The sequence below is a fragment of the Maylandia zebra genome, linkage group LG1 (genome assembly GCF_041146795.1).
Source record: "Maylandia zebra isolate NMK-2024a linkage group LG1, Mzebra_GT3a, whole genome shotgun sequence".
NCBI classification, from domain to species: Eukaryota; Metazoa; Chordata; class Actinopteri; order Cichliformes; family Cichlidae; genus Maylandia; species Maylandia zebra.
In genome coordinates, this window is record NC_135167.1 from 29,432,845 (window position 1) to 29,504,933 (window position 72,089).

A 72,089-nucleotide genomic window follows, 5' to 3' on the forward strand; every position below is an offset into this window, starting at 1 on the left:
CAGCTTGAGGGCAGCACTGTTTGACAGACACACGTATACACATAGTGACATGGAGAAAGAGACTGTCATTAATTATGGAGTTTTCAGTTTTGCTTTTTAATGACAAGTAACATCACACTGCGGTAGATGGCTTCTAATATCCTCAGACCTGGATAACTGCATGGCTAGGTGAAAATATAAACTCACTATAAATATTTGCTGAGTTTGTGTTAAATGTCGGATAGAAATATTATCAAAAGACGATTAAATTTAACAAGCTGTTTTCTTCCACATTTTACATCAGGTTCCTTTATGATGGCGAAACAGGTGATGAAAAAGGGGGTGAAAAAGCCGGGATTGTAACTGATAGAAGATTTGTCATGATTTAGACCAGGGATGTCAAACATTAGGGTTGGGGACCACAAGTGGCCTGGCAGAGTGTACAATCTGGCCCAGTGGATGGCTTTGGAAAATATGAAGGTGGACATAAAAAAGCACACACACACACATTGCATTTCATACTACAACAAAATAATTTAGTGATATATACTATAGAAGGGTTTGTCTGTTTGTTTTTTGCAGTGCATCCATGGTTTAAATAAACACATTTTCTAAGGATTAACAAAAAACGTTGTATCTTAGAATTACAGGACAGTCTGGTCGAGGAGGTTTTTATGTAATTTTACACATTTATCATCAGCAGTTTCACTGGTCGGGCCAACTTCAAATCAAAGTGGACTGCATGTGGCCCATAATGTAAACTGAGTTTGACTAACACTAATATTTTTTTTTAAATAGTTTTCAGCACATATAACAACGCTCTCATTCTAAACTGTTGACTTTTAAACCTGCAATTATATTTTTGGGATATATGTGTGTGGCAGAAACATGAACGGACAAGGGTCAAAGTCTGAGAAGTGCCTTTTTCGGATGACTTTATCGGCTCAGGTGCTACTTTTTTAAACATCAGCTTGGATAAAACGTCAAGTCCATTTTGTAAATTATGGCAGTAGTGAGCATACATTTTAAAGAATCAGCTTTGAACTTCTTAATAGGGCTTTACTAACCACTGGGAGTGGTGAACTTGTTAGCAAATAGTTAGCAATGTTAGCAATAACGTATTTATTTACCCACAGGTAAATATGATCAACATGTTAGAAAATTTGTGTGATCATTTAATGAGAAATATAAGTGCACTGTTCACTCCTTTTTTCAGCTCAGTTTTTATTCCCCTGAAAACCACGACCACAGATAAGGGGCCAAAAAAACAAATTGCTTCACCTCTGTTAGCTAAATTTGCCCCATCTCCCTCTGTTTTTAGAGCATCTCTGATAATAACAATTTGTTCAATTAGTCTGTACTCCAGTTTTTGCAGTGAGTTAAATTCTAGTAGTATTTGATTACTTGTGTCATGCGCCCAGCAGGATATTGCTAATACAGCTAGCTAGAGGTAGTTTATATCTTAGCATGCCAGCCAAATAAAACAAAAAAACCCTCCAAACTGTAGTTCACAAACTACAGTTTCTGAGTGATGAATTCATTGGTACATTCACAGTTTAGTGTCTCTGCCAAATTTGCAGCTGTTTAGCTGCTAAATGCTTCACTGTGTTCAACAGCTAGTTGCTTACTGTATCTGTCTCTGTTGGCCAGACAGCTGAAAATGAGCTGAAACTCAAGCTGCAGATTCAGGTGATAATTCCTCTTTCATATTCTGACAGTGTTTCACATGGTTATCACAAAAAATATGTTTTTTCAGAAAAATAAAAATAAAGGTTTTAGATGTTCAAAGTTTGGGGAGCTCTCTCATCTTTGTTTAATATTAATATTAATATTAATATTAATATTAATATTACGATCAGTATTGCATTGCTGTATAATTTGAACATAACATTAAAGTTAGTAACACTTGTTTTTATGGTCTGAATAAGAGACTGAAAGACAGAAAGTGATGGGCGGTGGGCAGTGTGCCAGCCTTGGTGATAAGTGGACCACTGCAGCGTTATAGGCATGGAGAAACCTGATAGCAGGATGGCAGCACTCAGCATGTTGGAGGTCAGGGACAAAGGAAGGGAGCGTATAACACTACAACAGCACTGGCTCTTAAGTGGACGGCTTGAAGATATTAACACGAGATGCTGTTGGACCGAGTGGAGTGTGTTAATGTCACATCAAGCCAAAGTGCTGCTGAGAGGAAATCTAAATAGAGCAGTGAGTGAAGGTGAAACTCCATAACAAAGTCCCAGGCTTCCTTTTTTGTGCATTGTGAGAGTTTTTTTGTTTCAAATCCGGTGACGCGTCTGAGAAAACAAAAAACCACATCTGCAGTTGGAGTACTGTATTTATTTTACAGCAACTTTCTGTTCTGTGTCATAACCTGCTTTAAAAGTAGCTTTGATCGGTAAGAATTTAGAAATATCCTGTGATCCTTCTGTCATTGGTGTGTTTAGCTGGTAGCTAACCCTCATGTTGGCAAACATACACACATATTGTGTGTTATTTAGCCAGAAAGATGTGTGTCAGTGTGTTTTCAGTTTCCATCCAACTTCCATTTACTGGAACTTTCTCATGTTTGCAGAAATGTTATATTGTGCTAACTGTGCTAAGTCAGAGTCTGGCTGGATCAGCTAGTAGAAACTGGTTGACACCGATATAGATTTGAGTCACAAAGTGCCTGACATTAAGGTAGTAGACTGAAATGACCAAGCATCTGTAAAAGTATATTTCCGCCTGAGACTGTTAATTTAGTGCCGTGCAATCAGCGATACTGTATTTCCTCACTCCAGTCCTATGAAGATAGTAGAATAGTTTCTGAATTCATTACGGTGGGTGGAGCGGGGTAATTAGAGCTATTGATTTGGCTAAATGATAGCTTTCGCCTCGTGCTGAAGGGCATGTGCTCAGCAAGCCCCAGTGTTATCTGATGACCCATAAAATCAATGGCCTGGCTGCAATCTCCCTGGTGATTTAGCTCATTCCATTTATCTCACAGGGCTGACTGGGTTCACACGCATGAAAACAGAACAGGAGCCTTTGCACTGGATTGCATGCTCCCCATAAACATCCATAAATGCTACACAGTCCCCCCTGAGGTATACAAGAGTGCCAAACACCAAATCTTGCCTGTAGTCCTAAGGCGCTGCCTGTAGGGGCTTGTTCCCTGGAAAAACACATTCTGCTCAGGTCATAATGAACTCAGTGCCTTTGTAACCTGCTGAGCGACTGATAAAAAAACATCACAACATGAGGGAGACATTTGAAATGCCACCAAGATGTCAGACTGCTTTCACATACTTTATTCAGCCCTTTTTTCCTTCCTCTGTAAAGTTTAACAAGGAGCGTAGCTCACTGTAAACCTCTGCTTATGATTAACAACGTCTAATTTGCATTGTTAATCATAACCTTGATTTTTTTCATAACCAAGTATAAACATTTTATAAGATACAGTATAATAGTGAACAGTGGAGACATATTGTATAAAAACAAGATGTTCTATGTAAAGGATCTTGCAGCTAAATCAAGAGTCTGCTAATTCATTCTCCTACTAATAAGGAAATGAATGGTAAGCAATGGATGCCTGAACAATGCTTTTTCATCCCAAGCCATCAAATCCTGCAGTATTATCATCCAAATCTATCAGGTTTGCTTATAAAAACATCCTGGTTTCAATTAAAATGTGTATAAATGGGCACTTCAGATGTTGAAGTAGACCCGTGTCTCCAAAGGACACATTCTGGTTTTTGGAATTATTTTTCTGATGTACACATATATCCATGTGTGACCCTCTACCATATGCCATTTCCTTAATGCGTAATTTATGAAAACTTGTGAAGTGTACAGAGGTGGTTTCCAATCACCACAGTAATGCTCCTGTGCAGTCCTGCAAAATCCCAACTGCACTGTGCACCGGGCAAATGCTGACTGGTTAACAAGTGGGCTGAAACAGGGAGGGTCCGACAGCATCAGAGATTAAAAAAAGAAGAAGAAAACACACTGGATGGAAAGCAGAGCCAGTGGCTAAAGTGGAGACTTTTCATTGTTGTAACTTAACGTCCATGTTATAACTTCACTCTTCTCCACAGCTGTCTGGTGGTCCAATAACAGCACAACCAGGAGTAGAGTAGCCCGTAGACTGATTGCAATAAATACTTTGTACACTGCCTCCATTGACAGCTTGCTACCACTGCTGAACCATAATTTCAGCACAAGTTGGCAGTGCCTTAGAACAGCGGTCCCCAACCTTTTTTGCGCCACAGACCGGTTTATGCCCGACAATATTTTCACGGACCGGCCTTTAAGGTGTCGCAGATAAATACAACAAAATAAAACTAGTACCGGTACCGAAAAAAAAGAAGATTTATTCATAACACACGTGAAAAGACCCAGGAAAACCGAGTTAATGATAAAAACGATAACAAAATAATGCTAAAAACCCTGAAAACCATACATTTCACACCCGAGCCCGGTACCAAACGATTCACAGACCGGTACTGGTCCGTGGCCCGGAGGTTGGGGAACGCTGCCTTAGAAGTATCCCCCTGTGAAACTTGTTTCATATATTATTAGGTGACATAAGACTTTTAAAAACATACAGTGGTAAAAGACATGAATATTTGCTGTGTTATTTTATTCCAACCATACGGATGAATGCCCACCAATTCCCACATTTGAGTTTCTCAACAGTGAGATAGGGGCTTACCCAGGTCACTAAAATTGCCATATGATGGCCAAAACCAACACAAAAATGGCATACTTAAAAGCGCGATGAAAACCATGTTATTCATTTCCACGTAATCATGCTCATTCACTTGCTAAAGGCAAAGTAGGCCTCGCTGTCATCACTAGGTTCTCTTTCACTCTCCAGCTGAAGGACAGGATAAGGTCACTTTGTTGACCTGCTTTTTACAGCAGCCACTTGGATGATAATCACAAAAAATAACACCAACCCACTAAAGAGCCATACACGGTGCTGGCCTGTAGACCAGGTCACAATGAGTGCTGTCTAAATGAGCTTATTAATCACAGACAGCACCAGAGGCAGAGCCATTGTGAATTCATTAATGCTCAGCAAAGGAGTGTGAAAAAAAGGCTCAATCATGTTTCCACTATCAACAACCGTGGACCCATTTCAAATTGAAACTGCATGCGTACGGCAAACACTCCAACTGCACGAGCGCTTAACATCACATTCCAGGGCAGTAGGTCCACAGAGCAGCACTACAGCTAACTTGCATTTGCAAAACTCGACAATTAACGAGTCAAATTCAGTTATTAAAGCAAACCACTGTTAAGCTGTGATTAATATACAGTATTACTTCAGCGCTTTTAAAGCAATTATTCATGAACTCCTCACTAGAAAAATACTTTTCCCAAGCAGTCTCGGAGCTCGGAGTGTTTAATAACTCCAAGCTCCCTGGAAAGACGAGAACAAAAGGAAATTGGTCAAGGCACTACGACGAGCCTCCCGTCTTTCCTCACTTCTTCACCCATGTTTACCTTGAGTACCTCAACAAATTGCTCTGATAGACAGCTGTGTTTTCAGGAGCCTTTGCAAGTTTTCTGTGCCTGCTTTCAAGGGCCAGTTGCAGCAAATCACCACATCGGATTTTACAAACAAAAAAGAATTCCTCAAGATCCGCTTTATGTATTTGAAGTTCGCTTTTGTTTAACTTAGTTTCTATTCTGTCAACGAATAGAAGAGACTATGGAGAGTATTTTACACCTGTTTTCTGCAAGTATAATGCAAATGTTTTGACTGTTTTCGGCATTTTTTTGTGTGTAGACATATGCAAGAAGCCACTGCTGAAATACCTGAAACCTGCAATAATTTTAGAAGTCAGCAGGGGGCGACTCCTGTGGTTGCGATTTTTATAGAAGTCTACAAGAAACTCCCTTGACCTGTGAATTCTGATGAATTCTTATTTTTATGTATTATTTAATACAATGATGTTCATTTTATAACTTTTTGATCTGTTAGAGTTAAAAATGGACCACAAAGGGGGGTATTATTTAGAACGGGCCTCACATGTGATGTCATGTGCTCAGTACATGCAGTTTCAAAATAGAAAGAGGACCCTGACCCTGTGGATGTCGTTACGGTGCCTACATCTATGTTTTCAACACAGTCTGTATCAGATTGACAAACAAGCTAAAGGTGGGGAAAAAAAGCCTTTGCTGTTTTTTTGTAGGACTGTTCAAGTCTGTGTTTGCCTCTCTTTCTAGTGTCCTCTCATCTTATATGCGTTGATTACAAGCTGACGAGTCACAGCGATACACTTAGGGGCCTATTCATGTTTAGAGCCCCCGCGACACACACTGGATCCTTTATTCTGAGGAATGTCTCCTTTCAAGGCCTGAACTCGCCTGTGAAAGCATGTCAATAATCCAGAGTCAGTGGGTGCTTCACAATAGTGCCGTGACCACCCCACCAACCACCCCACTGCAGAAATGGGCCGCAATTCTGCATTCTACCAGTGGAAAGAGACCCGGGTGGTTCAAAGAGGGAGCAGTTGAATGGATGAAGTCATTAATCTGATGGATGCTGATAAATTCACAGCTTCACAAAGGTGAGGCCACTCTTGCGGGGAACGTGTGTGCAGTCTTTATTCATTTCTAATGTCACGCAACCACACCAAGTATCTTGAGAATAGCATCCTTGTTTTCACCCGACAGACCCCCGAACGCTAAGTTGAACGTAGTTAGTCCTCTCAGGAAGTATCGGGGTGTTGGTGTACGGCAGAAGCAGAAACCAAGCATTGGTTTTCTGTAGAAACTGTGGTTTTGGTACTGAGTATTTGTTTGAGCAGAGAATCTGATATCATAAGCAGAATAATTGGGATTTGAGTCTTTAGTGGTCACTAAAGCCATTAAAAATATACATCTGTGATATTTATTCTAGAGCTGGTGTGAGTTGGCTGGTGGGGGGGTTTGCAGTAAAGGCTTAAGGAATCCATTGGCGAAGCTCTTGCAGAGATGGTAGTGGAAAGAGCCAATCATTGCTCTGTAAAGAATTAAAACCACCTCTGCAAATAGCCTCAATATTTGTGCAGCGCCTCAGAGTGGGAGTTTCACAGCGTCTGGGTTTCCAGTGCAAATAAACAGTGCGGAGGTCTACAAGGGTGGACTCCCCCCCCCCTTATCCCAGAGGTGAAGCCTGCTCCTTTGTTGCTGCTTAATCTAGGCCACTCTCTCTTGAGCGGGATGAAAAGTGAATCTTTGTGTGAGTGTTTGTGTGTCACTGTGAGTGTGTGAGAGAGACACGTCCGGGGTCCTTGATGTGTCAGATGAAGCTGTACGATAATGTCTGTTTGTATGTGGTTCTTGAATCAGAGTCCCGGGCCTGTGGAGACCACCACTGTGTTTGCCAGTTCCCAGATAACCCACATCCTTACACCGGGCCTACACATACCGATCCCAGGATGCTCAGCGCAGAGCAAAATGACAAATATCAGCATGCCTGACCAGCAGCTCTGCTTAAATCAACAGTACATGCCCACTTGAGTACAGCTATGATGAATAGGGGATGATGCAGATATGCTAGCAGTTGGTTTTGGACTGTTTAAAATTCTGGCTGTTGCTGCAAAGCTCGTACACTTGGTCCACTCAGTTCCTTCATACTTAGATCAGACCCAGGATCAAACCTGGGAAGCATCTACATTAAATTAAATGTAATTAGCATTCGATTGGACAGTAGTTAATGCTTTTGGGGATTCTGGGTTAAATACCAAAGCATGTTGGAGTACACTGCCCGGTGATTTGGTATGTAAGAGTTACAGGAGAGAAATTAGTTTTGATGTAAAATAATGCACCTGAAACTGCTTCCTGTGTTGGTGTTCATACACCATCTCTTAGGTTCTGTTTGTTGTGGATTTGACTCTTCTTGGGTTTTTTGTTGCTAAATTATCAAATTTTTATAGGTTTTTTATTATTATTTAGACCTACTGTAAAAGCATTATAGTACATAAGACCATGTAGATAAAACGTAATAAAACTGTTTTTCTACAAGGAATGTCTTGAGTAAAACCTGAAACACAGTGAGCCCTTTATCTGATAGCAAAGGCTACACAGAGAAGTAGTTTCTGAACGTGAAACAAACTTACCCAAACTGTCACGCTCCTGTTTTTAATGTAGACTTGATGAAAATGATGATGCGCAAACGGTGCCTTTGGGAGGCAACTTACACATCAATTGGCTGTTCTTATTTCTGAAGTGGATTAGAGTAATACTTATTTTCTTGAGCACTTTACTTAGACTTTTGAGAAAACTGTGCTTTAACATCCTACATAATAACAGTGGGTAATTTAATCAATTTAAGAGTCACAGTAATTTGTATTTTCTTGCAGAGCACGTTAAGATTTACCTTAACAGCCTTACCTATGGGGAGGGGGGCGTAAGTCTCTAATACACCTGGTTGGCTTGTTTCTAGGATGTACTTAGAAACTGCAGTAAGCAGTGCAAATACACACAGAGCCTGTGAGGTGAAGCCACTCGTGCCGGCACGCTTTTAAACTAAATAACAGGGCTTACTCAGAGTTGGAGGCTAAATGAAACCTGAACTTGTGTATCTGCTCTTGTCTGGATGCGTTTGTTCTGAAACATGCAGAATGCACTGGTACAGCCCGCAAGTTTGTGTGATTAAGGTCAAAGGTCAAAAGAGAGGAGAGGCAGAGAGGAAATTGCTCCAGTGGGTTTTTTTCTGTTCTTTTGTAGAAAGATTAGTTGATAATTAGAATTTTTCCATAACTCAATAATGAACTTTTAATGCTTATTATTAAATCATATCCAGCAGATTAAAGATTAGAACCCATCACGTCACGTAAGCTGTTTCAACAAAACTTTAGGAAGCTTTCTTGTGATTATGTGCAGCAGTTTTTAAAATGTAAGACATTGTATGTTTCAGACTTGTTTTTCCTCATCAGCCTACACTCAGTACATGATGACCATGCTAAAAACATTTTTTTTTTATATGTTTTAATATGAAATATCTCTTTTATGAAGGACACCCCTCACAACTACTTAATTGAAGTACCTTTGTGTGCAGTCTTTTTGTGAATGGCCTTAAAGGTTGGGTACATTTAAGCACAAGCAGGTTGCAGCCATTTCCAGGTCCTTCCAGAAATGATTCTCTGTTGGCTCCAGATGTTGACAGATGAGGTTTCTTGACGTTGTGCTTTGGGTTTTTGTCTTGTTGAAATGTAAACCTTCACCCAAGCCTGAGGTCCTGAGCTTCCTGGAAAAGGTTTTCAGTCAGAATGGATTCATATTTCTCTGGATGCATCTTTCCCTCTGCCCTGATTGGTCCCTTGTTTTAGGGACTGTCGCTGAAAGGCATGATGCACAGTCTGATGCTGCCACCACCGTGTTTGACTGTAGGGACGGAGTTAATGAGGCTGGTACTTTTCAGCGCTGCAGAAATGGTTCCCCCATAGGTCTGTGCACTGACACAATGCTTTCTCGCAGGTCTGTGGAGCTTATAGCTTTTTTTTTTCCCAGCCTTGATATGACCCAATTTCCAAGTGTACAGGTGTCTCAGCTAAACACCTACCTGTAACCGGCTATGCTTTGCATTCTGGGATGTACCACAAATGTGTAGATAAATAAATAGATGATAGCAGGCCGAGCTGAAGATGCTCAGGTTTTGAGTGAGTGATCAGGATGGACAGGAAATGAGTACATCAGAGGGACAGCACAGGTTGAGCAGTTTGGAGAGAAAGTTAGAGAAGCAAGGCTGAGGTGGTTCGGACATGTGCAGAGGAGGAATAAGTGGATATATTGGACAAAGGATCTTGAAGATAGAGGTAACAGGCATGAGGAAAAGAAGCTGAGCACAGAAGAGGTTTGTGGATGTAGTGAAGGAAGACATCCAGCGGGGTTGGCATGACAGAAGAGGGTAGGGTGAGATGGAGACAGATGATTCCCTAAAGGGAGCAGCCGACAGAATATCTATTAGTCCAGAACACAGCACCTTCTTCCTGTTTTTACTTTTTGTTACCGAGACACATCCATCCAGTAAGAGGACTGAATGTCCTTATGCGGTTTGTAGTGACGACTTTTGGATCACCTCAAGGTCACTGTGCAAAAAGAAACCAAACCAACAGGAAAAAGCTACAAGTTTACAAGCTCGTCGGCTAATTCAGACCAGAGTAGCTAGAAAATTGATGACCCTCGGATAGCTGTGGACTCGGGTGAATTTTTAGAGGCAGCCTTAAGGACCACTGACAGAAACAGGATGCATGACAGCTCAATTCAGAATTTTTTTTTTTTTTTAATTTTCTTTACACATTTGATTGATATTCTGTATTTGTGTGGTTGTCAAATTCTATGGAACATAACAAAATAAAAGGGCCTGAAAACTTGCAAGGAAATTGGCACAATTATTAAATCAGATTGGAAAACAAATCAAATCAAATCAAATCACTTTTTATTGTCACATCACATGTGCAGGCACACTGGCACATGCACATGCGAGTGAAACATGACAGAAATGGTTTTTTCCAAGAGTGACTTTTTCTTTCTTTTTAAATAGAATAATGGGAGGCCGTTGGTATTACCTGTTAATGGGTTACGAGTCAAAGTGTCTGTCAGAAACACAAAGCCAGACAGCGGTTGTTCCTGGCTGAGAACTAACAGTTCCCTCAGGAAGCTCAGATTTGGAGAAGTGCAAAGAGTTTGCATGTAGTTTAAGTGCGTTCCCACTCAGAGTGCCATGATTACAGCGAGGACTACAGATAATTCATCATTAGGAGAAGTTCTGTGCAGGGGGGAAAAAAAGGGCCTTCTTTAAAGTCTGCCAGTGTGTTGCTCACTGACATGCCCTCAGTGCATGAGTTATTATCCCAACTGATGTCACCACATCTGCAGGAGGGATACATTTGTTGCTTAGCAACAGCTAAAGCTCTCAGCATGCTAGCTGCAGTTCAAATTTGATATACTTCTTGACTTTTGGCACTTAGTTATGCTACAAATAACATAGAGTATTTCTCACTATGGTCACCGCAAAGTATTATTCTGAAACAGTTCACATTTTCCCCCCTTTCTCATTTGTTGTCACAGCAGTTTCCTCTTAAATTTGCTCTCGACATGTGGTTAAGTGTCATACATGCTATCACCATTATTAATGCTAGGATGCATTAATTCAAAGTGTAATATATAGCCTACATACACGTACACACACACACACACACACACACACACACACACACACACACACATACATATATATATATATATATATATATATATATATATATATATATATATATATGACTACTAAATCTAGGTGAAATGAAACAGTGGGGAAGACATTTCACAGCATGCTAATATATCAGTCAAAGCATAAATGTCATGTGGGTCAGGTAAAGCCAGGCCACAAGCAAAAAGAAAAATCTGGTCCCTAAATTTAAACATGCAGGGGCTAAATGGACACCCAGGTAAACAAATGAATCTAGTTTTAGAAGAAAATGAGAGCAGAAGCAGATGAGTGAGAGAATCCAGTGTTTGAGCGAGGTAAAAGCTTTGTTTTGCAGCAAATGTTTTCATGGAGGGGTTGAAGAGGAGAGGGAGGGGGGGAATCAAACTGATATTTAGCCCCTACTGGCTTTTTTTTTCTCCTGCTTTTGTTTTATGCAGGGCTCTTTTTACCACATGGTAGTGACAGATTGTTTGAGCTGAAAGGAAAAGCCATTCGAAGCTAATTAAGCAGCCATTCCAGGCACTGTTCGCAGGCAGGAGGGAGAGTAGCACAGGCATTTGTCAGCGCCGTACCCAACGTGGGTTTAATTGACAACTAGGACTCCTGACTGACAGCTTTTCCAGCCCCTAGCCAATGGTGAGCCGCGCAGGAAGACAGCTGCGAGATCATTGGATGAAAGGCGGTGAAGTGGGGGGAGAGGGGGTGGAGGGAAAGAGGGAACCCACGTGGGGCAGGGCATAGTGAGAAACACGTGATAGGCTGAGGCGCAGACGTGTTGTAGCCTACCTAGTGCTGCTGATAGGAAAGCTTGTAGATGCTTGAGGTCTCGTTAGAAATAGGTCGATCAATTCAAGTCACTCAAAGGACACTCTGCTGTAGATGAAGGGGTATTCACATCTGCGCACTTCGAGTCTTGAATGAAATTCTATGAGCGCGTATTATTCTTGGCACAGAAATAGGACGTATTTCTTTTTCTTGGCATCTCTAGCTCTCTTTTTCAACCGAGAGCGCAGTGAAATAGTCAAGCTTCAAACTATAACCTTCTTTTTCAGGGTCACGCCAGCTTCAGTTATAATTGCTCATATAGTGAGCAGATTTTGAAGGCGAAAAGCTTTTATTAAAATGATCCCTTCTATTTTCGGGGTGGGTTATTTTCTCTATTTGAGAACGAGACTTGTTTTAAATTGTACAGCTCGTTGGTACATACCGTGTAGTATTGTGAAACACTCGGGCACCCGCTGCAGTGCACGGACATATAAATTATTACCTTTGTTTTGAACAAGTTGTTGAACGCACCGAATGTCACTTCAAATCCAAAATGGCGAACATGCGAGGTCACATATCGTGGCCCAATCAGGACGCGACAGTGCTGTGTACCCCACGTGGGACTGACGCGCTGTGATTGGTCTTCGGCGCTAAACTCCTCCGGAGAACCCAATTGGTTAGCGCGAGGCCCCTCTCTCGGCAGTCGGGTCCTCGTGTCAGTGCACAGTCTGTGTGTGGTACAGCGCGCGGCAGAGGAACTGGGTACCCAACTGCAGGCTGGCGGTGCGTTTCACAACGGCCGACATTTTAAACAAGAAAAAAAAAAAAAGAACCGCTTGAGTCGCAAAATAATAATCCCTGGACTTACTGGAAGAGTTTCGAGCTGCTACTGGATCTAACAGAGGCTTTCTTTGAAGTTGTCTGCGGTCAAAAACTCGTCCCAGTCGAGGGGTTTCCAGCGTCCGAGCGGACTGAGCGGCGCTCTCAGTCTCGGGAATCACCGGGGCTTTTAAAGGACTCTCAAGGGGGCAAAGAAGAGCAAAGAAGTGTATGAAAAACAGAAACGACGACGGACAATTGTCTGCGGTGAACGTTACAGATTACCGGATATTAAGCTTCGTGTGGATAATATTTTTTTCATATACATTATTCTTACCTGTGCAGAGGAGAGGAGGAGAGGAATCAGTCGAGACAAAGGTAAAAAAAAAAGAAAAAAAGAGGGGGGTTACATGAAGAGAGCCGCTAACAAGACGGGTGGTAGTAGTGGTGGCGGTGGCTTTATGGCAGCCGACTTTGAAAGCAGCAGCTCCTTGTTTTCTGATCTTCCAGGACCACCAAAAACAACAGTTGCGTGTTTTCTTTACCCTCTAGTGGAAGACGACTCGTTAGATTTACGAGGAAAAAGCCAAAAAAAAAGCGCATCGTGTCGTTGCGGGTGTGATCAAAAGTCTAAACTTTGGGATTTATTTGATCCGTGGCATCAAACGCATTTTGCTGCCACTCTTGGTTTTCTTTTTCCCTTTCTTTTCTTTTGCAAATCTAGACGACAGATTTATGTTTTGTGGTACACACGTTCAGAGAATTAGTGGGCAAAAAAAAAAGAAAACTACTTTATTCTGCATTTTGCACAAGGTGTATCGGAGAGTTCATAAAGCTCTACGTTCGTGTTGCTTTGAGGCGCTGTGAACGTGATCCAGCTGTTTTCTGTTTGTTTAGGTACAAAAGAAAGGAGCTGATCCATCCGCTGGGCTGGCTCTGAGTGTGCGCCTCGCAGCCGAGAACGAGGCTTTGTCCGCCGCCATCCTGCGCATATCGGGGAGGGGGTGGCGGGGATTTACCGCACCTTCACTGGGATTACGGAAAGAAAGCACGAGAAAAACAACACACAGACTCCCGTGTGGAAAAAAAGACTAGACATGTATCCACAAGGCCGGCATCCGGTAAGTCCCCCGTCTTTAGTCGCTGCTTGTAAATTGATGCAGAAGCGCTGCCCTTCAAAATGGCCTAATTAGCTCGTCAGAGTGAAGCTGCTGATCCACACCTTACTATTTATGGTCTGCATCAGTGCTGCTGAGGGCTTCACTGTGGCAAGGAGAGGCACGGAGAGGTGGTGTTTATTGGAAACAAGATCTGAGATTGTGTTGAACTCGTAAAGTAGATCATCAGTTTTTTTTTCTTTTTACGGTCCTGAAAGTTAATTGTGCAGTAAAAAAAACAGCACTGTGTGATTTAGAGACTCTACATGGCAAACGGATAAAGTCACATCTCTGTCACTGCACAAGTTGAGTGAAAGCAGCTCCCTCTGCCAGTCCAAGACTCAAGGGAAATGAGAAGACAAACCATTAAAAAAGGACTGAGGGGTGTTATCAAAAAAAAGAATAAAATAAAGGAGAGGAGGAGGTGCCAAGAGAGAGAGCTCAGCTATGTGATGATGTTATTTACACCTGTGGTATCTCCAATCTCACACTTTTCAGGCTCCTCACCAGCCAGGGCAGCCTGGCTTCAAGTTCACAGTAGCAGAGTCCTGCGATAGGATCAAAGATGAATTTCAGTTCCTGCAGGCCCAGTACCACAGGTAATGACTAGACTACTGTAAAAACCAACGGCTTCCTGGAAACATGAAGCAGAAGCCGTTGATGTTTTGTTCCCTTACTGTAGCTTTGTGCAATCATAACGTGGCGCACAAAAACCAAACGTTTTGCAGCGGTGTACCGATCCTTTTTACAAACGCAATGCTTTTTCTTCTCCACCCAGCCTTAAAGTAGAATACGACAAACTGGCCAACGAAAAGACGGAGATGCAGCGTCACTACGTCATGGTGAGTACTACAGCTATTAAGCCGAGAACAGGATTTGAATGGCGTTTCCTCCCTTTCGCCTCAGGTGGTGAACAGTCACAGGTGCTGAAAAGAACCTGGTTGTTTTTGTAGAGCCTGTGTTAAGACTGTTGACTCACGTCTGAGTTTTCATGGGATAAGAAGGGAGGGGGTGTGAAACTCTAGCCGAGGTCAAACGTCCAACTATTGATTGTGGGGTGTGACCACCCCCCCTACCCCTCCTCTCAGTGGCTCTGGGGTCCTCTTTATGACCCTCCACCGCCCCTCCCTAACACACCCAGCATGGCCCACTGGGGGTTAATGACTGGTGTGTGTGTGTGTGTGTGTGAGTGAGAGAATCAGACAGCTTCCTGTGTGTGTGTGTGTGTGTGTGTGTGTGAAAGTTTTAAATCTTAACTCTCCCAGAGTGAGCCATGTGGTCACACCCAGAGATTTCTCACATATTGGGAGACTTTGTGTGTTTTTCCTTCCAGCTGCAACGATAATGAACTACTTGTTGGATAATTACTTGTTATTGAAATATCAGTAAAATCTATCTCTCTATTAGTAAAAAAAAATGGATGGAAAATGGAAAAAACTTACATTTGATAATCAAAGTAAGAAATGGATTTAGGTCCCCCCCCCCCCCCCCCCCCTTTAATTCAAAAATGTTAAAGATGTGCTGATCACAGTTTGTCAGATGAGAAATGTTCTCATGTTTCTGTATTGTTTCTGATTATAAACTCAAAAGCATGCAAGTTCAAAATGTGTCTGTAAGGGTTTCACATCGCCAAAAACACCCAGGGGCATTTACTAGATGAGTAGCTTTTAGTCGCAGCTTAAATCACGTTCGAAGTCAGAGAGCAGGAAGTTAAAAATCTGACCCTGCGTACTTGCTGCATGTCATTTTGCTTGCTTTGTGCACTGCATGTGTCAGAGCTTTCACCTTTTAATGGAAACCACACTTGAGAAGTGAGATAATACTTGATGCTTATCAAAGTGCTGCAAAGGGTTAAATGTAAAACAGTTCCAAGAGTGCAGTTAAATCTTATTATAGTCAATTCAGAGCTCTCTGATGATCAAATGGGAGACAAAGAAATCTGTGCCTCTGTAAAGACAAGCCAGCTCAAAGCTTCTTGCTAATACAGGAAAGGCTTCATTGTGTGCATGGCAAGAAAAAAGAGAAAAAAAGAACAATCTTTATCTGACAAGTTGTGTAACTTAGACCTCACACTTGTGTATGTGCGTGCTTATCTTGTTTGTACATGAAAGGAATGACTTTAACCAAACGCAGCAGTACGTTTGTTAAATATTATTTTCCCTGTGAGGAACCAGAAGGTGGTGGGAGTAGCTACAATAAATGGAAGCTGTTTGCTGTGTGTTTGATAAACAAGGCAGACAAACTACTAGGCTTTAGTTTGTATCTGTTGGTGGGCTTGCAAGCTTTTTTGGCAATCAGCAGCAGATAATGTTGTTTTCAATAATAGTATTGGCTTTCTCCTTGCTGTCTGGACGGGGTTTGCGCTCAAAGACGAGGCCGTGCCAAGTAGAAGTAAACAGGCGCTGCAGCCAGGCGAGCGTCTGCCGCGGCTGAAAAATGCACGTTGAGATGTCAGCCTCGTCGGCTAATGTCAGTTCGCCCGCGCTTCAGTTGTTATTCTACATGTGATTGACTTTCTTTTATTCTTGTTTGGGTGCTTGAGGGGACCGATAAGATGTCACACCAGTTAACCACTGTTTGTCTTGTTGCACGAGTTCTCTGTGCGTTCAGAGAAAAGTCTAGAGCAGTTTGGACTGTCTTGCGTTTTGCTCAATTAAGAATGGTGTCATTATGTATAAACATCTGTCTCTAATTAATTCAACATATGAATTCATTTAAGTTTATAATGTCTTTTTCTGCTCTCTCTCTGTTCTTTTACAGTACTATGAGATGTCCTACGGGCTTAACATTGAGATGCACAAACAGGTATGTAGCCATATCAGAGATGCTTTGTGTACAGCCAAAACACCCCCCTCCCCCATCCCTTCCTAGTGATTAAGAATATAAACACATACACATGCATACCTGATCTTAGTTTCTACCCTCATCCCTAAATGCTTCTGGGAGCGTACACATACTGGCTTCCTGTAGTGAAAACGCTGACAGGCTAAACAACACGAAGGGCACGCTGCCTGATGTGGATGGTTTGATAAGATTAAAGTGAAGTATTTGGCGCAAATTCTGAGAAGATGGTGCGTGTGTGCGGTTTGCCTTTCTGAGTGTGTGAGTGAGCACATACGTTGCCTGCTTTATTCTCCAAGCCTCCCAAGTGCCATTTGAGCTAAAAGCTCATTAGTTCAGCTGCCACCCAGTACTGGGCATCATGCTGTATCAAAAATGTCCACAGTTCACTCCATGTCACGTTACCGTTGAGTTAGGTTTAGAAGCGCTGGCCACATTTGTTGGTGTATTTCCAGTTGATCTTTGGTCTGTCATGTCCAGACTGTTTGAAGCAGGTTGGTGGTTTCTTTTTTTTTTTTTTTTTGCTTTTCTGTTTTGTTTTGTGGAAACCGTCCCGATAATGGGATAGTAGTGAAGTAGTCAATAGTGAATTGACTTACTGAACAGTCCTCTAGCAAGAAACAAAAAGTTGAGTAACTCCAGCAGTGCTTTGATGGCCTGTGTGTGTGTGTGTGGGTTTTTTTTGTTTTTTAAATCTATAATACTATAGAGTTGCAAATCTAGAGAATTAACATGAATAATGTTTTCAGTGGGGTTGGGGTGTTTTGGACTGGCTATTGGACACAATTTATTCCCTCAGAATGTTCGTTTGGGCTCTAGGTTTGTTTTTTGTTTTTTTTTGTTTTTTTAACATGAATCCAGAGAATAAAAATAGCTGTAAGTTGTGGCTTCTACCTGTAAGATGTCTGTACTTGTTCTGAGAAATCTCACCTGATGAGTTTTGATGCACGCACAGGTTGATCTGGACTGTATGCCAGAGAATTTTTGGAATAGTTGGAGTAAGATATTGTAATCACACACATACTGTAGTCACCAGAGGCCCAAATAAAGAATCAACCCTCTGTAAAAGTCAGATTGCACCTGAAGACAGCACAGCAAAATTGCTCCGTTTAGCTAACGATGTGACCCGAGGCTGTAGTCAGCTGTGTGAAATCACATCAGCATAATGTTTTTATTCTGTTTACTTTAAAAGGAGAAGAACAAAAGATGAACATAATCTCCAGACTGCCCCCTTTTTATCTTCCTGCACTTACATTTCCATTTGCTCTGATTCACACTTGCTTTCTGTTTCCTTCAGTCGCTTTTGCCTCCCTAATTCTCCTTCTCCACCTCCTCTTGGCGCCCTTATGTCTTTTCATTGCGCCCTCCTCCCTTTTCTGCCCCCGCCGCCCCAACGATGTGATGTGAATGATGGTCCTGTGTCATTAGCTGTGTGATATGATGTATGAGAGTGGGAGTCTGTCAGAGGGGGAGAGAGAGAGATGGAGAGGGGTGGGGTGGAGGCTTCATGGCCCTCAGATCCAGAAGGTTAATGGCATCAGTGGGAGGGTAGCCCAGTTGGAACAGCAGCACACTGCGCAATTCATCAAGCGTAGACATTTTCTGTAGGCACGTGGTGTGTGTGTGTCTCTGTGTGTGCATGCGCGCTTACTAGGTGTGTTTACAGTTTATCGTGGAGCTGCCCACCCCCCTTCCTTCACGTTGCTGAGCGTTTCTCTGTAAAGCAACAAGGAGATTGTAGTGATGCAGGGTGGGGGTGGAGCTGGTTGTTGTGGTTAGATGATGGTGGCGGTGGACAAAACAAGTGGGTAAAAAAAGGGGTGTGGTGGTGGGGTAAGGGGTGGAGACAGGAAAGAAGTGAGGGCCTTCAGGGTAAATGGGTTAATCGACTTGTCCTCTCCTGTGCATCTCCTTTGTTTATCAATAAGCCCGGTGGAGACGACTGAGATCTCTGAATAATGCATGCCCCCCCCCCCCCCCCCCAACACACACTCTCTCTCTCACACACACACACACACACGATCTCCCATCCCTGGTGAACGAGTGTCTGTGGTGACATCAGCGAGTGGTAAACAGATGCCCCTCAGCTGTCCCTGTTATTGGTGCGACCGGAGGGAGGCTGGATTATTGGATGCAGGCAGGCATATTACTTCGCTTGTGCTGAAGATTTATTGCAGTGTGGCAAAGAAATGATAAACTAAGAGCGCGATTGAAAAGAGAGGGGGAATAGGTATAAACACGGGGCGCACATAAATATCTACTCCCCATCCCTTACATGGTAGCACCAGTTGTGTCTTTACACACAAACACTGCAATTCAAGTTCCCGCAGATACAGTTTCCCCTACTGCTGCCGCCGAGCTGAATAGTTGCTATGAAAGGGATCTGTGCGTCTGCCAGGGGGTAATTTGTTTTGACAGTGTCTCTTATGATGGCAAAGAGTGCAGGGTGGAGGTAATCACCCTCGCTTGCTGTCAATAAGTGATTTTAATTAGCGCAGCTCATTAGGCTGCCTCAGCATCGTGCCCTGCTGACTTTGTGGTGGGGGATGCTTTGTGTTTTTTTTTTTTTTTTGTTTTTTTTCCGCTCCCTCTGTTCTCTGTTGTGGTCCCTGTTTATCTCTCGTACGCTTGCCTACATTTTGATTTTTTTTTATTCTTTTTTTTTTTCTCTCTCTCAAATGTTCTCTCTTTGGCAAAGTGAGTGCCACATGATTAGAAAGCCTGATGAATAAATTCCTCTATTTTTCTACTGTGCTGCTTAACTTAGTTGCACCTTGGGTAGCCATTTTGTGAATTTGCTCCACATATCCATTTCCTCACTTGTTGAATGAATGAGGGAAACAGAGAAAGTGCTTTGTCAAGGAGAGTGAAGTCCGTTTCCTGGAGGAAGAGGGTGAAAGGAGGAGCAGAGGGAGGGAGACGGGAGAGCTTATGCAAATGAATAATTTATACAGGATTCCTGGAATTGTTTGCCAAGGTGATGATGGCCGATCTTTCTCAAAGCCAAAACAAACTGACTATGAGAACACACACACACTGTGTGTGTGTTTGTGTGTGTCTCAAGGGAGCTTGACGAGGTTACCGGAGGCTGAGAGACCTGCTTTATTTTGATAGCCAGGCTAGAAGGACTGGAAGAACAGTATTAAACAATGAGTGTGTGCGCGCTCGCTAAAACCAGCTGATGACAGGCCTGTCATGAATATGTGTGTACATGTAAACTACATAATTCAGAAATAAGAAGCATAAAAAAATGTTGTGTATTTGATGATTTGAGCGTTAACAAAATCAGATGTAATCTGTTGGAAAACAACCTGTTTCCATATGCTCCCCCTGCAGAAAAGTGTGTGTGTGTGTGTGTGTGTGTGTGTGTGTGTGTGTGTGTGCGAGCTCAAAATAGAATGACATGCACATGCAAAATATTCTTCATGCATTTGTAATGAACAAGATACCTCTAAGTGCCTCTTTCTTTCTCTGCTCTGGCTGAGAAGATAATTCCCAAACAGCCATCTCTGCGCCCCCCACCCCCCACCATCATATGCCACTTGTTTTCCTCACCAATTGAATCCTCGTCAGAGACTCAGCTCTCCACTCGGGGGCTAATGCCTGGAGCGACAAACAGCCAAATGGCTTTCAACGCACCATTGACCGGGGGGGGGCAGGCAATGGAGAGAGAGAGACAGAGAGTGAGAGTGAGAGCCTCTCCAAACTCTGGTGCTACTAGACAACCCTGAGTACCTGTAATTGTGGAGCTGCAGTGAAAAGCTTCTGCCGGCTCAAAGGCTTCTGTTTTCAGTGGCTTTAAGTGACAGTAAACTCTTTCCAGTGCCCATCTCTGCCACTAAAAGCACTGTGGAAAATAGTGCCTGCAAAGTAAAGTGGGAGTCGTTACGAGCGCTGCAAGTCATTGGATTTGTTATCAATGTGTGCAGGTTTTTTTTTGTTTTTTTTGTTGTTGTTGTTGTTTTTTTATTTTAACCCTTCAGAATGGCTGGCTGTCAAAAAGACGTGCAGATATGCCATCTGCCTGTTTTGCTCTCCTTAACGCATGAACTCTGTCTGAACAGAGCTGAGTGACTAAATACGACACGGAAGGATGAGATGTAGCTGGCAGCATCAGCGATTCGGTTGAGGGGTTTACAGTCACAGGTTGACATGCGAGCCGTGTTTGCCCTCATGATCTCTTAAATCGACGGTCCTGTGTGACACTGCAATAAATTGGGCCCAGAAAGTACAACAGAAATGGATGCAAAGGAAGTCTGCTCCATTGTTTTATTTCCTGGCTCCAAAGTAATATTTAAAGTCGAGGAGGGGTGGGGTGGGGGGTATTTCAGAGGAAGCCATGGGTTTTGGGAATATTTAAGTAGCTCAGCTCTCAAAGCACCTGGTGCTTCAGCTCATGTTTCAGAATGAATTGTTGAGAGAAATCTGTGTTTTTTAGCACAGTACTAAACAACTCAAAAAAAGCAAAGGTGCACCTGAATTCAGTGAATTTTATTTATTTATTTTTTTGGCTTAAAAGTGGTGGCTCTGAAGTGGTGATTTGCACCGAACAAATGGATGCCTTTCTGCGTGAGGGAGGGTTTGTATGGTGGTTGCTCTAATAGCCGAGTGTATCAGCACAACGCCGTTTCTACAGGCCCCATGTTGCTCCCCTTGCAGCCATTTCCAGAGAAGTGGTGTGATACTGAAACACTCTCACCCTACCCATGTGTCATTGTATCCAGCCTCCGCTAATGATGATGGTTTATGAGTCTCCGAAGAACCCCACCACCATCACCACCCCCATTTCCAGTCTCCCAGTTATCCCTCATTAATTTCCCGTGCTGATCCGATCGACAGGCCGAAAATTCAATTTAATGACCTGCCTCTGTGCTGCGCCTAATATGATTTTACAGGCTGTTCTGGTCAGAGCCCCAGCCCAATTTACATAACGATCAGCCGTGCCAGATAGTGTTGCCCCAGCAACAGAAGAGGGGGGAGATGAGAGGAAGAGGAAGGAGGGAGGGCAGAGAGAGTAGTGGAGATTAGCGTGAAGGGGTGCGAAGAAGCGTTTGGAGGAGGAAGGAGGGGAGAAAGCACAGTGCGTCTGAGGTCAGACGGGGGTTGTGAGATAATTCCTGACAGGCCAGCAAAGGTCTCTCTCCTCCTCTTCTCTCCCTCTTTTCTCGTTTCTCCCCCCTCCTCAGAGGCTGTGCAGAAAGCTACTGGCACCTCCTCCCTCCCCCCCCTTTCACAGTCAAACAAGGTTAAGGGAGAAAATGAGTGAAGTGCAGCATCGTATAAAACGGCGGGAAGGACCTCTTCAGCCCACACACACCTGCTGGGCCTCCACCCCTAATCTCTCAGAATCAATTAGTTCACCTCCCCCGGTCCAGTCAAACCACATTACCTTAGTGTCACATCAGAGGGTTTCACTTCACCATTCATCACCCCCACACATACCCCACCACTTCTCTTTTATTCTGCTTTCTACTTTTGTGTTCCTCTCCTATGCATCTTCCTCATCTCTTTCTATGGAAAGTGCAGATTCAAAAAAAAAAAGGAAATGGGCTTGGGCAAAATGTCTAGGGACCTTCAAGTGCGGTAGGCGGGCAGCACAGCATATCCATTTGACCAAATGCAGCACTGTAAAGTGCTCCATGTATGGTGAGCCCTCCAGTATCAGCTTACTCTGCCAGCTAATATTCTGTGGTCGATACCAAAGATGCCTCTGATAGATAGGGCCAGAGTTAACCTGTCTGCTTCAGCACGCCCTACCCCCCTCTGTATGGGCCGTAATTATGAAGTATGGACCTCATTAGGGTTTCTCCAGCCAGATGGTATTAGCATATTTCAGGCCTTAATGAAATAAGGCCTGAGCTTAATGGAGGCAGGAGAAAGGGGGAAGCAAATTTGTTCTAAGGCGGTCCCAGTTTAGTTAAGAAATACATGGTGTGTCCGGATGGACACTGCAACATTTAGTGCTATTATTGGCTATTCTGTTGTCTGAGGCATGCAGTATGCTGGAAGGATGTCATTCTAATCATTTCTGTCTCTTCTCCTACAGACTGAGATTGCCAAGCGCCTCAATGCAATTCTGGCTCAGATCATGCCATTCTTGTCACAAGAGGTGAGTGTCAACCCAGCCAGCAGCATTTCAGGGATGAGACTGAGACTCATTTGTTTCACATTCTGCTGTTACTGTAGTTGTGACGATGACTATTGTGCAGATAATCTCTGGGGAACAACAGATGATTCACTGCACATAACAATGAGGAAACCCTTTTTTTTCCCCCCCTTCTTTTTTTTAAATTGACAGTTTTAGCCCACTAAATAATGTATTTGACTCAAACGTCAAACAACTACTGACCACTTCTAAAAATATCGCCCCTTTTCGAGCTCATCCTGTCAACATTGAGCAAATAGTCAAACATAAACACATAAATCAGTTCTTCTGAAGGAACTGGCTTTCCTGGAAAACTGAGATGAGAATTAATGCGCAAGGAAATGAAATGAAAGCAAACCTTCAAACGCCTCAAGCGGCAAACCTCCAGACAATAGATTTCAGTTTCAGTGTTCCTTTGATTCACTCTGACCTGCATTTCTATAATACATATAACACATACAATACAGAGTATTTTTTTATGTCTTGTTTTACCTAGTAGAAGATTCTCCTATTATGTTGAGTGCTATGTAGTACATTGATGTGTTGTTTTATTGACGATAAGTGCCATTAAATGACTATCGTGCATTATGGAGGCCCCCCCCAAGCTTAAGTGTCTACTTGTCTAGATGAACCATCAGGCGGGAACTATTCTTCTCCATCAGTGATCTAATCTTTGTTTATGTGTCCTGCAGCATCAACAGCAGGTGGCTCAGGCTGTTGAACGGGCCAAGCAGGTGACAATGACTGAGCTGAATGCTATCATCGGGGTACGTGGACTTCCCAATCTGCCTCTGACTGTGTGTATATCCCCTCTTCTTCCTTCATTTGACCCGAGACCAGAGGCAAAACTGCATACGTGAAGGAGGACCAGCATTCAGATAGAGATATGTAGATTATTGAAGCGTGCTACATTTTGCTCACGGGTGTATTTGACCTTTCTAAGCTTTGGCCGAAGTGTCGCATGTCAAGAATAACCGGGGAAAAGGGCAATAGATTCACAGGGGAAATGGGGGTGAAAAGGGGATAAAAGTAGCTTAGCATATTAATCTGCAGCAATTTTCTTTCACCCGTCTGTGGCATTTGAGTTTTTAGACTGAATGCAAACTAGTAACATCATGTCCTCTTCACTTGTACAGACTTGCCCTGGTCTCAAGTGGTTTATTATGTTTTTATTTGAGTTGACAATGTTTGCAATGTGCTGTCAGTATGGCGTTTTTTTTTTTTTTTTTTTTTTTTTTTTTTTTTTTTTTTTGCTATAATTTCTGATTGTTGGTTAACCATGACCCGTCAGCACCCAGGTTGCAGCTCCGCTCTGATTTTCCTCCTCTCAGCCAGAGTCAAAGAACATCTGATATATAGTAACACAGTCCAGACTGGGAGATCAGATCATGGTGTTTCTCAGATTTCACTTTGGCTGCACTTTAATTAGATAAAAGGACCCAGCCAACAGGCTTACCCCTACCTCTGACCCAATAGCTCGAGGAATTAAGAGTGGTCAGGTCAGGACAAGCCATTGTGATTACAACAGAGATTACAGCAGCATGAACTTAGCAGGTACTAAGCATTTGAAAGGTGTAGTGGATAAAAGATTTCGGCAGTTGTGGAAGAATAGGGAGAACAGGAACATCTTTTTTTCCTCCCTACTGTTTACTACATTGTTCCCTGATGGTTGCCACAGCTTCTATAATTAAGTCATGTCATTTAACAAGCTTAATTTAGCTATTTATGTTGTTGCTATGGGTAAAAAGTGCAACAAGTTTGTTTGTTTGAATTATGATGACAATAAATAAAGTTTTCATTTCAGGCGTTATTTGTTACAATCCAATATTTAATGGAGCAAATGATTGGGACAAGCTGCAACAATGTTTTGCTTTTAATTCTTTAAAAAAGTAAGCAGAACTAAATTGTTTATTTGTAAAGCTGTTAATATGAACAGTAGGCGAATAAATCACATTGGTTAACTTAACAGTTGGAGCTTATTTCTTTAAAAAAATCAAATAAAAATCCCAGATGTTTAAATCTAGCAGACAGTACAGGGAAACTCTTTCCCCAAAAAATCCACTCTGAAATATAGCCTGTGCACTGCCCGGATCTTGCATTTGCTTTTCTTAAAAACATACATGCGTATTTGGTTTTGATAGTCAGGTTACATGGTGATCGGAGGCTGTCGACTGAGCAGCGGATTTTAAAATTCGGTTTAGTTTAATGAGCCAGGAGCCGAGGGTAATTATCCACTATTGGCGCTTCTATGTTTTTTTTGGGGGGGTTTTCCCAACGAAGTCCTTTCCACAACAGGAGTTGACCCTGCCTTCATTAAAGATAGGCAGGGCTAGCCTGAAACACACACACACACACACAATAATACACTCAGGAAAACAGGCTTAATTATAGGGTTGAAAAGATGGCAGGTGATCAATCTCCATGCCCCCACAGGGTGGGTGAGGCAGTGATGCTCTAGCGTCTCAACATTAGAGCCTCAGAAACACTCGGAGCATCAAACTCAGGGAGTGTTCACCTCAGTTGGATCAGAAAGTGCATTTGAGACATGCATAAGTTAGAGATTTGCCCTGCAGGCACCACCTGCTGTACTGTCAGGTTGTCATGTAAAGACAACCTGACTGTAAAGAATCCATACACACATACTGTATGGAGTACGTAACAGAACCACCCCACCCTCTCTTAATAGCTGTTAGTGACTGAGGCCAAAAACAGTTTTTCTTTCAATGTGGGCCTCACTCATAAAAACAAATCTGTTAGGTAGCATTATGCCGTAGGAAAGCTGATCGGTCAATTTTCTAGCTGGTTTGGTAGTGTAGTTTATTAAAAGTCGTTCCTAAATAAAAGGGCTAAAAATAATTAGATTAGCATAATTTTTACAGCATCATAAGGCTGGTCTCTACTGGTCTCTCCCCTATTTTGCATGAGTTTTTGGCCAGAAGCAGCGTATGATTGAGTCTGATTTGACAAGTGTCAGAGGTGCAGACTCATTTCCATGTTCCTACCCTCATTTCCATGAATTTGACACAGGGCGAGATTGTAGTTGGGATAATGGTTAACAAGTCAGTTACAGCCGGTGTGCTCCTTATCACGTATCATGTAAATGCTAATCCGCAGAACACGACATAAACCTTCACAGCGTCAAGTTTTGCTGTTGTCACTCCAGTAACAGCGATCTCCTCTCCTTTGCATGTTTTATTTGGCTATGCGTATGTCTTTTATTACAGAGTAAGAGTGTCTACATTTACATAGTGTGACTACAGTGTCCAAATTTACACATGCTTTGACTTAACATCTCACAAAAGCCGGTGATGTCTTCATCCGATTTGAATTCATCACTTGGGGCTTTTTGTCGATTTAATGAGGAAAAATAAATGATTGTATTAAAAATAGCCATCAGGTGCAGCCCTACCTCTGAATCTCTGCTCTCTCCTCTGACCCAGCACCTGCACCCGCCTCGTGGCGTCTACCCAGCCTTCACGGTCAGTGTTGAGAGGAGGGTTTTGAATGATTAGCTTGCAATGAAATGTCTGTTTTTTGTGAAGGGGAATGATGCCTTTTGGAGACAAAGGACAGCTTGGGGCGTGTCAGGTTATTTTTGGCCTCTACTCTGCCCGACTCTGGTGTTGTGCATTTGACAGAACGTTATCTCTTTATTCGACGACTAACCTCAGAAATGTTACCCCCGTTCTTCCACTGCTGTATTCTGCTTCAAACATAGGTTGTAATCCAAATCTTAGAGTCTTTGTTGTGACGACCGAAGAAGATACGATGAGCTCGAAACTGTTGTAAAGCACAGAATAAGTGGGTAATGTGGCGATCATTGCCAGACTTATTAAGCCAGGGTGCCAGCTGGTTTGTGCTGGTGCTGTTGATGCTTGTTCCACCTGACAGTACTGTTCTGCAGGGAGCCAGCTTCGCCTAGTTAACTTTAATTGCCTGTTTCCTGTGGAAGTTGCCTGAGCTGCTGCGGCATTTACACATAATGAAAAAAGATAAGTGTGAAAGGAAGCCAGCTCTTTATCCATGAATATTGAATTGGAGGCAATTTATTTTCTGAAAATTTTTTTTCCCCCTCTTTTTTTTTTTTTCTCTCTTCTCTCTCGCTCTCTGCACCTCACGACTCCCTTCCCTCGTCTCTCCTCCTCCTCCTCAGCCATAGCTCGCTAATGAGGCTTCTTGATAATGATCCCTGCACGCTTTTCCTCATTAGGCACACTCAATAGGGACGTCCCTGCCTCAATCCCTCGCTCACTCTCTTTCATTCTCTTGTTATTTTCTGATTCTGCCTCTCCCTCCTTTTCTTGTTCTGGCTGCCCCTTCCTCTCTCTCTCTCGTTTTTTCTTTTCCCCCTTCTCACTTTTTCCCTTTTTTCACAACAAATAGGCTGCTCGGCAAAGCAGTACAATATCGATTAACAATGCCACCCCTCAGTTGCTTATATCCATTGTGCGATTTCAGGTCCAGCTCGGCATAATGAGCTGACTGAATAATGGCCAACTGCTAAATAAGCCTTTAAATGTGGGAAGTCACTAGATATACCCTTGTCTAGTTTCTCCATTTTATGTAATGAATGTATGGATGAGCTTATTGAAGTTCTGTCTAGCAAGCAGAATAGCAATCATGTTTTTTTTTTTTCTCCCTTTTTGGAGAGGCAGTTGATGGATGTGCTAAGTGTTATTTAACCTTGTTTTAAAGCACTTGCTTCCCTCTTGCCTGAGTGGCTATTTAACTCCTGTCTATCTACTCTCTCTCCTCTCTGGTTGCTTCTCTCACAGACACATTCAGGGCGTCATGGGAGCCGTGTGTGTTCTCCGCCGTCTCTGCTTAACAGCATTTTGCTGAAGGAGTGCATGCTTGCTTGGTTTTCCAGAGTGTTGAAAGGTTTTGAGGTTTTCAAGTGTAGACCTATTGATTTTTTTTTTTTTTTTTTTTTTTTTTTAAACTGTCCCAGCTATGATTGAAGCACAGCGGTTTGGGAGTGAACAAAAGCGTTGTATCGTTTTTGGCGACCACAGGTGACGTGTTATTGAGTCAAACACAGTTGTCAGATAAAGGTCACGTACCAAAACAATGAGCAATTTGTAAAGCTTGCAGTGATAAGCGTATCAGTGTGGTAATGAGTGCAGAGCGTGATTTTTTTTTTTTTTAAAGAGAACCAGACGTGTAGAACAAACGTGAGGTCGGGGTCCTTTCAGAGGAGGAACATTATGAGTCATCTGTGTGCAAACTCTGCACGGGTTTGCTAACTTTTACATCGCTGGTGAAACAGCCTTTTTGGGGCAGTTTGTAATTCAAGTGTTGCTCAAGCCTCAAATGGTAAATATCATGTGGCTGCAGCTCCTCCTTGTTCTGATTTGCTTTCTTTAATAGGAATTTAAATTGAATATCTTTATACTCAAACACCTGTCAGTTTTTCTGGGAAGTAGTGATTGGTATTTCACACTATTTCCTGGTGGAGCTGGATCCACATGTTGGCGGAGACTTGCAGGCAGCTATTACGCATAAACTGTTTGGCTTTCAACTGAATGTCGTCAAAGCCAGCTCTAATGCAGCAGAGTGTGCTCATTCATGGATCCACTTCCCAGCCGACCCACTTGTCCTCTGTCGTGTCTCTCGTCTCTCTGCGTTTGTTTGCAGCAGCAGCAGCTTCAGGCTCAGCACCTCTCTCACGCTGCCCACGGTCCCCCGGTCCAACTGCCCCCTCACCCTTCAGGCCTGCAGCCGCCCGGCATCCCCCCCGTGACGGGCGCTGGCTCCGGCCTGCTGGCTCTAGGCGCTCTTGGCAGCCAAGCCCACCTGCCTGTGAAGGATGAGAAGAACCACCACGACCTGGAGCACCGAGGTGAGGAGCAAAGCCTGCCACACACAAACACGCTGCCTATGGCATTTTAGGGATGATGGCTAACTGTAGCTGCCAAGCACTGCTTTCTCCAGCCAAATATATTAATCAGTGAAACACATCAATATAGGTTTTTAAATGTTTTTGTACCAAATGCTTGTGTGACAAAAAAATTTTTATATTAGATTTTAGATGTTTTTCTTGTCAATCCCTTGATTGTGTCAGCATGAAAATAGTTTATTCTGACACAAGACAACATAAGTTGTAATAATTCCTTTACCATTAGTATTAAGGCTTTAAAATCCATTAACATATCAGCAATTGAGGTATCAGGTTAATAATTGTTGATCTTAAATATGAAAATTAAACATGTCTTCCAAGTGGTATCAAAATCAATACTGCTGAGTTGCTGATATGAGTAATCCTGGTGACACCCATACTAATTTGTGTTTTGCTTTTCTCTCTCCTGGCCCCTCATCTTTTCACTCGCCCCTGGCCATTCCTCTGAAAGAACGCGAGTCGAGCACGGTACGTTGACTCTCCGTCTCCTGTGTGTCGCTCTCTTGCTTACTGTGTTTGGTGATTAGGTGTCTTTACATAGACGACAGCCCTTTGTTCAATAGAAACTCATGTGCGGACACACACACACACACTGCTGTAGTCACAGGGGTATAAGCTGACTGAATCAAATAATTACGTCTGGCCAAATAAGCCAGTGCCATCTAATCCAGGTGGAAAATGACTCCAATCACTGAGCAAGGATTAGTAGTCAGCAACCTCCTTTAATTTCAGCACAATTAAAAGCGACTTTGACTCTCCTTCTCTTCATCCCTAACCACCTTAAAGGATTTACTGGTTGCATGTGTCCCCTACCTGGCTCTTTACATCCCCTCTTATCTACCTGTCTCCTTTTCTTTTGCTAATTCTATTATTTTTCTGCTCTGTATTCTTATCTTAGTCATTCATTCCTTTCCAGCGCTTTTTTGATTCACCCTCCAGTCTCTCGCCGTCACAGTCTCTTCCTTCTCTTGTTAAGGTCCTTGTTTATTGGGCTAGCTTAAAGCTCTCAGTTAGCCAGAGTGCAACGCTCTGTTGGATCTGCTTGGCCAGATTGAGTTCCCATTGACTGATCATCCTGAATGGACCCACTCATGTCTGAAGGGAACCCAAACTCGTCCCTCTTCTCATGTGGTGACGAGCGGCTGCCAACGCCACCTTACCTGATCTCCCCGCCACAGTCTTCTCCCTCTCTTTTCCAGTTTGCGCACACAGTCTTCCTGTCCTTTTGTGTCAGGTCATCTGATACTGGAGTTGGAGGCAAGTGCAGGGTTATTGAGTCTAAGCAATCCTTGAAAGGCTTCAGACTCAGATACACAGACAGGCTGCAGTAGATTTTTATCGGTCTATCTTTGCACCAAACCAGATTAAAACTCTTCCACAGCAGCAGCTGAACCTGAGGAGGAGGCCAAAAGCTGCTTGGTTAGCGTAAATGGTTGGGCAACTGTAGTGGAAGTGTATGTTGTTAACTCCTCCAGCACACTTTTTTTCCTCACACTCTCCTCAATTTAGGAGGTTTTTATCTCACTAGGTTTTCAAGCTGTTACCTTTCTATGCTGTTCTTTCTTTTTGAGTCAGCCAATATGTCAGAAACCTCCCTACTGCCTCTTTCACCAGGCCTTTCTGTCTCTGATGAAGGCAGGGATTTGTTGAGCTACCTAACAGTGTGGGCTATCCTCAGGGTGTTCTCGCCTACACTTCCTCCCTCCTTCTCCCCCTGCCTTTTGGCCTGTTTGGCAGTGCCACCCCACCACACCAGCGCCCAGACTACAAAAACCCTGTTTGCAGCTTCTGAGAGAGTGCCAGCCTGTCCGAGCATTCCCACTAGTGGGGAGGACTCATTGCCACACTGCTATGCTCTCATTGCTTGCCAAGTTCCTTTCCTGTTTTGCTCTCTTGTCTGCCTTCATTTTCTTTTCTGGTTTTTTTTTTTTTTCTTCCTTTCCCCTTCATTTTCTCACTCTCTCTTTCATGGCTCTTTTCTCTGCTGGCAGCACCCTCTTTCACTTTGCTCTCTGGTCCAGGTTCCCTTAGTGGCCTCTTTCTTTGCTTCCTCTTTTTTAAAAACATTAGTTCATTTTCATGAACTCTACAGTCAGTGTTTTTTCACTGTGACCTGTCACATTACAGAGATAAGCACACATACAGGAGCAGCAGCCTTAGACTTGGTTTTTGTGGTCAGTTTTGTTTTTATTTGCATGTACTTACTGTTATGCAGTACTGTTATGAATGTGGCTTGTTGAGTTTGAGTTGGTAGCGTGTTTCTGGCTTTCTTGTGTGTGTGCATGCTTCAATTTTTTTTCCTCTTTGCCTCTGCTCTTTCATCACCTTGTGTACCACTCTCCCATTGGTGTTCTCTGTGTTTATGCGCTAGCTGTTTCCTCAGTCTAGGACTGTTGTCCAGTTAGCTTTGCACCCAATAGTGTTACTGGTCTGACAAAGGAAAGGGCACTAGAGTCCTCTCTGGGTGAAAACGCACTGCTCGGTAGCATGCGCCTCTCATCAAGGTTTGTCACCTGCTGCATTTAAACTACAAAACAGTGACTTTGCTGAAGGGCACAATCTGGCAGAAAAGAGTTTGCTCTACATCACAGGCTCCACTCAACCGATAACTCCATTCATTTGCAATATTGGGTTGCCAAGACAGCAGCTTAAAGTGCTGAAAGATTGTTTCAGAGATTTATTAAAATGCAATTCTACATAATGCAACACACCGTAATGTCCTCATAGCTCTCTAAGCACATATAGTTCAGGATATTTATTGTTTTAAAGAGACTAAAAGGGAACTGGAGACTGATGTGGTCTGTCTGCATGTTCTTGTTGGCAGAATAACTCAGTTTCGCCATCAGACAGCCTGCGGGCAGCAAGCGAGAAGCACCGCAGCTCATCAGACTATGGTCTCGAGTCCAAGAAACGCAAAGTGGACGACAAAGACAGCATGAGCAGATATGTGAGTGTTTGTTTACTTTTCGTCCAAATAATAAAAAAATGATGATGTTTGTAGCCTGTTTCGTTTCAAAATTTACCTTTCAATTGCTAATTGCGGTTTTCCTGGAAGGGTATACCTGAGTTTATTCAGTTAGCTTAGTAATGAAACTTACTTAACGCTAAATGCAAAGTTTATTATGTGCATACTGTTTCTATCCACAGACTTGTCTTCATATTAGTTAAAATTAATGCCAGGTTGCAAAGTTCTCCCAAAGACACTTCATTGAAGATGTAAATATTAGAAACTGTGGCAAAGTGTTGCATTTAGCATTTTGAACTTTTCTCTGTGTGCAGCAAATAACCCTGTAGCTCATTCATTCTCAGTCTTCACATCTGGTCTGTCAAGAATGTGGACCACTTTGGTTTATGCTGTAATTTTTGCCGTCCCAGTGAGCTAACCCGTTACTCCGTCATTTCAGGACAGTGATGGAGACAAAAGTGATGACTTGGTGGTGGATGTCTCCAATGAGGTAAGACTGCAATTAAACTGAGCTGCTCAGTCACATTTTTCAGTGTGAAGGCTGAACACAAAACTAAACACAGCTCTCTTTTGTCTGCCGAAGCCTCAACACCTTTCCACATTGCCAAAAAGTCTATCAAAATATTGGTTGTGTGCGATGAGTGTGTGTTTACTTGCTGTATTTCTTTTGCCACTCATGCAGAAAGTGCGACAAAGAATACAAAGAAAAAGGGGGTGACAGGTGAATGAGAAGTGCGTGCATGTGTGTGTGAGAAGGAGAATGTGAACGTGCATGAGTATATTTATCTGTGTTTGCACATGAGGCCCCGGTTTGTTTGACCTACATGTACATGCCAGTGGCTTTCCTCCAGTCTGTTTGCTCAGTCTCGCTCTCTGTCTGTCTCATTTAACTCTGTAGGATCCGGCCACCCCTCGAGTTAGCCCCGCTCACTCCCCTCCTGAAAACGGGCTGGATAAATCACGAGTCCTGAAGAAAGATGCTGCCCCCAACAGCCCCGCCTCTGTCGCCTCTTCGGGCAGCACGCCGTCCTCTAAAGCTAAGGACCACGCCCATGTGAGTGTCAGTGACATGCTGCAAGACTAGAGAGAAGCTGAAATAAGGAGGTTACAGCGGAAGGGCAGGGGAGGCTGAACTGACACACTAAAGAGCATTTGTCAAGTGAAGTGGATGTCTGTGTGAAAGACTAATACGCAGGCTTAGCAGTTAGCTCTTATGCGGGGCTTGCGAGGGCAGAGGGTAGATGCACTCTCAGGAAATCAAACCCTATGGCTCAGCCCTCTCAATCTCCTTTATGGCTTACCCAATAAATGGTCATTTCTCCCTCGGCCTCAGGCTGTAAATAACCCAGAGACACAGCAGCGGGGGAACTGCTGTCTCTGTCTTTTTATGCTGCAACTCATCTTCTCTCCTTCCAACTCCCACTTTCTCTAATACTGAAGTGTTCACTGACACGGCTATGTTAGTGAAATGTTTTTTGTAAAGCTAAGGATTAGGATAGCTTTTTAATCCACATCATCTCTCTCCACCTATAATGTCACTAGGCTAAACCCCCACTTCTTCAGCCTCCCATTTGCCAAACATTGAAGGATTTGGATTAATTATAAGAGGTGTTTGGGACATCATCTTGAATGTCTAGCCACTCCTAATAAGCTTGACTTCTAAGCAAAGGTTTATATCCGTACCCCCAAACACACAAACACACACCATGGCTGTAATGGAAGTGTCAGTGTTAGATTGGATTACCTCAAGCCGTCCACTCAGATTGTCACTCTGGATTTTCCTGCCAGTGAGGGTATTTTTGACTCTGTGGGGGATTTTGAACTCTGGTATGGATGCTGTTTGTGTGCCCATGTGTATGTGCACGCACATGTGAACTTACAACTTTCAGTTAATGGATCCAAATCACACTGAGGTTAAAAGTTGAAGACTATCTCTGTTTTTTAGAATGACAAGTCATCTACGCCAAGCTTGAAGTCAAACACGCCTACACCGAGGAACGAGGCGCCGACACCTGGAACAAGCACCACTCCAGGACTACGGCCTCTAACTATGGGCAAACCGTCCGGCATGATGGAGGCATTGGGTGAGTATCTGCAAGATACTGTTGTTTGTTTGTTTTTGTTTTTTTGGGGGGGGGTTGTAATCAAATCATCCAAATGTCACATCCAGTCATACAGGCCCACAGGCAAGCCAGCACCGACTGGTTGTTAGGAAAAATGTATAGTTCCCAGCACCAACCACCATAACAACTAATAATTTGAATTTCAACTGAATTTGACTGGGGTCTTATTGGACCAAGGGGAAAAAAAATCTCCTTCACATTTAAAGTTCATTTTAAAATTTGACAAAAACACCTCACCCAAAGCTGCTCCCAATTCCTAACCCCCTAACCATGTAATGTAATGCAATTTTCAATGCAACCCTGCGCTCACTGTAACAAATCATTGTTTGATGCCTAACAGAATGAATGATTCTTTCTTCTATGAGGTTTTTATATTTATCTTTATCTGGGTTTTTTTGTTTGTTTTTTTTGTTTTGTTTTTTCTCTCCGTCAGCCGCGCCAGCCCTGCGTACCCCCCTGTCCATCGCCGGTTCTTATGCCACTCCCTTTGCCATGATGGGTCATCACGAGATGAATGGATCCCTGACGAGTCCTGGCGTGTATCCGGGTCTCATTTCCCCACAGATGAGCGCTGCAGCCGCCGCCGCCTACGGACGCTCGCCAATTGTAACTATTCCAGCTTCTATAAAGCATTTATTAGTGAAAATGAGGATTTATCACACACATCTGAATAAATAATGATTTGCCCGTTAGATAACGGCAGCCCTCGCGAACAGCTGTATTTATTATCTGCCGCTACAGTAGGTTGTGTTTGCAAAATGACTTTGAGAAACTTGAGCATTCCTTCTGCATTTCCATAACTCATTGTGAATATTTCTGCTTGGCTGGCTGTAGCTTGTTGTGTGTACATAATGAGAAAGTAGGAAGACGGCCCAGCTCCTTTACTTTGATGTTGGCTAGTTAGCATTCTAAAGACTAGAGAAAAATACATAAATCTTGGCCTCAAATGCATCTCCATGTTTGAAAATCTCTGAGCCCTTCATTAGCATTAGCATGTGGGATGTTATAGCCTTGTGCAAAGCTCCGCTGTATGCAGTGAAGCTCAGTCTGTGCCTTTCAAGGGATTTGCCTGGAAACAATGGTACAAGGGTTCCCCGAGGCGTAAGCACCTAAAGCAAGGCTGCAATCCGAATGTTAGCTTAGCCTGATTTATCTTTGCAGGTTGTTTGCTAACTGTTCCGCCGTTTTGTTCATGCAGGCGGGCTTCGACCCACATCCTCACATGAGAGCCTCTGGGCTGCCAGCCAGCCTCACTTCCATTTCTGGAGGAAAACCGTGAGTATTTAGGTTTTGTGTTTAAACTAGATTTGCATTTAATGGATTGCTTGAACTTCTAATGAGCTTTTCCATTCCTCTCTGTTCTGCAGAGCCTATTCTTTTCACGTAAGTGCAGATGGTCAGATGCAGCCCGTGCCCTTCCCTCCAGATGCACTGATAGGGCCAGGCATCCCACGGCACGCTCGCCAGATCAACACACTCAGCCACGGGGAAGTGGTGTGCGCCGTCACCATCAGCAATCCCACACGTCACGTCTACACCGGTGGCAAGGGTTGTGTCAAGATCTGGGACATCAGCCAGCCAGGCAGCAAGAGCCCAGTGTCCCAACTCGACTGCCTGGTAACTTTGTTATTTCGTTAGAAGTCTCAGGAGGAGAAAGTGTGAAATGTGATTTAGATGCGTGTCATTAGACTAGCTGTTGTAAGGCTTCCAACCAGAGCACAGACATAATGCATTCATGTTTCATGAAGTCTGTGTGATTGGTCACTTCATTAAGAGTTTTCTTAAGCATCAAATGTAGCCTGACCCCACATCCCCCAGTAGCTTTCCTCCTGATCCCAGCAGACACAGATGTGAATAATTCAGCATAGTGTCTCACTGCTGTGCTGAAATCCTTGGTAAGGGGAGGGGGAAAAAAAGCCTGCTGAGTAATGATGTTCTGATTGGCCAACCCTGTCTGCCATTACCCAGCTCATTACTTCCTCCCAACTGCCTCCCGTTTCTCATTTTGATACTGTGGCTTCATGCAGTTATACTCGTCTGGCCTCCAACACCCTTAAGGTTCGTCCAGAGTGCAATCGGGTCTTATAAAGTCATCAGGGTGCTGTTTTAATTCCACCAAGAGCTCCCACGGTCCTATTGATCTGTCTTCTTGCTTTCTCGGAGCCTGGCCAACAGCTGCAGCCCCACACGTTCTTTCTGCATCTCTTGTTAACGCTGACATCCACATATTCGCTGTATCAGAAACAAGAGTCGGCTACAGTGTGAAAACTTGTCAAAGAAAATCTGCTTTTGAGTTTAAAAAAAGGAAGCCTTAAATTAATACACTGATGTGCGTCGCTGATGTCTTTGCTTTTCAGCAGAAATATAACAGTCTTCTTCAAATCACTAATTATGCAGATATTTCACATGTAAAAAAAAAAAAACACAACACACAGATTATATCCAGTCATTAAGATTGGGGCGATACCCTGTCTTTGTTTATGCTCCAGAACAGAGACAATTACATCCGCTCCTGCAAGCTGTTGCCTGATGGCCGCACCCTAATAGTGGGTGGCGAGGCCAGCACACTGACCATCTGGGACCTGGCCTCACAGACGCCCCGCATAAAGGCTGAGCTCACTTCCTCTGCCCCAGCTTGCTACGCACTGGCTATCAGCCCTGACGCCAAGGTCTGCTTTTCCTGCTGCTCCGATGGAAACATCGCTGTGTGGGACCTCCATAACCAGACCCTGGTCAGGTCAGTACTTTGGAGCAGGGGATTTGTTTTAAACACTGCATTTAACAAAACGGCCAAACGTCAACATAAGACACCTGCATGGAGAACTTTCTTTGTTCCTGGTCTAATTTTTGGCATCTTGTTGTTCCAGGCAGTTCCAGGGCCACACGGATGGAGCCAGCTGTATTGACATCTCCCACGACGGGACCAAACTGTGGACCGGAGGACTCGATAACACGGTCCGCTCCTGGGATTTGAGGGAAGGGCGACAGCTCCAGCAGCATGACTTTACCTCACAGGTAACAAAAAGTGGGGGGAAAAAACTTTTCTGTACATCCAGTTATAGTACTGAGTAACCTTTCTGACATGTCTTAGGCATTCAGTTTAGAAGTAGCAGTTAAGGGTTGTTTTAATGATTCTGGTTAGGGGATTCTTGGCTGCTTTGATGTTGTTGCTGATCCTGCTCTGTGCTTGTTGCAGATCTTCTCATTGGGCTACTGTCCCACTGGGGAATGGCTGGCCGTGGGTATGGAGAGCAGCAATGTGGAGGTGCTCCACCACACCAAGCCTGACAAGTACCAGCTGCACCTGCACGAAAGCTGCGTTCTTTCACTCAAGTTCGCCTACTGTGGTAAGTACTAGAGGAAGAGCTGTTTATATATTACAGACCTGTGAGCAAGAAAGTTTCATTTCACTTTTATCTGGCAATTATAGTGTTTAATGTTTGAGTGGCGCCAGATTTTGGCATGAATCCTATACTCCCACACGAAGGACGGCACGACCAAATGAGGGATGTACATGAAATTGTGTGCTACTCGAGCTGATGACAACAATGCTTCCCTACGTGTAACAGAACCTGCAAGCAGGGACAGACATGAAGCAAACAGACATGATGATAGCGAAATGTTATGATTGTGCTACAAACAAAAGCTAATCATGCGGTGACTATACTTGTCTTTGCTTATAGTGGACGTGTACTCTAACATAAGTACCTGTAGAGCAGCAAGTGTAGTCATAGCAGCAGAGAGGATGAGTAATACCAGTGAGCTGCGCTCTCCATCCTTTCTCTTAATGGTTTATCCAGTTAAGGGTCACGTTGGCATGGAGCCTGTCTCAGCTATCATAGATCCACTTTAGAAATGACCTAGCGTGCAGGACTTTGGACAGCACGCAAGCACCACAAAGAAAAGGCAACTGTTGGATTCAAACCGCAAACTTCCTTTCTTCAAGTGGACAGTTTTCACCACTGAACCATCATGGCACCCAAACAGAGCCAGTTCATTTATATAAAAAAAAAAAGGAACTGGCTTGTTTTTTGTACAAAAATATGTTAAGCTATTGTAATCTTCTTGTGTGTGTGGCAGGTATCACATACCTGTCGATGAGAAGATGTGGTCTAGATTGATTCTGCATTCACAATGAGCAACCATTGCTGATAACGGGGTTTTGGTACCAACAACCAGAATTGTATATAAAAAAAAAAAGTCAGCTTGGGAATGCTTGCTTTAACATGTATTAGCAATGTTAAGAAAACATAACTGAAAAGTTAAACAAATGCATAAAATGTGAAATATTTAGAGACGCTTGGTGGTTAGTCTGCTACTCTATAGGTTTTTTTGGGGGGTACTGGTGAGAGAATTTGGACTCCTGACCTAACATCCCTGACCTGGCCGCCTGTTAAATGTGGTGAACATGGATTTTTCCGGATCTTTAACTTGTCTTGACAGCCGCTTGGGCTCGAAACCACATCTTTACACACTGCCTGGCCAGGATTTTGCAGTCTCTGTGCAGCTGGTTACTACTCTCTGTACTATAAAAACAAACAGGACCACCATTTGTGTAAATCCAGAAATGACTGAATGTGATTAAAGTGCTGTTTGTTTGCTTTTCAGAATATTTTTATGAACTCTTAATGGTGCAGCTTATTTGTAAAAAGTGAAATGTGACACTTATGCAGCTCACATGACTGAGTCTGAATTTCAGGGGGTGAGGACTGTACGCGTGAACATGGGAGAAGTTACTTTACAAACAGGATCATTAGGGAAATTTGTTAATGCTTTTTAGCGAGGATCACTGTGCCTGTTAGGCAGACCAGCTGGTTTCCAGTTTGAGGCTGAGACAAATGAGGTTTTACTGCTGCACTTCTCCTAGAAATGTCCATATTCATTTAGTCTCCGAAGACCCCCCACAGCACCGTCTCATATCTCTGCCGCCACAGAACTAGTTCATTCAAATAAAGCTCACTGCTTCAGAGCTCGCGCTGTCACTAATTAAATCATTAGCCAAATAGTCAATTGGGTAATTAATCAGAGGGTGATTAAAATAATTATCTAAGAGGAAGTGGTGCGAGTCTCCTTCATTATGGGCATTTTATGATTGCTGGTGTAGTGGCAATTTTTCCCCTTCAGGTTTTTATGGCCATTGATGATGTTATTACAGTCACGTGTTGGCTGTGTTCTGCACAGCTCTATTGCAGGACTGAAGGACAGCAGTGACCATGTTTGTGTGTCTCTCTCAGCACACACACATTGGATTGTACTCTAAAGAGGTGTGTTCTGTGTTTGCAGGTAAATGGTTTGTGAGCACAGGGAAGGACAACCTGCTGAATGCATGGAGGACTCCTTATGGTGCCAGCATATTCCAGGTAACTGGATAACTACGAACACACAGCTCCAGTCGAAGGTTTGGACATGAAGGAGCGAGTGTGTCCAAACTTTTTAACTGGAGCTGCAGTGCAAAGAGAGGCCGATGGGTCCTAGAATAATTTTGGCTGGAAAAATGGCTAAATTCAGATTGTTTTAATCTCACACTGCACTTGTATACAACTCATTAGTTTTGTTTCTTAATTTTAAAATGCAAGCCGAGGCTTTTCCAGTTCAGATTTCTGGTTTATATTTTGTCCTTGAGCTAATGTGACATCAGCCGATTCTTCCTGAAGGACAGTTGGGCAGCTAATTCATGAGTAATCTGACTGAATTAAACAGCTGTGTACCCACATGGTGCTGAACAAATCACATAGTTTTCTCTCCTTGTGGTTAAAATATTGAGTCCAAGACTGAGAACCTGAAAACCGACACAAAAGAAATGATGACTTGGAATATTCAGTGGTAATCCTGTTTTCTTTTCTTTCCACAGTCGAAGGAGTCGTCCTCCGTCCTGAGCTGCGACATCTCAGCAGATGACAAATACATCGTGACAGGATCCGGTGACAAGAAGGCCACCGTCTACGAGGTCATCTACTAGAGAGAAAGAGGCTCCCGCTCTGCTTCAGCACTTCTACTGAGATTAAAGTTTTCTCCCTGACCAACCGTCTGCGGGCTGCAGATTTCTCAAAGTGTACTCGTGGAAATCAGAGGCGCTGTCGGCCTGAGGATGCTTGTACTGGAAAGAAATGAACTTTTTTTCGTCCTTTTGTCTTTGGGTTTATTTTTGGGTTGCACTTTTTTGATTTTTTTCTTTCCTCAAGAATATTTGGATGTAACCTGGTGAAGCAGCGCTTCATTGTGAGAAACTCCTTCCCCAGACATCTTGTGCAAAGTGTACATATTGGAATAAATAAGACATTTTATATATATTATAAAAATATATATATTTTCATGTCCTGGGTGTACTTGTGGTGATTTTTTTTTCTCCCCCTCCCACTCTGTTTGATATTTGAGTGGGACATGAGAACTTTTTAACAGTTTTGCGCTTTTTTTTTCTTAAAGCACATTCTGCAGGCTGATCTCTTTTTGGAAATCAGAGGAGCACCAAACTTGTAGATTTTTTTTTTTTTTTTTAAATGGCCTTTTTGTCACAGTGCTCTTACGGACAAAAATCACGGTTTCTGTGTGAGATGGAGCTTCGGCTGCTTTGGACTACTGTGGGATCGAACGGTGCACTATGATTCGTGAAAAGACATGGATGTAAATTTCATTCATATATATATAGAAATTCTTTTTAAAGTGTACTAAGTGTACTGCTCTGTCTGTGCTATCTCTCCCCTGTTTGTTTTACCTTGTTAGTTTAAGGGAGATGGGGAAACATTTAAGCTCAGCCTAACCCTTGGACCTCAGTTGGCAGCAGAAGCACAGCGACGGGCACAAACTGAATGACAATGTGCTTTTTGCTAACTTGACGTAATGTGGATGTTGAATTGCTCCATTGATTTCCTGGCTACAGACCAAACTCAAACAGTCCAATCTGTGCTATTGGAATTACTCTGCCCTTTGTATCTTATCAATATTCCTGGAACGTGTTTGTTTGGCCGTGACGGGGAGACAGGCAGACATTTGACCCGACTGACTGCGCGGATTGGTCCGTCTCTACAGACGTGCTCGATGCCTGTAGATGCTTGTTAATAATAAAAAGAAGAATGAGGAGGTGGTAATGGCACTTAAATATAAACAGAAAAACTCAAGTTAGTGAATCAAGGTGGTGTAAAATTCAAACTGTGCTCTTGGTTCTTGTCAGCATTTCCCACAAGAAATTATGAATGGGGTGAAATGCACCAGTCCCCTCTGAGTAACACCAAAGTATGTAGCAAATGCTGTCGGCACTGAAAAGAAATGTACAGTTGTTAATAAAATCAATAAAACTGTTTTTCTAGACTGGCCCATTTCATATTGTTTGACCCAACGGTGTTCATCAGGTGTTCCCGACAAGCACCCGTGCATTGTGAAGGACTGCTCCGACACGCAAGCCAGCATCGCGGGGATGGAACTTTATAGGAATGCTTTGACATTTTGGGGAATTCTGCTTCCTGATAGCACTCTTACATAAATATGATGTTACAACCCACAGACTGTTAGCTTAGCAAACTGAGTGTAAACAGGGAAACGGCGTAGCTCTGATCAAAGGTAACTGTACGCTTTGTTTGCTTTACCTGTACAAAAGGCCAAGTTTAAGAACAACTCGCGTGGATTGTGGTTTTCATGGAGGTCTGTGGGCTGAAGGTTACTTTTCTCACTGGGACTTTGTGGAGTCTTATTAGTTTTTAAAGTTGTGTTCAGCCGAAAATGATCCTTCCAGAAAACACTAGCATGTTATTTTTACATTTAAGAAAAGAAAAACCATTTTAAACTGATTTCTAAAATTTTAGATTTGGTAAAATAATCGTTGGCTACTTTTGGGATCTTTTTTTTTCTAGACCTTTTTTCCCTGTCAGTATGTAGCATCCGCTCTGTATTTCTAACTTAATGGAAAAGGACTACTGAGCCGTCATTATAATTATTATAATATTCTAGCATCTTTAAGCTCAGGCATTAGAAAGTTAACGCGTGTCTAATAGTAATTCTAATGATACAGTCCAACCATAAGTTCAAATCATGGAAGTGGATAATGAGAATACTGCTTCCCTTTTTCATGTTCAAAAATCTACTTCTTAGGCATCAAACCTGACGTGAATAGATGAAAAATCACAAAATATGTTTAACCCTCTCAGGCCCAAATTAAGTTTTTTGTTGCTAATGCACAACCAAGTCCTGCAGTGGTACTTCTGAATAAAAAAAACTCATAAAATATGTATGTGGGCTAATCAGGTTGTTCTTAACTGTTGCAAATCTGCAACGTCTGCCTGGAGAGGGTTAATGTTTCAAACCCAGTTTTCATTTGATTCAGCTGAAACTGCTGTTACTGCCCTCTTTTTTTTAACATTCAGACTAAGGTGGTTAGAAGTATAAATAATAATAATAAAGGGGCATATTGACTTACTGAATGCAAATGATATAGCAGCTAGCAACATAATCTAAAGTATAACAAAAAATGTTATTTAATCTGATTACTGCAAAATCCAAACTTGAAAAGACTACATCCTATGCTATATGTTTCTTCTTTGAATACTCTGTCAGTGCAAACAAAAATGCTTTTTTGATATTCAGCACTGAAACAAATGAGACAAACGTTCAGCACAGCACAAGCTCATGCCACCTACAGAAATACTGACACGGTTCTGCAGTGGTTGGATGTATTGGTGTGGGGCTGGAGGAGGACGCTGCACCAGTGGATGATTTTGTGGAGTGCTCTGGAAACGATCATCTATGTTTGAATGTAAATGAGACCAGTTAGATGACGATCAACTTTAGATGTAAGAGGACAACTACATGGTCAGGATGTTGATGTGGCAGAGAAGCACAAGTCTAGGAGCACTGGAACTGGAAGCCCAGCAACGAGGCTGTATACTAGAAGAAGAGCATTTCATACTTCCTAAGGATGCTGAAACCGTTCAACGTGCATCAAAATAATGGGGGGTGCTTTGCTGCGGTCTGCTAGGAGGGCAGCATGGGAGCTGGTGACACCCAGCAAATGGGATAAACTGATCGGGAAGGCTGTGATTGGCTGCACACTGGATACTTTTGAAGCAGTGATGGAGAGGAGGTCACTAAACAAGCAGATAATCCTCTGCACCGCTTACTGGACAGGCAGCAGAGCACCTTCTCTAACATACTGATGGAGCTGTGCAGCCATGACGACAGATACAGGACAGCTTTCATATCACATCAGTTATCTGTTTTTGTTTTTTTTAAAGATTCGGTTGCCATCTGAAATTCTGCAATGCTTTCCTGATTTTAAAATATACCACTTGTTATATATTATTATGATTTTTTACTTTAAGGCAAAGGATAAAGAAACACCTCAATTTTTCCTTTGCTGTCAGGAAAAACAGTTGACGTTGCTCATTAATCATCGGCTAATAGAAACAGCTCGGTTGTTCTTCTTCCGCGCTGTGCAAAGAAAAAATCAGAAGTACATACGTTTATTGAGATGTGCAGTGATTACTGCAGGTGTAATTTTTGCTCACAGAAACAGTTCAGTGTCGGTTGTTCCTTTGAATATGATTGTCGGCGCACACTTTGCTATGAAACGGTGGAGTGCGGTGGAGCGAGGACTTGTGAACTGAAGCAAAGGGCGTGGGAGAGACAGAGACGGTTGTTGTGACTTAATGGCTTTGTTTCCAGACAGGATGGTTTGTGGTTTCGGGCCTGCTGACAGGAGTAATGGTGGGAGGGATGAGACATGGAGCTTTGGATCAGTGTGGCTCACCAAACCACACACATGCACAGACATGCACAGACATGCACGTACACGCACGGCTAGAGAGTGACTAGTCGGTGGCTTCACATGAATCACACAGCCAGCAGAGACACATTCAGTCGCACTCGCATTTCACACACTCCCACACACACACACACCTAAGAAAAAGACAAGCTACTCTGGGAATTTGTGGCTTTGTACTGATATCTGAAATGATTGTTGGGCAGCATTTCTGGATAAAATGTCTCACAAATAAATGTCACGCAAACACCAACAGCTATATAGACTGTCAAACTGCAACTTTTCTCTTTTTTTTTCCTCATTACGCATTTTTGTCAAGTACAGGCCACAGGAGATGATTCATGATACATACTATTAATGTCAGCGTCTGAATCCTGTTGTACTGACTCACTGCCATGAACACTTGCCATGTCTTTTCTTTTTCTCCTCTCTTTCTTCCTCTCCCACTCTCTTGTTCTGCTCCCACCACAGGTGGCGAGTACATTCATTTTCACTTTTGTGGGGGTGCTGGCTGTAAGGCTGTGATTTCTGACTGTGCATGTGAGAGAAGGGGGAGACGGGGTGCTTAGGGATGCAATATGGGGTGATTTTAGCTGCGCGTGTGGGCTGAAGGCGCTGTGCATATGGCTGAGCTCATGCATCCATGGACATATTTTGTACAGATACTTCCACATCAATTACCAGCTCAAGGACCTGAAGCTAACCTCGCGTAACCTTCTGCATAATATGAAAAGTGACTGTCTTTGGCAGTATTTTGTGCAATCTGTAAATGTTACATTAATTGCTGGGTGTAACACACACATGCTGGGAGGTAGTTGGTGAGGATTGTGGACTGTCATGACTGTAACTGGCAACATCATTTACAAACCGGATTGCAAAAAAGTTGGGACACCAAACAAATTGTGAATAAAAACTGAATGCAATGATGTGGAGATGGCAAATGTCAATATTTTATTCAGAATAGAACGTAGATGACAGATCAAAAGTTTCATCCGAGAAAATGTATCATTTCAAGGGGAAAATATGTTGATTCAAAATTACACGGTGTCAACAAATCCCAAAAAAGTTGGGACAAGTAGCAATAAGAGGCTGGAAAAAGTAAATTTGAGCATAATGAAGAGCTGGAAGACCAATTAACACTAATTAGGTTAATTGGCAACAAGATTGGGTATAAAAAGAGCTTCTCAGAGTGGCAGTGTCTCTCAGAAGCCATGATGGGTAGAGGATCAACAATTCCCACAATGTTGCGCAGAAAGATAGTGGAGCAATATCAGAAAGGTGTTACCCAGCGAAAAATTGCAAAGACTTTGCAGTTATCATCATCAACTGTGCATAACATCGTCCAAAGATTCAGAGAATCTGGGACAATCTCTGTGCGTAAGGGTCAAGGGCGTAAACCCATACTGGATGCCCGTGATCTCCGGGCCCTTAAACGACACTGCACCACAAACAGGAATGCTACTGTAAAGGAAATCACAGAATGGGCTCAGGAATACTTCCAGAAACCATTGTCAGTGAACACAATCCACCGTGCCATCCGCTGTTGCCAGCTGAAACTTAACAGTGCAAAGAAGAAGCCATTTCTAAGCAAGATCCACAAGCTCAGGCGTTTTCACTGGGCCAGGGATCATTTAAAACGGAGTGTGGCAAAATGGAAGACTGTTCTGTGGTCAGACGAGTCACGATTCAAAGTTCTTTTTGGAAATTAATTTTCATTTCTAGAAAGAGCTCTGACTCCTACACATAAGCATAAATGCCCAAAAAGCAGATAATTTAAGGCAAGTGAAATTCCCCCTAAAAATGAAACAAACAAAAGACAAAACAAACAAAAAAAATTGTGATAGACAACTTAAAGGTCAAGATGAGTATTTACAGAGCTGATTTAAATGTGTGCACATCACATATTTTAAGCATATGTACAGCCACATATCATCAGCATTGAATGACTAGAGGGAAGAGAATGGGGCCTAGAATGCAGCCTTGGGGTACACCACAGAGAACTGAAATTGACTGACAACTAAAATCAGATTGTTGCAATTGAGAAATTAACCACACTACTACGCAATTAAAAAGTAAAGGAACAGCTTTAATTAAGACGATGTGATTACTGTCTATGTTTAATTCTAAATATGGGCGATCGTGGCTCAAAGAGTTGGCAGTTCGTCCTGTAACCGGAAGGTTGCTGGTTCGAGCCCCGGCTCGGACAGTCTCGGGCGTTGTGTCCTTGGGCAAGATACTTTACCTACCGCCTACTGGTGATGGCCAGAGGGGCCGATGGCGCGATATGGCAGCCTCGCTTCTGTCAGTCTGCCCCAGGGCAGCTGTGGCTACAACTGTAGCTCCCTCCACCAGTGTGTGAATGTGAGAGTGAATGAATAGTGGTATTGTAAAGCGCTTTGAGGGCCCCGAAAAGCGCTATATAAATGCAATTATTATTATCCATCCATTCGCTTCCGCTTATCCTTTTCAGGGTCGCGGGGGCGCTGGAGCCTATCCCAGCTGTCATAGGACATGCAAACTCCACACAGAAAGACCCCGGCCTGATGATGGAATTGAACTCAGGACCTTCTTGCTGTGTGGCACTATTATTATTATTATTAAAGGATTTCTTGCTCTTATACTGACACAGAAAAGCAGTGCAACAAGCTGTGAGAGTATAAGATCCACCATGTCCAAAGTATGGATGGGCAATTTATTTTCCCAAGGGGTCATATGGCAAACTAGGACTGTTGAGGAGGGCCGCATAAACTTATTGGCATGGCGCTCCACAACAGTCCCAGTTTGCCATGTGACCCCTTAAGAAAATTAACTCCCGAGCCTTGATCTAAAGTTTCAGATTTGTTGTTACTGATTTGATTTTTGATGAGAATGAGTTTGCAAAAGGATGCTCACTAACCCTCCTTCCTGCCCACGATCTTCGATTAGCGGCCTGTTCGGCACCAAATGTAAAGAGAGGCACACTGAATCAAACAGAAATAAATTCTCATGATCGGGGTCTAGTATCCACATAATGTATCCACACACAGGTCCAGTCAACCTTCACTTAGATATTTTTTTAACCTCGACATCCATCCTAGTGTGATTTCATTAGCTGTTTTATTTCAGAGATGTATGAGAAATGAGCCTGGATGTCATTTCATATTTCTGTTTTTCTTTACATTTTGTTGTCGGCATAAATTTCGATATCTTACCTAAAAAAAAAATCCATTAAAGACTTTTTCTCTCAATTCATAAAAAAGACTTCCCTTCAATCTGTGCTAAAAGCTGACTGTGCGCCAGTAAAGGCTTCTAACCACTCTGAAAGGCTCTGCCTGATGCAAGGTGTTTTGTTCTCTTGACAGTCGAGAGCTTTTCCTGTGAAGGAGAACTGATGCAGGTTGCTCTGCCTCTCTCCTCCCCATTTCTCTCCTCGGTCCATTTCAGCGGGAGGCAAAGGTTTTACTCCTCTTTACCTGACAGCCTTCTGATTTCATTTCTCTTTTATAGCACCGTGAGATGAAATGGAGAGCAAAATGATGAGCCCTTTTCTCTCCTTTCCATCTCTCCTTCCTCACTGAGACAGCCTTTTATGTTTTCATCTACCACTTCCACCACCTCCTTTCCCCCCATCCTATCTCTTCAGCAGTTACATGCCTGCACGGCTCTCTTTTCTCTATCTTCACGTCTTCTCTCCTGTGATGGCAGCTCCTATGAGCACATCGATTGGGCTGAACCAAGTAGCCTGAAGAAAAACTCGGTGTATGAGACAACAGATAAAAACAAGAGGCTCTCTCTTTTCTCTTTCACTCACTGGGATAACCAAGTGCTGGCAGAGAGCAGAGTGAGATTAAAGGGAGGTTGTGTAGAGGCAGAGAGCGCTGGTGCTTCAGCTCTCAGAGGTCATTTGAGTCCCTTTGAAAGCATTCAGCCCTCGCTCCATCTTCTGACCTGTCCTTAAGATGAGAAGCTTTCATCAGTCTCTGCAGGACACAAGAGCCCACTCAGGATCAGCGCCTCAAATTAGAGGAGGGCTTTGTGTGTGTGCGTGCATTGAGTTTTCATATTGTTATGTATAATTCAATGCTTTTACTGTTATAGAAGCCTTTCCCTTGATCTTTGATCACAGAGACTAGCGAGAGCAGTACTCAAACTGGATTTTCCAAAATTTTCTTTGCCCGGGAGGGACTGGAGGAGGCTTTGAAAGCTTTTCAGGCAAATAGAAAACAAAACAGTTGAAGAGGCCGTCCTGCAGCAAGCTAACAGCAGCCAGACTTTATACACGGGCAGGCAACCCCCCTGCCCCCCCAAAACATGTCACAACGTAATGAAATTCAACAGATCTTTGCAATGATGCTCGTGCTCAGTTTTCTGTTTCCTTGTCACGCCAACCTTCTGCTTCTTCAATACTTCCATGAATCTTCTCTCTGGTCTCCTGTTACCAGTCAGCCCCTGCAGTCACCTCCACACTCATACATGTACTTCTGTCTTACTGCCTTTAAACGTGCCTTTCCCCTCTCCTCCTCCTCTGTCTTCGCCCAATAGCAGCTGATTGGGGTCTGATCTCGGAAGCATAACAGGGTTGGGCCTGGTTTAATACTTGCATGGGAGGCCGCCTGTGAATACCAGGTACTGTAAACTTGGCTTATGATCAACCTCACCAACCCGAGCACACCCACTATTGTCTGATTTTGGAAGCTAAGCAGGGTCAGGCCTGTTAGCACTCGGATATGAAACTGCCTGGGGATAGCAGTTATATATGCCTGTAGCTCAGGAGGTAGAGCAGGTCATCTACTAATTGGAAGGTTAGTGGTTTGATCCCTGGATACACGTTGAAGCACTTTGAGTGCTCAATTAGAACAGAAAAGAACTAGTCCATTTAACACACTTTCCACTGGTCAACAGGGTGGCGGCTGTTGTTAACCCGGGCCTCAACCTATCTGGTATGAATGTGTCATTCATGATGAATCCAAGGCTGCTTTTTCAATTTCATTTAACAGATTCTGGTCTATTTTTGTCATGTTCATTGAAGCGGCACTTCATCTTTCTTTCCCCTTCAGTGGAAAAAGTGAGACGCACCAGCATCCACAAATTAACATGCGGCACATTTAGTCACTTTTGGTAATTATTTCAGAAACAATATTTCTTCAACAATGATTCAACAGGAGGTTCAACAGAAGGCTTCATAAAGCACACAAAGCAAAACTTGACTTTTAACTCAAACATGAGTAACCCTCCACACTCTACCCTCTTATTACGAGGAGGTGAAAAAACAAAGATGAAGGGCATGTTCTGTTCTTTGTTTATTTGTTTGACTTCTGAACCAGAGAGGATGCTGGTTAATTTATTTGGCCAATGGGTTTCCATAACTTTGAGAAAACCTTTCTTCTTTCTTCTCTGATTTTCAGACATGCACAGAGTACATATAATAAATAAATCCATCCATCCATCCCTGCTTATTAAACTTGAGCACACTGAGTTTAGTTCTTAGTTTTACGTGGTTTCTGTTACATGTTCTGCTGAGACCACTTAACCCTTTGTATACAATGCTGACTTTAATGAGTCTACTAAGTGTACCCACTTTGTGGAACCATCTTGAAGTGAATGCTGTCTTCTGTTCAAGTTTGACATACTGATAGTTAATCACATTTTGTGTGATAATTCAGCCTACTCCTTTTCAAACAAATAATGGAATGATATTTTGTAATGATTGTGAAGGCACATGTTTGAAATGTTTGAAATAAAAATGAACTGAACTGAACTGAACTGATAATTAATTAGTCATTAACTTTGGGTTTCTGTCATCTGTCCCTGTCTGCCGGACACCATTTTTCTTAATAACGGCAGCTCAGACCGTTGTTTTGGGGGGTGTTGATTAGTTCTTGCACACCAATCTCTATTAATATGAGTGAAGAACGAGAAAAAAAATAATGTGTGCTTGCACGGGTGTGAGAGAGATGGAGAGATGCATTTCATAATGTATGACTGACACCCAAAAGCAAGAAATAATGACTCGATAGCTCAATATCTTTCAGCTGAGGCTATAGACTCACTGCTTTTTCAAAACCTCTCAGTTTACATCTGACCAACAGTGCAAAAAATAAGAAATCCACCGTGAATCCTCTCACCCTTTTTATATGCTGAATATTATGCTTAAAAACGAAGGCACGTGCCTTTAAAATCAACAACAATAACATATAAACCAGGCTATACTTCAGATATGAGACGACCATCACTCGTCTGCTGTAATAAACTGATTTAACATGTTGAAAACTTCACTACACTGCATTAAAATGTCCATTAAACTTTTTATCCATACTATTTCCAGGACTTTTTTCCAGGATGGGAAAACAACCTCCACCCTTTTCCGGCTGAGAACCATGGCCTCAGATTTGGAGGTGCTGATCCTCATTCCCGCTGCGTTACACTCGGCTGCGAACCGCTCCAGTGCGAGCTGGAGGCCCTCACCCGATGAAGCCAACAGAACCACATCATCCGCAAAAATCAGAGATGAGATTCTGAGGCCACCAAAGCGAAAGCCCTCCGCCACTTGGCTGCGCCTAGAAATCCTGTCCATAAAAATTATGAACAGAACCGGAGACAAAGGGCAGCCTTGGCGGAGCCCATCACCCACCGGGAACGAGTCCGACTTATTGCCGGCAATGCGAACCAAGCTCTTGCAACGGTTGTATAGGGATTGAATGGCCCGTAGCAATGGGCCAGACACCCCATACTCGCGCAACACCTCCCACAGGACGCCCCGAGGGACACGGTTGAATGCCTTCTCCAGGTCCACAAAACACATGTAGACTGGTTGGGCAAACTCCCATGCACCCTCAAGTATCCTCGAGAGGACAAAGAGCTGGTCCAGTGTTCCGCGACCAGGACGAAAACCGCATTGTTCCTCCTGTATCCGAGGTTCGACTAGCGGACGAACCCTCCTCTCCAGCACCCTGGCATAGACTTTCCCGGGGAGGCTGAGGAGTGTGATCCCCCTGTAGTTGGAACACACCCTCCGGTCCCCCTTCTTGAAGATGGGGACCACCACCCCGGTCTGCCAGTCCACAGGTACTGCCCCTGATCTCCACGCAACATTGCAGAGACGTGTCAACCAAGACAGCCCTACAACGTCCAGAGCCTTCAGGAACTCGGGGCGGACCTCATCGACACCAGGGGCTCTGCCACCAAGGAGTTGTTTAACTGCCTCAGTGACCTCGCCCCCGGAAATCGGTGGGTCACACCCCTCATCCCCAGACTCTGCTTCCTCCCCGGAAGACGTGTCAGTGGGATTAAGGAGGTCCTCGAAGTATTCCTTCCACCGCCCGACAATTTTCTCAGTCGACGTCAACAGGGTGGAGTGCCCACTCCGGGTCGGGGATGAGTTCCTGCCCCAAGTGGAGGAGTTCAAGTATCTCGGGGTCTTGTTCGCGAGTGATGGGAGAAGGGAGCTGGAGATCGACAGACGGATTGGGGCTGCGGCTGCAGTAATGCGGACGCTGCACCAGTCAGTCGTGGTGAAGAGGGAGCTGAGTGTAAAAGCGAAGCTCTCAATTTACCGGTCGATCTACGTCCCTACCCTCACCTATGGCCACGAGCTGTGGGTAGTGACCGAAAGAACGAGATCGCGGATACAAGCGGCGGAAATGAGCTTCCTCCGAAGGGTGGCTGGCCTCTCCCTTAGAGATAGGGTGAGAAGTTCGGCCATCCGGGAGGGGCTCAGAGTAGAGCCGCTGCTGCTCCACATCGAAAGGAGCCAGCTGAGGTGGTTCGGGCATCTGGCAAGGATGCCCCCTGGGCGCCTCCTGGGCGAGGTGTTCCAGGCATGTCCCACCGGGAGGAGGCCCCGGGGCAGACCCAGGACACGCTGGAGAGATTATATCTCTCGGCTGGCCTGGGAACGCCTTGGTATTCCCCCGGACAAGCTGGAGGAGGTGGCTGGGGAGAGGGAGGTCTGGACCTCTTTGCTTAGGCTGCTACCCCCGCGACCCGACCTCGGATAAGCGGATGAAGATGGATGGATGGATGGATGGGAAAACAACCTGGGTTCAACCAGATCGGAGCTCAAACCAGCGTCTCAGCTGACACGCAACTGTGACAGATCGTTAAGTTATGAGGTCTGAAGTACTTTGTGGTTTGTCGTGCATTTTGTGACCTACGGTAAGAAAAAAGCAGCTCACAGACCCACGGAGGACTCAGTTTTTCATTTCATAAGGCCTGTAAAAGGGAAACGCTAAAGCACTCCTCATAGCAATCGCTTTAACTGCCAAGGTGAATGCGGGGGTTAACAAGCTCAGCAAAGCAAATAATTGGTACAAATAAGTCATTAGCACAGTGGAAGGGCTCAGATAAAATGTGAAGGAGCACTAATTGAACATGATTATAAACTTCTTTCCTCCTAATAAGGAGGTCCTCAGAGATAATTAGGATCACAGGACAAAAGTGCCACTTAAGAGAAACTCAGAGGGAGACTCCTCATTACCGTATTAAAAAAAAAAATACAACAAGAACACTTTACTACAAATAACTGTCAGGTTCACATTATCACAAGCAATATTTTTCATATTAACACTTGATCAAATTACTCGGTGTTTTGTGAAAGGGCTGCAGAGAAATCCATTTGCAAACAACCTGCAAAATTGCAGCTTTGTTTCACTTTTGTGTTGTTCAGCCTCAGCACTGAAAGCACAGGCTGCTCTTTACCTACAGCACCGGTTCATGATGCGCACCGGTGAATATTAATTCAGTAGTTATTACAGCAGCAGGAGGAGACCAAAACAGGAGCTCACACCGATCGGGAGCCTGAAACACAACATCCGTCACATAAACATGTTTCTTTATGTCCACAGCAGCAACTAAACATTATATCTGCCAATTTTCTCTCTGTTGATTGACTGGACTGGAAAATATCAACATTAATGGGGTGCAAGCTGTAAATATTTGGCATGCTTACTGGAAAAAAATGACTGAAATCAGCCATTTATTAAAACAGCACCCAATTAATTTTCTGCCAGTCGGCTAATTATCGTTTCAGCTCTAGTTTACACAAGCAACAGCTTTACCTGTGTGTGTATATAACTCTTATTTCTGTCAACCATACGTATTTAAAGAAAACACCAAATTTTAATGTAGCTAATATATTACATTTAATAAACTGGATTAGCTGAGACAACTTAATTCGCTTGCAGTAGAGTTCACAGTCCCAGCCAGAGCTCAGCTCAACAAAACTCCTCTGTATGCCACAAGATCAACATTGTAGTCTTTCATAGTCACTACGTATATGTCTAAATGTACAGTCATGTGGAAAAAAAAGTTTTCACATGACTCTCTGCAGTCCTTTGAACAACTTCCATAGAAATTAAGGGGGTAAGTAGCAGCCTGGTGCTGCTAATCAGGCCCGTAGTAGTCCTGTAGGCCCGAAACTAGGTTATGTAACAGGACAATGATCCTGAGCAAAACAACTTTTCTATGACAAGTGGAAAAAGATAAGAATCGAGATGTTCCAGTGACCCAGTTAAAGTGTAGATCTCAGACTGTTTGAAATGCTGTGGAGCGACCTGAAGAGAACTATGCATAAACAGATGCCCACAAACCTCAATGGACTAAAACAATGTTGTAAAGAAAAGTGTGACGCTGATGTGAGACACTGATAAAATCATGCAGGAAAGAATTAGTGCAAGTTACTGCTGCTGAAGGTGGCTCTACAAGCTACAATCATGTTTTTCACAGGCCTTCACAGTTCTGTCAAACACACACGCATGACTGTACGCATTTGGCAAACTAGAAGATGACACATTGATTACTGGAAACTGACTGCATATGTCTAAATCAGGGACACCCTACTCATTTTACATCGAGGGGTGGATGCTGAAAAACAGGAACTTTTCTGTCATTATTGTTTATTGTCATTTATTTATTGTTTATATATTAATTAATTAATTGGCGTAGTATGAATGAGCATGCTGGAGAGTCTTTGTGAGCAGGAAAAGCTGTAAAACCCATGAAAACACAGATAAAAGTCCAAAAATTGTGGCCCTGGGGTCTTATGTTTGACACATCTGGTCTAAATCTTCACTGCCAGCTGTTATTGTAAATAGTTAATATTATTTTAATCACATTCATCCAAAACTAGATGAGTTGGTTCATAAAGCATAATGAGAAATGAGCTGCTGAAGTCTCTTTGAGAGGGAACACGTCTGATGAAGTGATGGATCTTTGTGATCAGTAACAACTTATTTATAGAAAACAAAAAGATCACATTTTAACAGATGCACACAAAAGAACAAAAGATTGATCTCTCCTCGACAATGAGCCGGCCCTTAAAGTATCCTCCAACATAAATGAAGGTAAAAGCTTATGATGAGGGAGGAGTCAGACACAGGTGTTACAGTGTGTGTTCATGTCGCTTGAAGATGACGACGGCAACCTTGATTTTGTGTGAAACAGACCGCATTTGTCCCTCTAATGGACTTTTTCTTCGTGGCAACAGCAACTGTGTGATCCAACAGATAGGGCCCACTGCCCCACTGCCTCCATGTATATACCTCGACCCTCCATAATCACTACAATTAATCACTACAGCGGTGTGTCTGTGTGTGTGAGAGAGTGAGCTGCGACTGAGCACAGTGGCCGTCTGTCCTCGGTGTTTACTTGGCCTGTGTGACCACTGATATATCAGAAAAGCTCGACCTTAACGCACAACTGACAAACACACTCACTCATTGCATTCCAAGTAAATAAAGTGAACGCGGTGCGAACACACACAAGCTTCCTCAGTCTGCCCTGCACCTGCACTCGTCGTTTCTCCAAACAGCAGTAGCTGTTGCATGCCGTGTCGGCCTCTCAGTAAACCCAGTAAGCTTTGTGTATTTACTGGAAGGTGGTAAATATATCTGCCTTTGTAGTAGTTATACATGGCATCATTCAGGTGTAACCGGTTAGAAAACTTCTCCGAGCTTTTCTGCATATAAGTTGTTAAAAAGGACATTTTTGAAAGAAAATGACAAAAAATGCAGGAACATCTTTAAAACTATGCTTTGATCTTTGATTTATATGGAGTTTGCGTGTGTTCTTCAGGTGAATGGGATTTATTTACCACCTTTCACTGCACTGGACTGGAGTTTAAAAATAAAGTGAGTTAGCTGTCATAAAATCTATGCGAAAAAAACATAATTAATTACTTTTAAGTACTGAAGTAACTGCTAGAAGAGAACAAGGGAAACGAAGGCTGAAGGGAAGGTTACAAGAGGTTAGAAGAGAAGCGAATTGAGGCCGGAAGGCTGACGGGGAGGGGAGGAGGCTTTGTGCTGAATGAACAGGTCATTTGTTTGGGTGGGTCACAGTGGTTAAAGAGCCAGAGGAAAGTGAGGTGCCAAGTTAATGTGACAGGCAAATGACTGGGAGCCTGTTCCTGGGATTTCTATGGGCTTTATGCAAAGTGAGAGGCGAAAGGGGAAACTACCCATTCAGTGTGGCTGTCAGTGGGGCGGCAGAGCGGAGGGAGGAGGCTGCGACCGACACCAATCCAAAGCAGCGGACGCAGGACGACACTGAATGCATTGCTACTTTGAAAACTCGGTTTAATCTGTGAGATCAGTCACATAATCAGCAAACTCTGGTGCTGATAACCAAGCCTGGCAAAGTTGGATGCTGTTGCGTTGAATGCTTATCTTTCAGCAAGTGTTAAAACCGCCACGATTCCTGAGAAAATTCAAAAAACCTTATGAGTGGACAGCTGCACGATCCACAGTTTGCGTTTAACCAACCTAACTTACTTGTGCAAATCTTTAGCTTACTAGAGGTGATGAGATTTGTATAGATTGTATAAATGCATCTCTCTCTTGGTGTTGTTCTTGCCACATCATAATCATGTTTGTCCAAGACCAACATTGTAACTGGCCAATCACGTATTTGTGATGTCAAGGCGTCAAAAATCCTTTTGTTTACATAATTTTCTCTTCTGGAACAAATGGTAAGCATTTCAAGTGTTTTCCTTACCGATTTATGCAATATAATGAATATATTATCAAGCTAGTTTTGCTGTTAGCCAAATTTATTCATGTTAGTTTGATTTCGATCATTTTTAATAGCAATAGCCAACGTCTTGGCTAACGCTAGCTGAAGGCTCAGACAACGTGAGTGGTCTGTTACACTGTCGAGCCTGGGCCAACACTGTTATGATGATGATGCAGGAACAACAGCAAAACGGAGATATTAGACCTCTTTTGAAAAGCGAGGGATGATGCTCAGGCGCCTGGATTTGGAAGCAGGGCTTTATTGACCACGTCCAGCATGTTTAACATATAACTGAATTTGTAGTCATCAAAGAGAAAAATCTTTATCTCTATGGTGACGTGATGATGAGATTGCAGGAGAAAATATGAGCCAGTTTTACTCCGGTTGTGGGCCGAGAAGCTTACAGCTAGCGCCTTGGCAATGGAGCTAGCTGTTTAGGTAACAAGTGCGCCTGTTATATCTCCTCAACCATTTTCAGAAATGAAGGAAATGCTGCTGCGACTTAAAAGCAAAAGAATTCACAGAGATTCTTGGAGAAATCTGGGCATTTCTAAGCGTTCAAGTAAGCACTAAAACACGCTATTAGCTGTGCTCGTGAAAGAAACTGCCACATGCTAACATGCAAACTGGCAATTTCAGGAACAGCAGAAACACAAGCACATCCACTCTCTGCCATGTTTCTGAGCCTGAGTTTATCCCTGTCACACACACACTCACAGACACAGCATATTCCCTCTCCCTCTCTCGACCTGTCTCACACACCATTACCCCTGTGAGGCGAGGAGACAACCTAGCCGCGGGGTGGAGGGAGAGGAGGGGCAGCATCATGGGTAATGTCAGTAGACACATGTCAAAAGTACAGCCTATGTCCTGAAAAAGCTGTGTGTGGTGTGACAGCAGTCCGCCCGCTGCAAGCCCCGCATCCCCACCACCACCAACCCCGACTCTATCCAGCTGACACAAAAGCTTCCTGTGTAAGCCCGGAGGGAGAAAGAGAGCAAGAGAGAGCAGGAGAAGAGCCAGCAGGGAGGGTCATCAGCACTACTCCGCTAGGATAAATGCTTTTCCTCTTGCAGTCTCACCTCGCTGCACAGCTATTGTCCTCAGGAAGAGTGAAAAAGGGTTTTGTGTGTCTGTGTGTGTCACGGAGAAGCAAAGCATGAGGGAGTAGTTGTGTGTGCGTCACCAAATAAAGCAATTCATGTATGTGTGTACGTGCTGTGTGTTCGTGTGTGCGTGTGTGTGTGTGGGTGTTAGGGTGGCTCTCTACTCGACTAATCTCTAAGCCTTTCTCTATGACTTTCACACCGATGAATCAAATAAGTGGATTTTTAATGAGATGGCACGTCCCTTGTCGACACATCTTCCTGGAATTTACCCTCAATAATTCACTCGTTACTAAACTACACGACAGGACATCAAGCACCTCATGATCTGCAGGCTTCTCGTTTTTCACAAGCTTCTTTCGACTGCATGGATAAGTCCGGATTCACTGTTGATTTGTCTCAAATGTGCCTCAGGTTCTTACAGTTTGTCATTTATCCAGCAGAAACTTGATTAATAATTTTTCCTCTCATACAAAAAGACAGTGGACTTTAGATTTATAACAGACTTTGTTTAGTGTTAAGACAAAAAGGATAATCCCCAAACAGCTTGGCAACACAATATAGTTAAAGACCTATATTGTGTTTACTGTGGTTTATGAGGATTATGATACCTTAAAATTAAATTAAAGGTAATCGGTTCTTCCTTTTGGCATAGGTGCCCCCAGTCCTACTTTATTAGAGCTAAAAAGCGGCTCAGTTCCAACTTTATCCCATGAGTGGTGGTAGAGTGCTTGAGGTGCAGATATCTAGAACTCCTGAATCAGCGCGACCAACTTCGAAACTGATAGCACACAGGTCTAGAGGTTGTGACTTCAGTGGCAGAAGAAATAAGAAGCAATACGGGGTTATTGCTACTGAAGATATCAATGATTAGCAAACGAACTTTATTCCAACCTTGTGGAAAACTGCAATTTTGGCCTCCATTATTCTTTAGTAGCAGAAGTTCTCAAACATACAGCCTGCCCAGACAGTTGCTGTCATGTTTCATTTCATGGTCTATCTCTACTGCTGAAGTTGGATTTTTGGAAGCACATTCTCTATAAGGCAGGTGAATAATTGTTGTGCCAGCGATGTGTTGCTGTACCTAGTCACAATGCAAAAAAGGGATATGATCAAGTTTCATCACAAGACGTCTCAAGAAGTCTCCCCTCCAAAAAACACAGGGTACTTTCTCAAAGCTGAAGATATTCAGATTCTTGTTCTTGTTCAGTTCCACCAGAAATACTGCAGAAAGAATTCAGTAACTTTACACATGTAACCAAAATCATAAAGCATTTTTTTTTTTTAGCAAAACAAAGAATAAACAGCCCCGTGGCCCCCACAGAGTCCGGATATGAAGACCATGGAGTCATTCTGGGAATACATGTAGAGCCAGTGGGAGATTCCAAATCAGTGGAAGTGCTGTAGCAAGTTCTCAGAGAAAAAACTTGGCATCAAAGTACCATGAAAAACAAGCATACACAGATGAACTGGTGCTGTTTCGAAGGAAAAGTGTGGTGACTACAAATGGCAACTTATTGGCCCTTTGTTGTTTAGTTGTTGCTTTGTGTTTAGTGCATAAAGCTTTTGTAAGCTACTGTGTGTTTTTATTCTAGTGACAGAGCCGTGCGTAGTAGTATGACAGGAGCAAAGGCCAAGTGATATAATATGGAGTGAATGTCGGGAGACAGAGGAGGTTAGAGTGGATGGACTTGTCAGTAAAACTTCTGACTTTAATATGAGAGACAGTGTTGGGGTCCATGCTCAAAAAGTCATGTATTACACATGACTTATTACTTATTTAAAAAGTAACGCATTATGTTATTTAATTATGTTCCAGACAAAGTAATTTGTCACACTACTTGATGCATTACTTTTATGTTTAATAGTATAATTACCAATTGACTATATAAACCTTAGGCTCCATAGTGGCACTAATCCCTATCCTAATGAGGACATAAATAATAGGCTGTTTTAGTTTTCATAAAGGAAACAACACAAAGCAAAGTTCAAATTGTTCCAAAGAGGCGTCGAAGCTCACTACTGTGATTCTGCTGTAAAGGTAAAAAACAAGGCTACAACCATACAAGCGCAACTCCTCATACTGTCTTGTTTAGCGGTTAAAAAAAAGGCTCTGGCTGCAGGGCCAAGGTCAGCATGCACTCACCCGTAACATCACTCTGGGTTCTTTGCTAGCTTGGTGCTAGCATGCTGTCTGAGCAGATGTTTGCACAGTTCATGCTCCGTTAGCAGGGTTGGGCGTAACCTGTTACACATGACATTTTTCTTTACTAAATTCAGCAGTTAGATCACAGCCACAGTTATGTTGTTACTTGCATTACAAAGGTTCTTTATCTTCTGATGTTATCTGTACAGCAGGCAGGTAGAAAGAAAGAAAACATCAAACATTCTTGCTACAATCAACTGATTTCAGTTTCTGTGCAGGCTGAATGACACATTGTCTGGTCTCAGGCATGTTTTGTACATGTGTTATTGTTTGGAGGAGTTGATGGATGGAGGACAAACCTGCTGTACAAGGAAGGCTTTTGTTTCAGATGTTCCATGTACATAAGCTAATAGCACTGCCCCACTGTAATTGCAGCATGCACGCAGTACAAAGACTAATATTTACAGCGCTCAGATTGTGAAGCACTTTTTCAAAACTATCAATGACTGCTAGCAAATCCTGTGAAGGATTTTTTTGGACTGCAAACACTTTTGCACATTTACCGTTTGCAGCAGCTACACAACCGTAGCCTATACAAATGACTACAGGTCAGTGCTTTAACAACACCAGCCTATGAAACAATTTCCGCAGGCAGCCAAAGAGGAAAGAAAGGGACACATCAATGTTTAAATCCTCAGCTGAGGATCACCTTGATCTCCATTAGTCTGCCGCGACCAAACAGAAAACTGCTTCATGTCGTGATGGAGTTTGGATGTGCTTAAGTAACCCTTCATGTTTTCCTTTCAGCCTCTCCACAGCAAGATTACAGAAGATGGAGAGCATTATAAGAGGCACAGGTAATTGCCCTCATTTCTGCTGCAGACAAAAGCCAATGTTCTGACTGCTCTTATGCAAACTGTCGAGTGTCATTCAAGAAGGCTTCAAGGCTGGAGAAAATGGCATGGCTCTTTTTTTTTCCATGACAACTACCAATCTGAGGATATTATGAGTTTTCCGTTTGGTAGTCTGCTGCTATTTCATAGACAGAACCCCCCCCCCCCTTCTCTTTCTGAAACGGCCAAATGATGATTTTTTTGCCTAATTTTTGACAGGGCTCACATTGACGTCAAAGCGTTGCACTGGATGATTATAATTTCTTTGCCAAAATGAAAAGGGAGATGAGCCATTTTGTTGACTCTTGTGGCCAGAACGCTTGATGAAAACAACCTGGAAATGCTGGTTTGGATGGAAATCATTTTCACATGTAAACAGTATTTTCCGGATTGATCCACCTTAATGTGTAAACTCAGAATAAAATGGCTGTTTGGGAGGCTGAGCTCTTGGTAACTATAGCCTTGAGAGAGCAGAACCGTCTGGTGGCTTTCCACTTCACACCAAAGTCACCACAGATAGTATGCCTGTGCTCTGAGCGTGCAACCCACTTGGGAATATAGAGGGCATTAGTCGGTGATTTACGCCTTAATGAATGAGTTGCCACAGCTCGCACACACACATAGCTGTGTCCTCATCAAACACACTCTCGCACACAAACATGCTAATCCTTCAGTGAACTGTAACTAAGCATTACTCTCACCACAAACCCTTCTTCCTGCTGCAACGCTAAACACCAGTTCATGGGACACCATCTGGTCTCCTCCCACCAAGAAGAAACGAGATCTTGTCAAACCAGCGTGAGTAAGCACACAATGCTAAAACCTGAAAAGGAGAATCTAAGGCTCCACAGGCTAACTGAGGATGAGAAGCTTAGATTTTGCCCCATTACTCATCCTCTAATCTTAAATGCGATGTCCATTATAGCACGCCGACCCACTAGGGTATAGAACCAATCCTAACCCAGCTGCTTTTTGCATATGAATAGCTTCAGCCTCAGAATATATCATCCAGAGAGGTAGCTCTGGCTCTGATTTCAAGGGATATTTAGCCCCCTATTCAGCTATCAACAAAGAATGGGCATTCAGACAGGCAAGGAGGGAGGCAGTGCTTGCTGAGCCGTCACAGAGCTCATTTGTTCTCTTCTGTTTACTTTAGGCTCCTTCTCTTTTTTCCCTCTTTCCTCCAGAGGCTTCAAGCATGGATGGGTGGGTGACTGGTAACCCTCTTTCTGTCGCTCCAGCCCAATGGGAGAGATAAACAGCAATTCATAACGTAGTCAGAGAAAGGTTTTGATTTGCATGCATTTATCGGACAATCAGCGCCACTGACAATCATCATTAAACCATCATAGGCCAGAGAATTATTTACAAATTTAACTTCTTCATCCTCTGTGTAGCTCTTCGTAGCCTGTGTCTGTGTATCTTCCCGGGAGAAAGACTGCACTAGTGTGTGTGTATGTGTGTGTTCCCTTTTAGTCTTTGCATAGTTTAAGTCTGTTTAGCCTCCGCTACGGAAAACTTGATGAGCTGAGAGGAATTCTAATCTAACCTGCAGCCTGTATTTGCTGTGAGAGGAGGGGTATTTGTAATTGTATAGGTGGATTAAAAGGTAGAGCGGAGGCCAAATGGACTAGCTTATCAGAGATGTGGGTGAGCTAGAGTCGAACTGCACATCCCTCAGGTATTGAACGACGTGCTCGTAGCTGGAGGAGTGGAGAGGGTTAAGCGGTCGGCTGTAGATTAGCTGGGTGTAGAGTAGCAGGGTAGGAGATGAAGAAGTGAAGAGAGGGAGACAGGAATCTGATGCTGCCAAGACACACGTCCTATTTGAAATCTATACAGAGGACTGCTGCAAAGGTAAATCCAGATAGATGAGGTTATAAAGGGACACTGTATAGAAACAAAGCACTTTTAAGCAAGGCTTCAAATACAGTAACAATCTGACCTGCTGAGACTTAAATTTAAGATGTTTTACAAATTTCTTGCTAATTCCCAGTTTATTAACATGTGGTTCAACCACATGCTGAAAAACATGCTAAATGTTTACAATGTTTTCTGTTAGAGTAAGACCAGAGTGATACCATCTTCAACTTATTAAATAAAGCCTGGAGATTTATAACAAGGTAACTCACTGAAAAGCTCTTTATTTCTGACACTTAGTAACTAGATCATGACACACAATCTTCACCTGGCAACTGTATTTGCTGCCTTGTCGTGACATGTGTCATACCATGCTAATATCACACAAGCTAAACTTATAGGAAAACACACACAGAGCATTTTAACCTCAGACGTGGACAGGAAAATGAATTGCCCACCTTTTATCTAGATGATAGCGGATTTAACATGGCTAAATCTGAAATATCCAGGTGCACGACACACTTAAAGTTTGTAAAAAAAAATCATGTAAATCCACCAAAGTAAGAATATTGGCTGTTTTCTGTAAAAAATATATAAATGTCTTCTTAAGTTATCTAATATTTCTATTAGGCATTACCGCTGCTTAAATGTGATTTATCTGCGGCGACAGCAGCAGCAGCGTAGCCGCTGACTCTGACTCTTTCTGTGATACATACACTGCACGCTTTGATGCAAAAGCTCAGCAAAAGTGAGATGGAGTAGATTGTTGTTTATTGTTCACAGAAGGTTCTGGAAATTCACATCAATTAATTCAACTTCTACGAGCTGCTAAGACAGATCATTTGTTTCTCTGCTTAACTGTCAGAAGGATACAAGCGAGCAGAAGACAAAGTCAAATCGTCTTCCTCTACATTTTACCTTTAATTTGCCCCCACCATCATTTACATCTTCTTTTCTTTAAATTATTGAAAGTGCAGCAGCTGCATGAGCGGTTGTGACAATTGTGACTTAAGCCATCAGACCTGCAGACATAATTTTGCCTGTTTGTGGGTAAACAAGTCACTTCACACGGTCACAGCTGATGCTTCTTGTTTGTCAGAAATGACACGTTACAAAGCATACAGACCTAACCAATGTCCATGGTACCATTTTGACTTTAGCATATAAATCCTTCAGCTTGTTGTAGTCCATACCGGTCCTTAGAAAAACCCTGACGCTGGTTAGCAAACAGCAGTTTGTTTCAGACAGCTCGGCTACATGTAGAGAGAAAATCAGTTTTCGTAGACTATGGCTTGGTTAGACATTTCAAATGTTTAAAACTGTGGGAAGAAGTTAAGCACTTGTTCGGCTCATCTTAGTTTGAACTGGTTTTCTACAAAATGGACAAAGGGGGGCCCAGAGCGTGCACTTTCTGCACGAGCAAAAAGGGGTACTGTCCATGGTGCTGAATGAGGTCCTCCTGCTAAAGAAAAGCCTTCAGCAACATTGGCATTGTGAGTGTGAAAGAGCACATGCACTGTCTCTCTCAGGAATTATGCCTCGAAAGTCAAACATGACCTGAATGGCTCCAAAAATCTCCATAAGAATATTTCCTTAACACACAGACTGACAGAATAGTGTTGATTACTGTCAGTACCAACGAAGGAGTAAAACTTGTGTTTGCTTTGTCATCGTTTGTTTTGATATAAACAGTTTCTTAAGGCTACCATAAAGAAGGGACAAACCCATATTACGAGAAAAACTGAATCTCTTAATATGACTAACCTTTGCTACCTTCCTCTCTTGCACTGATGCTAAAAGTTAAGTTGCAGCCTCCCACATTAAAAAGCTTCATTTTTGTGGCTCTCACTCCTCTGTTATCAGTAAGCGTTTCATAGCAAGCACATTTGATTCCAGAGTACTCAAATAGAGTGCAAACAAGTGCAAATCTTGTGGCAAAGGGTAGAAGGTTTGTAGTCAAGCCTCTTGTCTCTGTGCCTCAATCTCTTTATCCCTGGACTGAGCCACCTCTGGCCCAGGGCCCGCTCCCAGGCTGTGTGTGTGTGTATCTTTATCCTCCCAGCAGGGAGTAATCTGGGGGTAAAAGGCTCACTACTGTTTTTACATAAACAAAGACTTTGGGATGAAACAGAGAAAGTGCCATGGCCAAATCCCTGTGCCTGGCTGTGGTCCACTGCTCCATGCTGATTTCACCTTGTGGACACCAAGCTGGTCCTGGTAATTAAGCAGCACAGACAGGCACCGTGATTAAACTAAGTGACACTGAAGGCCGAGGCAGCGCCACCACACAAAGACGTCACTGTGGTTTTTTTATTCGATCAGACTCTCCTTCAAAGAGCAGATTACAGTTACTAGGACTGACAGAAATGCAATATATATATGATATATTCATTCAGTGAGGGGCGGTAGCTTGAGATTAAGCACAAAGGTCAGATTCAATAAGCAATCAAAGCTCATATTGTTTTTTTTGTTGGGGGGGGGGGGGGGGGGGGGGTCTTTATCCAGTGTGAAATTGATGTGCTATTAATATTTATTATTATATTTAAAAAATGATGGCTCTAACATCACTGATACACAGTACGAGATTAACACGAGACGAAGGTGAAGTCAGAACTTGGTGATTTGCCTTCACTCGGCTCCCACAGGGAGTCTGGCCTAAAAACACTATAATGTTCGCCAAGTCCCAAATGTTTTACTTTTGCAGTCAGTCAACGTATTTATGTGATGCTGAACCAGATTGTGACTTCCATCTGCAAGCAGGAAAATAACTTCTGCTGAACTGAACTGTGTAAAATGGGACCAGCACGGTCAGATAAACGCAGTTTAAAACTTCATACTGTACAGATGGATCCAAATATTCTTGGATGCCGGCACCAGTGTGTACAAAAATATATACAGTTATAACATAGCAACACGATGTGCAAGGGATTAAGTTGGAGATTTTCAGATTTAATTCCAGAGGGTGAACAAAAATATACGACTGCTGCTGAATTAGACTATTTATTTTTATAAGCAGTGCCTGAATTCTAAGAGGCTCAAACAGTGTGGCTGTAAAGAGACAACAATTTGGTAGGCTGTGGAGGTTAAATGATGCTCAGTCATTTCTAAGGGGCCCAAAGTGTGCCAAGAAAATATCCCGTACACCATTACACCAGCAGCAGCCTGAAGTGTTGATACAAGGCAGGATGGATCCATGCTTTCATTAAGTTACAAGAGAAATCAAGACTGATCCAGTCCAGTTTTGTTAAACCTGAGTAAATCATAGTCTCAGTTTCCTGTTCTTAGCAGACAGGCAGGCACCCAGTTTGGTCTGCTGCTGCTGTAGCCATTCTGCTTCAAGGTTCAATGTGCTGTGTGTTCAGAGATGCTCTTTTGGATAAACAGTAATTAATTTTAACTTAATTTATTGTTGCCTTCCCATCAGCCTGCCTATGACCTCCCTCATCAACAATGTATTTTGACCCAAAGAGCCCTTCGCTCACTCTGTATTTTCTCTTTCACAAACCAGGCAGTGACATCGGAGTGACGTCTTTTATGTTATTTTTGGTCAACAGTTTTGGTCCACTGAAGGGGCTGTTTTGTAACGGCTAGCAACGTCTTTTTTTCAACGTCTGCTGAACATCTAGTGTTGACATCCATACCTCCGTTTACGGGCTATTTGTAGTCCAAATGTGGTCCTTGTGGATGTCTTCTCAATGTCAAACTGAGACTTATTTTAGACTTCGTTTTTATACGGTTCAGTAGTCCCATGTTTCCAGAGGGTTCGATGACATGTTTAATATAGACTACAGCTTTGTTTACACCTTTGTATGCGTGTCCAGTTATCATCTGACAATCAGATTAAGTGATTGGAACATGATCTGGAACAGTATGCCACCCTCTGAAATGGGATTAGATGATAACAGTTATGTGTGAACGAATGCAGAGTGATCAGTGGACATATCCAAGATGTTGTGGGCTCTAAAACATACTTCCCGTCTGTTCCTGGACACCCTCATGTACTGAATAAATCAGACTAACACATAATAAATCATGTTTGCTTATAAATAATCTGTATTCACAGGTATCATGTTGATAACAACAATGTTGATGTTTGTAAATAAAAAAAGGCACCGTGCAGCAGTCCTACATTTATTAATCGTGTAAATTTCCTGGACCTGTCATAGATGTCCACAGTTCGTCTAAAAAAAATTACCCAATCCAAAGTCCAAATGTTCAACTTCATTATGACGTCCAGGTTGGGTCGTGGTTGGACATCTCTTTTCTCTGAAAACCTTTGAGATGGTTGTGTAATAGATCAGTAAATCAGTAGGTAGTAGTTTCTGAATTACTTACACTGGTCTGTCTGGCACCAACAACCCTGTCATGTTCAAAGTCGTTTTCTTGTTTCTTCATTTTTCTGATGCCCAGTTTGAACTTGAGCAGCTCACACTGAACACGCCTACATGCTTTAACATGTTGGGTTGCTGTCATGTGATTGGCTGGTTAGATATTCATAGTCTAACAGTTAAGGAAGTGAGCGTACTACTATATTTTGCTAAATATATGTTTCCTGTCACTTTAGAAAGCTTTTACTCTTCATGATTTCACGATGACAGCATATGCTCTCTACTACACTCAGTCCTATCTCCATGGGAATTAAAGCTATTTATTAAATGGCGCATCTATTTCTAGTAAATGCACCAATTATTATACCGAAACACCTTAATTATTTAGTGAGATTCAGTGTGAACACTCTCTCATTTCCCCCAATATGTTTATAAAATTCCCATTTGGATATGGAAATTTTCTTCTGTAAGTTTGAAGTCAAAATCCTGTCTGAAAAAACAAACTTATCTTTCACCTCTGTGTGCTCACCCACACACTAAATACAAGCGCACACACACACACACACACACACACACACACTGAGCTGTCTGTCAGGATGAAATTGTGCCAGCTAGCTCCCACTAAGGAAATGGTAGATGATTGACAAACATGGGTGGGAGCCATGGAAACCAGAGACAGATTATTGAACCACTAACAGCAATGGCAGACATGAATGACTGTTAGTGGGGTTATTGTGTGGTCTGCATGCACTGTTGGAGACATTGCACTTCTCAGTGTGCTTTCAAAGCCTGGGTTTCCCACTGTTTGCTCATGTCTGTGTGTGTGTGTGTGTGTGTGTGTGTGTGAGAGAGAGAGCATGTAGCTGTGAAATGTTTATTTGCAATACTTCCCGTCTGTTCCTGTAACAGTGTCAGCTACATCCCGCTGTATTTAGTGGCCGTTTATGTGAGAATCTACCAGCAGCCATCTGTCACCTGCTATCTATGCAAATAGGAGACCAGCACCACCTTTTTCATTTTGCATTCAAAGCACCGTGTTTGCATTTGTCACTGATCAAATAAGTGTGACGTCATAACTGAACATCCCATAGGTCTGGGGTCTGGAAAACAACACTGGCCTTCACTTACACAGCACACGTGCACTTACAAGCACTTCAGAAGATTAAGGCAAGAACGTTGTAGGTTCCTCTTACAGAAGAAAAAACTGCAATAGATATTTTATCAAGCAAGTCTTTGCATGTCGATGAGAGGGCGTGTGTGCATGTGTGTGTTTATATAAGCTTTACCTGATCTAACTGCCAGTGCTGAAACAGAGGATGCAAATGATGTTAGGAAAACTCTGCAACACTAGATGTTTGCAATAGTTGCTGTTTGTGGTCTTTGTAGATGCTTGGTTTATTGGACACACCTAATACAATGAACTGAATTCCACTACAGCAGTCCTATGATAAAACTGTATCTTCAGTCTCTCTGACGCTGAGAAAAGTTTAGTTGGTACTGTGGTAATTTAGCGTCATCATGAAACTGTGGTCTGTGGTTTAGCTGTGACAGCATTATAATGAACGACGTGAAGAGTAAAACCAGTTTTTATCAGAAGAAGGCATATATCTTTCAGAGATAATAAAAACAGTCAGTCTCTGTTTAGGTGCACATACTGAGGGCAGGAGGAATGTGCTATGGATGTTTTATAGTAAAATCTCTGAATAAGATAAGCTTTAAAAAAATGTGGCTATATAACCCACATTATTTTCCAAAAAGCAGGTGTTAAAGCAGTTAAAATAAGCAAGGAGTTGGTCTTTGAATATTCATTAGACTTTATGATGCATTTCAGCAAAAGATGGCCAGTTATTACCAAGTTAGTCATTTAATATCGGGCTCCTTTAAGAGCCTTTTATCTTACTTCGGTTTAAGTTCCCAGTGGTAGTGCATTTTATGTGTTTTTGATTTTCTTCTTGTAACCAAGCCACAAAGCACAGGAAATGATTTGATAGGTTTAGTTCACCCTGCTGTGTGCACAACTTTGCCCTAGAGATGATAATGGTATGCTAAAACCACTTTGCTTAAAGCCACAATAACACGGCCTCCCTTCACATCTCATAGATATACAAAAAGATCACGTTCAATATGACATTCATTTATCAGGCTGTACTACTCAAGTCTAGGGTCAGGAATCATACTTTCCTCTAATTCCCTTTTGGCATCTTCAAAAATCCCCCCCACTTTTTTTCTTCTCGCTGATCTTGTTAAATTAAGTATGATGGCTCAGGGTGAGGAAAAAGGAAAAGAATTGAACTGCCACTCAATTTCCACCTCTTTGCAGCAGAGAGCTCTGTGTGTGTGTGTGTGTGTGTGTGTGTTTGTGGCTAAATGTGTGGCATGAAATATGCTTCTGCAGTGCTCTCTGATCGAAAGCAAATGAACAGACATCACCATCACTTTTTGCTTCTCTGTAGGCGCTCTCATCCACATTGTAGGATGCTACTGACAAGGGGTTGCCTGGGAACAAAAGGACGGGATCTAGTTAGCCAGCTCTGTATGGCACAGTCGTACTGGACAGAAAATACCCGACTATTTGGCGAGAACACTCTGCCTCTGTCTGCCTGCTTCTGTCTTTTCCCCCCCTCTCCACTGAGTTTTTTCAATCTCCAGCCGACTCCTCTTGTCTACAAAGTGAGAGACAGAGTGAATCATCCAGGGGATTACTTCCCTCTCCACAGAGTGCCAAAAATACCATCTTTCACATGCAGTCACTCTCTTTCACTCTTTTGTATGCTGCATCATCCATATAACTAGACGCCGTCGCCGCTGGGGAGGGGGGAGGGATATCTCGCATTTCCAAAGTTTTTAGAGGCAGAAAAGAGCAGCTTAATTTTTTTAGCTTCACACAAAGCATTATTCACTTCATCAAGTAGAGGATTAAATGGCTGCGTAGCAGAGAACTGCTTGTGAACGGCCACGGCTGGTTTTATTTGACCGAAGTGAACACTACATACACCAATGGTACATCAGCTTCATTCACTCATAAACACTATTGTAACAAACATTGAAAGGAGTGTTAAAAGATTTCTGAAATTTATAGTTGCAAAGAGCCTTTTGCTTTCCAAAAGTCGTTACACTGTACTCGACTGATTCAGCCTCACAGTAGAATCTCTCAAAGACATCAATGAAACGACACAAGGAACAATCTTGAATAAAAGTTTGGGACTGTAGCCTGAAAAATAGTGCTAAATCATCCTCAGACAATAGCCAGTTGTTTTGATATTGCATTTCCTCCACTGCGATCACCCTACGTGGACTGTTTACCTACATGCAACCAAATCCTGCTCAAACCTGATTGGTCAAGGTAACAGGCAGGCAACTTGCCATACTAAAGAAAAAAAAGACTGAAAAAAAAATCCTGCCCACTGCCTACAGACTCTGTTCATATGCAGAAAGATACTGAAGTGCGACATTCCTCCTATGACGTGGATAAGTTGTATCATGGAGCTATTACCGGGATCAAAGCAATCGCTCTAGATGTGACGTCCTCATATAAACCAACAAAAACACTTGGAAACGGAGGCCGATTTTCCAAAATGTGCGTATTCCATTCCTCATCAGGCAAGACGAGAAGATTTGGCGGGCATCAGCGCTTAATCTCGGGGTAAAATAATCTGTCTCAGAATGTAATAATTCACATGGTATGTCTTTTGATTTGGATTAGTGGCCTGCAATCCTCTTAGCCCAATAGCTCAGCAGAACTTCTCAGTGACAAGTTCACAAGTCCACATAGCTCGCACAGACTCCCTCTCTTGGCCATTAACTCTCAGAGCTTATTGGTAATCTCCTTATATCTGGCTCTGACAGTTTTTACATACATCCTGGAGTGATACTGTAAACAGGTCCACTTGTATGCTGAGTAAAAGGAGTCGATGGACACCGTGTTGTTCTAGATTGCAGGATTTTAAGGATCTGGACTGGTGCTTGCTGGTTGAGCGAGAGCACAAAACCCCCTCAGCTCGCGCTCTAAATTTAATTTTTTCCTCATGTCACCATTTGAAAGTTGTCTCAGGGATCAGTGACACTCAGGATTACTACCATGTGGGAAACGCTTTACACATTAATACCCAAGAATCAGAGCCCGGCCGAGGCTGAGTCCGTACTTAATGCAGGTTTGCACTTAGGAGAGAGAGAGAGCTCCATTTGTAAAAACAAAGTCTGCCACAGCTCTCGCCTGCTGCCATCTTTAAACATGATCCAGTGCTATCAAATAACTCGCGCTAAGACAGGAGGGGAAGAAAATAACCCCGAATCATTTAAATCCACGACTCAATATTCTTTATCTTTATCCTTTAAGGTTCTTTATAATTTAATAAACAGGATTAAAGTCATTGGGTAGAACAGAGCTAAGCGAGGCTCGTTCCACATTTTCTGTTTTAGCCTGCACTCCGCATACTGAGTCTTATTAAGCCCTTGCAAGATTACAGGGCCTTAATCTCTGGGAACACATGTTGTGAAGAATAAAAGCAATTTTATTTGGGAAACCAGAGTCCAAGTTTAGCAGGAAATGAGCTTTCTCTCCATAATCTCATCTTTTTGCGTTTTTTCCCTCCTCGGAGTAAATGAAAAGTCGCCTGTTACAGAACTGAGCTCTCTCTCGCCTTCTCTCTCTCTCTCTCTGAATGTGTGTTGAGGAATTAACCGTGTATTGTGTGCAGTATGAATCTGTATTCCCTTTCTCTGACTCTTTCAATGCCCGCACACACACACACACACACACACACACACACACACACACACACACACGCACACACACGCACACACACACACACACACACGCTGTGTTCACTAGTTCATAAATACCACAGCAGTAGGCCAGGTTTTACCCACCAAGACAGCTTTGATTTCTGAGGAATGTAAATCCACCTGTTTCCGAACAGACGGGTTTTCAGATGAATGTGTTTATTGTCGCCATTCTCCCCCAACCACCTCCCTCCTCCTAATCACCTCCCTCCTCTCCCCCTCTCCCATCATGCCCTGTAAATTCTATGCAGATTGCTGGCCCATGCTTACTGCACTTTGCAGAGAAAGCTTCATGAAGATGACGATAAGCTAAAGCTCTAAATCCCAGACTTAGCTTTCTTATCAAGAGCTGCAGGAGCGAACAGGGCGCTTTAATAGAAGACGTGTGCGGCTGCAGTTTGTGTCTGCATGAGAGTGCATGCGGGTGTGTTGTCTGGGTAGTAAATGCAAATGCATTAAGACTTCTTTATTCTCCCCTCCCTCCCTACACACCAGCAGAATTTCATAAGCGCTGCAAAGGCCTTGTTAAGCTTAAACCATTTTAAAAGAATTAAGACACTCGACTCTAATAAATTTGACTGAAGATGCACTGCCATTCTGCTGTCAGTGGTGGAATTGCACAATATGGAAATCCATCATTCCCAGATTCAGAGTCTGTATTTACTCATTTTGAGCTATAAATGGATGTTTACACAAACTTTATATGACTTAAGCGTATATTTTCTGGACAGCACCTAATGTCTGTCCTTGCACGGATGAATAATTTCGGGACTATTTTTTCAATAATGCATAAGAACTTTTTTCCTTTTTGTACCCTGTGTTGAATAATAGGACTGAAGGATGATGAGTATATAGGACTTGCTGCACAATGCTTTTTACTACAAGCCTCGTTCACCTAATCATATTAGCACTTTTTGCTGTACCCAGGCTTTGCCTCACATTCATGCACAGAGACGCATTATTGGCAATTTGAGGTTGACAGGAAACCGTCAAAGTATCCTTGACAGTCACAGTTAGCCGGGGCAGTCTAGCCACCAACCTTCTGACTGGTAGCAACACCTCCTCCTGAGCAACGGCCGCACCTGAAGAGAATAAATATCTCTGGTAATGGGTAGTTCTACTTTTGCAAGAACCAAGGCCGTTAATAATGCTGGACTGGTGTATGTTTTTTACTCCTTGTCTATTGTGGGATTCCCTAAGTATAGAGGTTGTGGAGGTACACTTGCACAAATTCCTCCAAAAAGCCACCAGCATGCTACCTGACAGAGATGATACTATGTGCAGGTGTAATGCTTATTGGCTGAATAGTTTGTTTGGGCAGAAAAGGAGCAGACAGAGATCAGTGCAATTTTCCTTG

At 43.0% G+C, this 72,089-nt stretch overlaps 1 protein-coding gene across 12 annotated transcripts; it reads left to right on the forward strand.

The window, feature by feature from the left end:
• The first annotated feature begins 12,033 nt into the window (after positions 1-12,033).
• tle3b (TLE family member 3, transcriptional corepressor b) lies at positions 12,034-41,189 on the forward strand. 12 transcript variants are annotated; one of them, XM_076884530.1, is made up of 22 exons: positions 12,034-12,054; positions 13,649-13,872; positions 14,407-14,507; positions 14,687-14,750; positions 16,669-16,713; positions 22,796-22,858; positions 23,587-23,691; positions 26,335-26,373; positions 28,532-28,735; positions 29,202-29,261; positions 31,618-31,740; positions 32,198-32,248; positions 32,657-32,812; positions 33,704-33,842; positions 34,315-34,487; positions 35,080-35,156; positions 35,249-35,498; positions 36,371-36,618; positions 36,749-36,896; positions 37,078-37,228; positions 39,165-39,241; positions 39,733-41,189. In XM_076884530.1, exons 2-22 carry the CDS (start codon positions 13,849-13,851, stop codon positions 39,838-39,840), a joined length of 2,406 nt encoding a protein of 801 aa, XP_076740645.1. In that variant the 5' UTR covers positions 12,034-12,054; positions 13,649-13,848; the 3' UTR covers positions 39,841-41,189. The 12 variants fall into 12 exon arrangements, with proteins under 12 accessions (XP_076740645.1, XP_076740637.1, XP_076740650.1 ...); XM_076884522.1 differs by lacking the exon at positions 12,034-12,054 and adding an exon at positions 12,370-13,129; XM_076884535.1 differs by lacking the exon at positions 12,034-12,054 and adding an exon at positions 12,370-13,129 and having other exon boundaries at positions 28,535-28,735.
• Positions 41,190-72,089: the final 30,900 nt, after the last annotated feature.

Coding starts and splice junctions, on each gene's coding strand:
- tle3b (XM_076884530.1), top strand. CDS start 13,849: ATGTATCCACAAGGCCGGCATCCG. Junction 14,508..14,686: donor CTGCAGGCCCAGTACCACAG/GTAATGACTAGA, acceptor TTCTCCACCCAG/CCTTAAAGTAGAATACGACA. Junction 35,499..36,370: donor TGTCCCAACTCGACTGCCTG/GTAACTTTGTTA, acceptor TTTATGCTCCAG/AACAGAGACAATTACATCCG.